The following is a 72,089-nucleotide window of genomic DNA, read 5'->3' as shown; positions in this document are numbered from 1 at the left end:
CAGCGTCTCATAACAGTTGTCCTCCCACGCACAACCAAGCTAGGCTGCCTTTTTTTATTTTAGGCCTCTGACTGTCTGTCTGGGCCACACATTGCAACTGACCCCCCTGAAACAAGCTAGGCCGCCTGGTTAGTCCTGCTAGTAGTTTTGAACTGCATGAAGCCACCTTTTTTTATTTTAGGCCTCTATCCTCTATCTGTCTGTCCGTCTGTCTGCGCCACACATTGCAACAGTCCTCCGCTGAGCAAACCTATGCCGCCTGTGTACTCCTGTTACCAATTTTGAAATGCATTCAGCCAACTGTTTTATTTTAGGACTACTCACTCTGTCTGAGCCACTTATTACAGTTGTCTTCCTCCGCTGAACCAAGCTATGCCGCCAGTGTACTCCTCTTACCAATTTAGAACAGCATTTGGCCGACTTACTTATATGGGCCTAGTAACTGTGTCACACTCTCACAACAGTTGTCCTCCACCGCTGAACCCAGCAAGGCCGCCTCTGTAGTCCTCTTACCAATTATGAACTGAATATAGCCTTCATTTTTATTTTAGGCCTACTCAGTGTGTCAGAGCCACTAATTACACTTGTCCTCCTCCGCTGAACCACGCTATGCCGCCTGTGTACTCCTCTTACCAATTTTGAAATGCAATTAGCCAACTTTTTTAATTGTGGCCCTACTCTGTCTGTCAGAGCCACTTATTAAAGTTGTCCTCCACTGAACAAAGCTATGCCGCCTGTGTACTCCACTTACCAATTTTGAACAGCATTTTGCATACTTACTTATTAAGGCCTACTAACTGTGTCTGCCTCCCATTACAGTTGTCCTCCACTGAACAAAGCTGAGCCTCAATTTTCATCCAGTGTCACATATTAAACTGCATTCTTGACTGAACAAATCTGAGCTTCAATCTTCAGGCTTTCGGCATATATCACACATGTCACTGCATTATTACTACTTGTTTGGTTGGGCCTAATAAGGGTGTCTGAAGCTGCTTGGTGTTCTCGACTGAACAAATCTAAGCTTCAATCTTCAGGCTTCCGGCCTATATCACATATTACACTGCATTATTACTACTTGTTTGGTTGGGCCTAATAAGGGTGTCTGACGCTGCTTGGTGTTCTCGACTGAACCAATCTGAGCTTCAATCTTCAGGCTTTCGGCCTATATCACATATTACACTGCATTTGAACTACTTGTTTAGTTGGGCCTAATAAGGGTTTCTGACGCTGCTTGGTGTTTTCGACTGAACAAATCTGAGCTTCAATCTTCAGGCTTTCGGCCTATATCACATATTACACTGCATTATTACTACTTGTTTGGTTGGGCCTAATAAGTGTGTCTGACGCTGCTTGGTATTCTTGACTGAACAAATGTGAGCTTCAATCTTCAGACTTTCGGCCTATATCACATATGTCACTGCATTATTACTACTTGTTTGGTTGGGCCTAATAAGGGTATCTGACGCTGCTTGGTGTTCTCGACTCAACCAATCTGAGCTTCAATCTTCAGGCTTTCGGCCTATATCACATATTAAACTGCATTATTACTACTTGTTTGGTTGGGCCTAATAAGGGTGTCTGATGCTGCTTGGTGTTCTCCACTGAACAAATCTGAGCTTCAATCTTCAGGCTTTCGGCCTATATCAGATATTAAACTGCATTTGGCCTACTTGTTTGGTTGGGTGGACTAGCGGTTTCTGCCGCTGCTTGTTGTTCTCCTCCACTGAACAAAGCAGTGCCGCCTGTTTACTCCTGTTACCAATTTTGAACTTCATTTGGCCCACTTTATTACTTGGGCCTACTAACTGTGTCTGCCACTCATTACAGTTTTCCTCCACTGAACAAAGCTATGCCGCCTGTTTACTCCTGTTACCAATTTTGAACTGCATTTAGCCTACTTTATTCTTTGGGACTATATCAGTGTTTCCTCCTCATCCTGCCCATTACCCAGCCACTGCTACCTGAGTCTGCTGGTACATTGACCCAGACCACTACATTCCACTTGCACTATACACAGCAAGATTCTGACCCTGCTGAAAGACAAGTTCCCCATCCCGCATACTATAACACCTAACACGGAAACAAAGAGGAATGTGCAGATAAAAGTGCAGGTTCCTTCATCAGGTGGGGGGGCATACTCGTTGGCGACGTCACTGGCACAGGACCCCGCATAGTACGCAAAAGTGTCTCTGCCGGTGGGAGGCGCCCCCGCCGCCAAACACACCGCCGTACTTTAAGGGGCCCTGTGTTAGGAGTCGAGTTTCCTCTGCTGCACAGGGGGAATCTCGATCCGTCTCCGCTGCGGTCTCCCATTCTCCTCCAGCCGCAGTGGAGTCTGCTCAGCAGGGACATCGCTCCCAGTGTCTTGCTCGCTCTCACTCTGTACAGAGAGTTACTGCTGCTTCTTCAGCTCCTGCCATTAAAGTCAGTGCTGGTCAGCGGCGAGCGGACTTCCCTGGGACTAAGTCCTTGTTTGCGCACACTGAGCATGCCCAGAGCAAGATCTCCCGTTGGAGATCGAGGGTCATGTGCTCTGGCTCTGCAGCGCATTCCATTGGTCCTCTTGGCAGGTCTTGGAAGGGCAAAGTTTCTGTGGCCACTTCCTGTCCTGCAATTATATAAACTGCGCATGACCGCACGGCCATGCGCTAGTGTACAATTGAATACGTGTGTTGTGAGTGCAAGTCGTTCATTAAATACCCCTACCCTATTGTATGACTGTTCGCGTATGGAGTATGGCTGCTATCTAGCGCCCGACAAATCACTCAACGTGTCACGCACGTATCAGCGTCTATTGCTGTGACCGCCAGTGCGGCGCCACGCGCCGGTAGTGCGCTTCCTGACCCACGTCTGGGTGCTTAGTGGTGCCTGCCAGCACGGCACAGTTCGCACTTCGGTGCTCTAATTATAAGAGTTGCCTAACACACCCTGTTGCGGTGTTGTGCCAGCAAGGGTCTAATCGGACTTCAATCCTAGTTGGGGTTAAGTTCGCTGACTGCTTGCTCGCCTTCTATGTGCGGTACCGCGACCCTGTGATGCAACAGGATCGCTTCCTTCACGTTGGGTGAAGTTTAACCCACGCGAGTATACTTATGAGTACCGCCATATAGTCCGTCATTACTCAGCAGCAGGTTCCATCTCTGCACGGTGGACCCCGGGCTACGAACGCACCGTACACTATCAGTCTTATTATTTGGTGCGTTCCGCTAGCCCTAACATTACACTAGCGCCAGGGTCTGGCTAGTGATGACGGACAAACAGCAATCCCTGCGGTATATACAGCAGCTGGAGGGTAGGTTGGCGGCTATCGAGAGCGCAACCTCAGCTGTGGATGTTACCGCAGTTGCTGTACAGGCTGCCAGCGTGGCTGCAGCAACTTTGTCCATTGCCACCCCTGTTCCGACATTATCTCGCCTCCCGCTGCCAGAAAAATTTTCTGGTAATAGCAAATTTTGTAGGGGATTCGTGAGTCAGCGCTCTATTCATCTCGAGCTTCTGGCTGCACGTTTCCCCACAGAGCGGGCTAAGGTGGGATTTATTGTGTCTCTATTGTCGGACAGGGTGTTGGAATGGGCTACGCTGCTGTGAGAGCTTTGCGATCATGTGGTGCAGAGTGCTCCTCTGTTTTTGAGCACTTTAAAACAGGTCTTTTTAGGACCTCAAGTCACCCATGACACTGCGCTCCAACTGCTGGCATTAACTCAGGGTGAGTCCTTGGTCAGTCATTTTGCCATCCAATTCCGCACTTTAGCATCTGAGCTGGAATGGTCGGATAAAGCTCTTATCCCCATATTTTGGAGGGGCTTGGCTGACCATGTAAAGGACGCTCTGGCCACTAGGGAGATTCCTGCCACACTGGAGGAGTTAATAACAGTCTCCACTCGAATTGACCTCCGTTTTAACGAGCGGAGGTTAGAGCGAGCTCAGTGTAGGCAGAGGTTTCGGCTGGCTCCTACTTTCGCCAAACCTCTGGAATCTCCGGTCCTGGTTCCTGAGTCACATGAGGCCAGGGAAGTGTCACAAGCGGGACCTAAGTCCCGGACCGCTTGTGCACTCAGGGTCTGTCATGTTTGCCAGCAGTCTGGACATTTAGCCACCAGATGTCCTCAGCGGTCGAGGAAACGTCAGCGTCTAGTGGTCGTAGGTGGAGGTACACTAGACATGGCGACGTTTGCCTCTAAATTGTCCTTTAAGGGGACAATTACTATAGGCTCATTCTCCCACTCGGTAGAGCTCTGCGTGGATTCTGGGGCGGAGGGCAATTTTATGTCTTCTGCTTTCGCCCAACGCCACGCAATACCTCTGGTTATGCTAGCTCAACCTGTAACGGTACGAGTGGTGAATGGGTCGACTCTGCCCTCACAGATAACTCACCAGACCATCCCTTTTACTCTGTCCATGTCGCCATCTCATCAGGAGATTATTTCCCTGCTCGTCATTCCAGAGGGAATTGATGAAGTCCTGTTGGGAATACCTTGGCTACGGTACCACTCTCCTCATATCGAGTGGTCCTCAGGCAGAATTCTGGGATGGGGTGAATCTTGTGGGGGTAGGTGTCAGAGGGAGTGCGTTCAGGTAGCTACAACTGAGGTACCCGCAGATCTTTCCTCTCTCCCCAAGCAGTATTGGTCGTATGCAGACGTATTCTCCAAAAAGGCGGCGGAGACCCTTCCGCCCCATCGCCCCTATGACTGTCCTATTGACCTCTTGCCTGGTGCTGAGCCTCCCCTGGGTCGAGTCTATCCGCTTTCTCTCCCGGAGACGGAGGCAATGTCACAGTACATCCAGGGAAATCTGGCAAGAGGGTTCATCAGGAAGTCAGTGTCACCTGCTGGGGCAGTGTTCTTCTTCGTGCAGAAGAAGAGTGGGGAATTGCGTCCATGCATAGACTACAGGGGTCTTAACGCCACCACCGTTAAGAATAAATACCCTTTGCCTTTGATATCTGAACTGTTCGATAGGCTTCGGGGAGCAAGGGTATTTACTCAATTAGATCTGCGGGGTGCTTACAACCTGATTCGCATCCGTGAGGGGGACGAATGGAAGACGGCTTTTAACACCAGGGATGGGCACTATGAATATCTGGTGATGCCCTTTGGGCTCTGTAATGCCCCAGCCGTTTTCCAAGACTTTGTGAACGATATCTTCCGGGATATGCTTTCCACCTCGGTCGTAGTCTATCTGGATGATATTCTCATCTACTCTCCAGATATTGACTCCCACCGGAGAGATGTTTGCAAAGTCTTCGACCTCCTACGGGCAAACTCCCTCTATGTCAAGTTGGAGAAGTGTATGTTTGAGCAGGAGTCCTTACCTTTCCTAGGCTACATCATCTCAGCCCAGGGATTGGCTATGGATCCTGCCAAACTACAGGCTGTGATGGACTGGCAGAAACCCCATTCTCTTAAAGCGGTGCAGCGCTTTATGGGGTTCATCAATTATTATCGCCAGTTCATCCCGCATTTCTCAACTTTGGTAGCTCCCTTGGTTGCCCTCACCAAGAAGGGGGCGAATCCCAAATTGTGGTCTGAGGAGGTCTCCAAGGCTTTTATCTCTATAAAGTCACACTTCGCTAGCGCTCCCATTCTTCATCGCCCCGATGTTGATAAGCCATTTATCATGGAGGTGGATGCCTCTTCTGTTGGTGCTGGAGCAGTCCTCTTCCAAAAGGATGCTCAAGGTCGGAAGCATCCTTGCTTCTTTTTCTCCAAGACCTTCGCACCAGCAGAGAGGAATTATTCCATCGGGGACAGGGAGTTGCTAGCCATGAAGTTGGCTTTCTCGGAGTGGAGACATCTCTTGGAGGGAGCACGTTTTCCGTTCCAAGTCTTCACAGATCACAAAAATTTGGTGTATCTGCAGACAGCTCAGCGGTTGAATTCTCGCCAGGCCAGATGGTCCTTGTTCTTCTCCCGGTTTCATTTCACCCTCCATTTCCTTTCTGGGGAGAAGAACATTCGGGCCGACGCTCTCTCTCGCTCCGTTGTGTCATCTGCGGAGGAGGAGCCTCGGCTTATTGTCCCCACCGAGAGTTTGAGAACCGTGGCCCCGGTTTCGCTGGAGTCTGTGCCCCCGGGCAAGACTTTTGTTCCATCTAGTTTGCGACCGAAGGTTCTCTCTTGGGCGCACTCGTCCAGGGTGGGTGGACATTTTGGTACTAAAAGGACATCAGAGTTACTGGCGAGGACATACTGGTGGCCGCATATGGCTCGTGATGTCGCGGAGTACGTTCGGGCGTGTGTCTCTTGCGCCAGGAACAAGACTCATCGGCAACGGCCAGCTGGGTTTCTTTATCCTCTGCCCGTGGCTGACAGTCCCTGGGAGATGGTCGGGATGGACGTTGTGGTTTGCTTACCCAAGTCTCGTAATTGCACCATTATCTGGGTGATCACCGATCATTTTTCCAAAATGGTGCATTTGGTGCCTCTTCCACGGCTACCATCTGCACGGGCGTTGGCTGTCTTGTTTATCAAGCATATCTTTCGCTTACACGGTATGCCAGACAAAATTGTTAGTGACCGTGGTCCCCAGTTTGCGTCTCGATTCTGGAGGGAGCTATGTCGTCTACTCAGTATTGAGTTAAATCTCTCTTCGGCATATCATCCCGAGACGAATGGGTTGGTAGAAAGGGCCAACCAGACCTTGGCCACATATCTGCGACATTTTGTTTCTGCCAGACAGGATGACTGGGCATCCTTGCTACCGTGGGCAGAGTTTGCACTTAACAATGCCGTAGCCGACTCTACCGGTCAGACTCCATTCCTCTTATATTACGGCCAGCATCCGCGTGTTCCTGTGCCCATGCCTGTGTCTTCCGCTGATCCCAGGGTGGCAGACTGGGCTGTGGAGGCACGGGACATTTGGGATCGCACGCAGGATGCCATTCGGGCCTCCAAGGAGAGAATGAGGTCCTCCGCCGATGTTCATCGGCGCCCCGCTCCGACTTTTGCCCCTGGCGACTTGGTCTGGCTCTCCGCCCGTAACATCAGGCTGCGAGTTGAGTCCACTAAGTTTGCTCCTCGCTACTTGGGTCCCTTCAAGGTTCTCGAACAGGTTAATCCTGTGGTCTACCGCCTGGCTCTTCCTCCACGCTTGGGTATCACCGACACCTTTCATGTGTCCCTCTTGAAACCCGTATACATGTCCCGGTTTTCCGAGTCATCTGCCGGGACATCGGGTTCGTCTACGGACGATTACGAGGTGAACGCTATTTTGGGATGCAAGGTGGTACGCGGCAAAAAGTTTTATTTGGTGGATTGGAAGGGTTATGGTCCAGAGGACAGGTCTTGGGAGCCTGCTGAAAACATTCGGGCCCCACAGCTCATTGCTGCCTTCGAGCGTAGCGAGGCCCAAGGAGGGGGGGGCCCTAGGAGGGGGGGTAATGTTAGGAGTCGAGTTTCCTCTGCTGCACAGGGGGAATCTCGATCCGTCTCCGCTGCGGTCTCCCATTCTCCTCCAGCCGCAGTGGAGTCTGCTCAGCAGGGACGTCGCTCCCAGTGTCTTGCTCGCTCTCACTCTGTACAGAGAGTTACTGCTGCTTCTTCAGCTCCTGCCATTAAAGTCAGTGCTGGTCAGCGGCGAGCGGACTTCCCTGGGACTAAGTCCTTGTTTGCGCACACTGAGCATGCCCAGAGCAAGATCTCCCGTTGGAGATCGAGGGTCATGTGCTCTGGCTCTGCAGCGCATTCCATTGGTCCTCTTGGCAGGTCTTGGAAGGGCAAAGTTTCTGTGGCCACTTCCTGTCCTGCAATTATATAAACTGCGCATGACCGCACGGCCATGCGCTAGTGTACAATTGAATACGTGTGTTGTGAGTGCAAGTCGTTCATTAAATACCCCTACCCTATTGTATGACTGTTCGCGTATGGAGTATGGCTGCTATCTAGCGCCCGACAAATCACTCAACGTGTCACGCACGTATCAGCGTCTATTGCTGTGACCGCCAGTGCGGCGCCACGCGCCAGTAGTGCGCTTCCTGACCCACGTCTGGGTGCTTAGTGGTGCCTGCCAGCACGGCACAGTTCGCACTTCGGTGCTCTAATTATAAGAGTTGCCTAACACACCCTGTTGCGGTGTTGTGCCAGCAAGGGTCTAATCGGACTTCAATCCTAGTTGGGGTTAAGTTCGCTGACTGCTTGCTCGCCTTCTATGTGCGGTACCGCGACCCTGTGACGCAACAGGATCACTTCCTTCACGTTGGGTGAAGTTTAACCCACGCGAGTATACTTATGAGTACTGCCATATAGTCCGTCATTACTCAGCAGCAGGTTCCATCTCTGCACGGTGGACCCCAGGCTACGAACGCACCGTACACTATCTGTCTTATTATTTGGTGCGTTCCGCTAGCCCTAACACCCTGTGCTAGTGCCAATGCGAACAAGTGGGCCCTCCCTGCTTGCTCGGGATCACAGCACTTGCAAAGTTTACCCCCCCACAACTTTAGCCTAATGACCCCCAATTTTCAATGCCTAACTATTATTATAAGGTAAATTAAGATTGACAAGCTTAAGTGACAAGAATTGATGTTTTTGACATTACAATGGGCACTGTGGGTGTTTTCCTGTCCTCCACTCACTGCCGACTTTAATTCCCCATTGACTTACATTGGGTTTCGTGTTTCGGTCAATCCCCGACTTTTCGCGATAATTGGCTGATTTCACCCGACCCGACTTTTGACAAAGTCGAGTTTCGCGAAACCCGACTCGATCCTAAAAAAGTAAAAGTCGCTCAACCCTAGTTGCAATATGTTGCTACGTATCTTGTTTATTCCATATCAAGAAGACTTGATGCTGTCCTTAAAAATTATGGAGGTTACACAAAATACTGGATGTAGTAGTTTATGATGTGTTTTTTTTTTTCATTTTTGCATGAACTAATTTGAGTAAAACTGAAGATTTTTGTAATGAAATTTATATTATTAACATGAATTTCATGTTCGGGGTTAAAAAATGTTCTATGAAACTCAGTCTTCTCAACATTTTTAAAATTGTTCTTGTTCTCAGTAAGATATTGATTAAAATCTTACTTTGTAAAGGATATGTACTCATTTATGTTGAGAACTGAATTACCAACATTTGCCGTGAGCTAAAGAATGACGATAATTGTAATCAAAATTACCTGCTTAATGCTCTAAGCCTAAAAAAATATCTTTTTTTTTTCACTTTTAAATTAGCTGGACAATAAATAACATTTATTAAATATCCTTGTGCGGGTTCTCCCAACGATCAGGAGAATGAATCTGTGGTTACACATGCCCATGATCTCCATTATCTTTGAGATGGATCAAGATGGCCTATCTTATACAACACTCTGCTTTCACCACCAATCCCAGATAGACATGAAATGAATCAGTAGTGCGTTTGATTGACCAGTGCTCCATTCATAAGAGAGAAAGAAGATCACCATTCTCATGATACATGGTGGCTCCAGCAGTGGAATATTCTTTTTATTTTTTTTTATTTTATGTCTTCCTGAAAATTATTTCTACAATTGTTTAATCATTCAGAACATTTGGCCATTCAGCATTTCTCAGATACTCTGTATACTGGATAAAAAAGTATATATGTTATTGATACCGTATGGCTGTACAATTTGTCTAGCTTATGACAGTATTATTTATGGCAGAAATTTTGCTGTACTATATGAATACAGTATCTCAGTACTTCAGCTATCAGCTAGTGTAGCCATTCTTTGTTTGCACTCGGAGTTTAGTGATTGAGGTTGTTTTTAGATGAAAATAGTATTGGATTTTGTACAGCACTATTCTTTATCATATCTATATAGGGCTATTATTTAGGGACCATATGGGGCTATTATTTTAGGACAATATGGATTTATTTTATAAGCAATGTATTCTAATATTATGAAGATGCTAAATTTCACGTTACTGCAATACTAGGCATGATGATTTGGACACATTGTGCTCACATTTGTGAAAAATAGAATAGTATAGTGATTACTACAGGACAATATAATGTTTCTTATCACATTGGCTATTATTTAAAGATGTATATGCTTTGTGTTTTGTAATTCTCTCCCTTAGATGTAATGTGTTTGACCTTATAAAATGTTGTATTGATTGTCTGTTGACATGGTATATGGAAGAGAAGTCATGCATGCATCCTTCAGCAGTTACAGTATATGATTTGCCCCAGTCACCTGTCATGCCGTATGTATATAATGTATATGCTTCTTGTAATTACTGTAGGTTGCATGTCCTTATGTACAACCCCGATTCCAGAAAAGTGTGAATGCTGTGCAAAATGTAAAGAATATAATTATTTGGAAATCTCTTATAACCATATTATATTCACAAAGAAACATAGAACACAGAACAGAAATTCTTCTTCAATTTTTAATCATATTTGTTCACAGATTGGTAAATCTCTTACCGACCACCTTTGCTTCTGAGAGACTATCTTTCTAATATGGTCTTTTCATAAATATTTTTGGAACTTAGTTGTAAACTGACATTCCAGCTGTTTTTCATTAGTACCACTTTTTTTTCCCAGTCTTTTGTTAAACCCGTCTCAACTTTTTTAAGATGTATTGCTCCAATTAATTCCTAAATGAGTTAATTTTTCAAACAAAATGAAAAAATATTGAACATTCAACTTCTGATATGCTCTATGTTCTGTTGTGAACAAAATAAGTCGATAAGAGATTTAGAAATCACTTTTTCATTTTCTTTACATTTTATAGCATCCCAAATTTTTTTTAAATTAGCGGTGTACATTAGGAAATAAAAATGACAGTAATAGCAAGAAGATTATACAGTAGATTATGTACTGCCTGACAATGGAATTGAGGTTGTAGATATATAGATAGGTGAAATTACCGGTTGTGATATATTAGAAGGATTTCTTGATAAATTAATATACTCTACCTAGAAACCTCTAACTAAAGTATTTATTCCTTGGGTGAATTCTCATATAGGATGAGAATATGAATAATCCCTACTTAAATACAGTATGACATCCTGGTGTCCATACATGTGTTTTGTCAGTTAAACAACAATTTTAAGCAACATTGTGAATTGTCTCTTCAAAATGGGAAGTTGAATTGGAGATATAAGAGAGAATATGGAGATATAATTTTACGTCAAACATTTGTATCTCTGGTGGCATGGGATTATATAAGACCTTTCAGTGTGCAGCTGTAACAGAACACCTAGACGCTCTTCAGTGTGCAGCTATCTCAGCAGGGGTGCCAAGCCTCAAAGGCTGTGACTGACAGCTCTCACACCTTGATCAGCTCAGAGTAGGACAAATGCCTGCTTGCCATATAGAGCCCTGCTGAAGCTGCAGACACCTTCTAGAACATTCTAGAAACATAATCCCCTAAGGAGTTATGGAGATACTATACATCCTAGCCATACATTGTGTATATTTCTGAAATCCCCAGAACATGGCAAACACCTGCCTGGGTCTCAAAACTTTCTAGCACCCAGGGATATGTAGACACATAAAACAGCTAGTAGAAATCAGATAGCAAAGCTGCATTTTATCTTAATGTGTAGCAGGGGCCAATGGCACCAAAACCGCCTCCCTAGGACCGTCTATTAAGGAATTATGACTCATCTCAGGTTTTGGAGTTTTTAGCAAGGGAAGGATATTTAGGTTCAGCCCAGAGGGCAATTACACACCTTGGCTGCTATCAATGTGGCACTTAATGGTTGTCTGAATAATTTACTGCTACTCTTAATGTACTTGGCCAAATCATCAAGATCCACTGTTGGTAGCTCCTTTTGCTTTTACCAACCAATGACGGAATTGAGATTTGAGGGGTAAACTACCATACATTATTCTACACCGCACCATACCTCAGCAGGACCAGTGTGTCGTTCCCTCATGAAGGCATTTTTGTGGCATCACCTACATGGTCTTGTCATTGGCTTTCTGTCTTGTCATCCATTCTGTACTACAAGTGAAATTGGATGTCACATGCCAAACTTAAGGCATCAAGTAGCATCTACACAAATCTTCAGGTGTTCAGCTTCAGATGATCAACTGGCATCACAGCACAACTTTCAAACACAATCATGGTGCAGAACAATATTTCAATGGAGGCTAGAATAGAGGTCTATCCTCTTCAGCTATGAGTCCTGTTTTTTTTGGATTTTTGGATGCAATGACAGCTAGGTATTGGTCTGAAAACAACATGGGCAATGCAATGATGAGGTCTTCACAAAAGGAATGTCAAAGTGTCCAAGTAGCTGTTTTACCACATGATAATGCCAGGCGCATGTTGCTTAAGTGACTAAAGTACATGTTTTGCAAAACTTATGTGACAAAAATTGTATAAGTTTTGATGAATTGGATAGGCAGGCTTTGCTACTGGAACTGGCACTAAAATATCAAAAGTTATAAAATATTTACTCCAAGAGCAATAACTTTTATTTTCCTATTAACACAATCATTTGAAAGCTTGTTCTTTTTTTATGCAGGACAAGTTGTTTTTTGAATGGCAAAATTCACTTTACAAAATAATAATCTGAAGACCAAGGAAAAAATTCTAAATGCATTGAAATGGTGAAAAAAAGTGTTATTCTTCCAGTAAATTTTCTGTTTTGTTTTTACCGTATTCATTGTCCTGTAAAAATTGCTTAGTAACTTGCATTATTATTTTTAAAGCGGTGAAAACAATTAGAAAATTTGTAAAAATTGATTGTGTCACCATTTTCTAAGGCTAGGTTCACATTGCGTTAGTGCAGTCCGTTCAACGCATACGTTAAACGGACTGCGCTAACGCAAGTGCCGACTTTGCACAGCGCTAGCGCAGATAGAGCATCTGCTATCTCTGTCTGCGCTAGCGGTGACGGACCCAGAAACGCTGCAGCCCGCGTCTCGGGTCCGTCATTGTGGGCGTGTGCTAGCGATGCATCCGACATTGCATTCAATGGCGCCGTTAACGGACTACGTTACACCGTGTTATGCCGCGGTGTAACGTAGTCCATTTAACAGGGACATTGAACGCAATGTGAACCTAGCCTAAGACTAGTAACATTTTTATTTTTCGGTAAGGGTTTGTGTTTTGCATGGCAATCTTACATTTTTGCTTCATTTTAGTTGCTTGGTGGAAGGAAGATGAATGCTTAATTCATTATTTTGCATAAATTTGACATCAGATTGCTTTGTTTATTTAGTATGTTGTTTTGCAATAGACCAATAATTGTTCATTGTGTCTTCATATCATTGGTTGATCTCTACATGTGTATGCAGTTGTTTCCATTATTTTACTAATAGAAATTATTGTTATCCATTCATTGAAAAATGTATACATCTGTTGTCAGCATTAGTTGGTTTAAATCCAGGAACTTTACTATTTACCATAGATAGTGTAACAAAGGCCAACTGGTGCATCCACTAGGTTACTGACTTACGGATAAAGCGGAGAGCAGAGTCTAAGGGACCATGTGTTTTTCAACTTTTACCCCCACAAGGAGCAAAGAACGTACCCACAGGGAAATCCTAATAATTGTTTCTGTTAGCAATGTAGCTTCCACCTTGCAATACCAAGGTAGTAGGCAGACCTTATGGTCAGATAGAGAAAATGTCAAAGCAGGTGGACTATAGTGATAAGCAGAAATCGCATTCAGAAGAGAATGAAGTAAGAAAGCTAGCTGTGTCATAACCGCAAGGAGTAGAAATAAAGACATTGCAGTGGAATAAGAAAAAAATGCTCCAAATTCCCTGCCTAACAAGCACTTTATACTCTTAGTCACCTAAACATGTCACATTCTGTGTGACTGCCGACTTATAAATCCACCCAGGTGTGGCGCTGTGTTCTGCGGGGATTCTCCAGTTTCTGAGCCAGGACCGGCAGGTAGGTACATGTTAAGCATACTTCCAACCACAGCCGGACTAGTGGGTGCAGCCTCACTCAATACAAGTATATGGAGCGAGGCCAGGCCCACTGGATGGGCCCTGGCCAGAAGAGAGCTTAATGCATACAACACCGCAGGTATCGGTTTAGAAACTGGCAAATCCATGGAGCACACCGTGCGTGTGCTTGGAGAATACATAAGTCTGCAGACACAGAGTGACCAGTGACTTACCAATATAGACTGGACAATCCATTTAACAAAAGTATTTAGAAAAGTTTTTTTTTAATGTAGATAAACCTTTTAACCAGTAGCTTAACTTGAAACTCATGGGCCCCGATGCAAAAGCTCCAATGGGGCCCCCAAGTATTTTAAATCTTTAATAGCAGTAGTCTTTTTCTATAGGCCAAAGGGACTTTTAGGGCCCCCTAGGCTCCAGGGCCCGGGTGCGATTGCAACCCCTGCACCTATTATAGTTACATCCCTGCTTTTAATTAGTTGATGGGGAGTTAGTTTCCCCAGACTAGTCATCCCCCTTTGCATGTTATCATGCCCCTGTGGGCTTGCACAAGATTTGCAAAGAGCTGGTGATGATGCAGATTCTTGAAAATCACGTTATCAGACCCATGGTGGTGTGGTAGCATGCAGAGAGCATCTAATCTGGGGAAACTAATACCCCATGGTCTAGTCAAAATGTTAATTTTTGTAAGAAATCAGAGTTTTTAAATAAGTTTTAAACATGTGTTTAGGTGATTAAGGCTATAAAGGGCTTGTTATGAAGGGAATTTAGGAATGCATATACGAAAGCTGGTGGGTTGGAGAGCAGGGGGTCCTGACAGGTTCCCTTTCAGAAACCTAGAGCTGGCGTGAGTGCACAAGTCAGAAGTAAACCATCGCTATGTAGGAGGAGAGCGATGGCTTTGAAGGGAACACCGGTTGCCCACAGCAGTAAGTCAGCATCTCATTACAGATAAATAGATATTTTATTAATGATGTTTTCAGTTTCTCTTTAACTGAGGACAGGATGTATCATTTTTAACTTCCTTTCACTAATTATCATAACTAATGTTTGTTTCAGATACTTCACAGACTGTGGAAATAGATATCCCTTACATAAACCTTTCTTAGTAAAATATAATAGCATGTTTTCATTAGCGCTGACCTCTAGCCATGCCATACGCAGGCTCCTTACGTCTCAGAATAAATGAACCCGCAGTGTGTAGATGGCTAAGTATGCACATGAAGCCAGATCCTTCTCAATGATAATTGCTACAACAGAAGTTAAAAGTGATTTATCTATGTATCATGACAAATAGCTTATGTAGATAAACCGGAACCAAGGTCACTATGGAATATAGAGAACAAAGGACCATCATCTACTAAATAGATTGACTTCATACACAGTGGCTTCAGCTCTGTCCATGCTACATATGTACAGTGGCATGTAAAAGTTTGGGCACCCCTGGTCAAAATTACTGTTATTATGAACAGTTAAGCAAGTTGAAGATAAATGATCTCTAAAAGACCTAAAGATAAAGATGACACATAGTTTAGGCAAAAAAATCAAATAAAATTTATAACATTTTAAAAATTGTAAAAAGGAAAATATGCCGATGCAAAAATTTGGGCACCGTTGGAGATTTGTGTGCTCAGATATCGTTGATCAAGGTTTCAGAGCTTAATTACCCTGTTAGGGTTATGGCTTGTTCACTGTCATCGTTAGGTTGATAAGGTCTGGAAGACCAAGCAAAATTTTAGTGAGAGCTGTTCTTAGGATTGCTAAAGAGACAAATCAGAATCCCCACTTGACTGCAAAACACCTTCAGAAGGATTTAGCAGACTCTTGACTTAAGGGGTATTTGCGATTCATGTGAGCTTTGATTTTTAACCCCTTTTCCCCTTTCCACATCCTTACCTTATAAATTACCAAATAATCACACCACACATAAATCGGATTAATTGGCCACAGCAGCCTTTTATTAACATTTATTAACAAAACAATTTAAAACAACAACTTCTCAGAAGGGGTGGTCCTCAAAGTGCCAAAAACTATAAACCGCAGGTTTAAAAAGCCCACCTTGGCCCTAGGTTGTGTCTTAACCCTAGACACACACCAATCTGCCATTAACCAACTCCACCAACTTCGAAGACCTCCCTACCAAGCATAAATGTTTTGTACCCCTTAAACATTTATGTCCCTCGACACCTTAAGACCTTTTCGTTGCCTTCTTGTACCATAAAGTACTACAAGTCCATACCTATGCCGTTTAAATGTATCCGTCCAGGAGCCAAAATTCTCCTTTACCAGATTTCAGTTCCAAGTGATGCACTACCACCGCACCGTTCCTCACCATAAAACAAGATACCACCCTGTTCACTTTTATCCTTGCTTTATTAACTCCCTCAATGGACTAAGTTCCCCACCAAATCTTCCTAGGAATAATATGTGACCAAATTTAAAGAACCCTGGGGAACATTGCCAAAATCATTAACAAATCAGACTTGATATCCGTTATCAGTTCCCTACAAGGTCTCTTACCTAGGTCACTACCCCCTAAATGTATTACCAGCACATCTGGAGCTCGGTCAAGTCAAACAAAATAGTGAAACTTCAGGAGTAGTGTTGAGCATTCCGATACCGCAAGTATCGGGTATCGGCCGATACTTGCGGTATCGGAATTCCGATACCGAGTTCCGATATTTTTGCGATATCGGGAATCGGTATCGGATCCATATTAATGTGTAAAATAAAGAATTAAAGTAAAAAATATTGATATACTCACCTCTCCGGAGGCCTCTGGACATCACCGCTGGTAACCGGCAGCCTTCTTTGTTTAAAATGAGCGCGTTTAGGGACTTCCATGACGTCACGGCTTCTGATTGGTCGCGTGCCGCTCATGTGACCGCCACGCAACCAATCAGAAGCCGCGACGTCATTCTCAGGTCCTAAATTCCTAGAATGAGGAGTTTAGGACCTGAGAATGACGTCGCGGCTTCTGATTGGTCGCGTGGCGGTCACATGAGCGGCACGCGACCAATCAGAAGCCGCGACGTCATTCTCTGGCCCTAAACTCCTCATTCTAGGAATTTAGGACCTGCGAATGACGTCGCGGCTTCTGATTGGTCGCGTGGCGGTCACATGAGCGGCACGCGACCAATCAGAAGCCGCGACGTCATTCTCAGGTCCTAAACGCGCTCATTTTAAACAAAGAAGCCTGCCGGTTACCAGCGGTGATGTCCAGGGGCCTCCGGAGAGGTAATTATATCAATATTTTTTATTTTAATTCTTTATTTTACACATTAATATGGATCCCAGGGCCTGAAGGAGAGTTCCCTCTCCTTCAGACCCTGGGAACCATCAGGATACCTTCCGATACTTGGTGTCCCATTGACTTGTATTGGTATCGGGTATCGGTATCGGCGATATCAGATACTTTTCGGGTATCGGCCGATACTATCCGATACCGATACTTTCAAGTATCGGACGGTATCGCTCAACACTATTCAGGAGTAATTGATTCCAGACCATTCCCCGTTTTCCAATCCAACGTAGAACTGCCTCATCCATTGAAAAGCCCATTTGACGTCCCTCTGGGTGTGCTGCTGCCTTCAATGCCACCAAGAAAACAAAAGAGTGTCCCATAATCCACACGAGCAGCTGACCTCTATCAGTAGCAAAGGAACATCAACACATTTAAACCGTATAAAATCACATGGCACATTTTATACCAAGGCTGGACGTACGTAATGCCAAAACCTAGCGGATTCCTACCACCAATCCTCTTTACCACTTCATCACCTAACCTCATCCTAGCTGCCTCAGTAGCTGCTACAATTCGAAAATAATGCTCCCTATAATCTTTTGATGAAACGCCCCTTAACTCCAAACAACACATATAGTTACAAATTGAAAGCATGATAAAAAAGAACCATCCGCATGAACCAAGAGCGGGGTATGCAACACACCACCCCTTCTCATAAACTTTCTTATGCAGCACACTGGACATAATGGGGAATCTCTAACCTCAAGCAGTACCACCTTGCATCCTTTTCCAAAAACACATTCGTATTTGATGATCGAATAAACACTACGACTCTATCGCTGTAAACATCCACGTCCTCCCTCAAAAGACCTCCTTTTTTAATTCTCAAAGGGCTAACCAACTCTCCCATATGAAGAGCGCCAAAGAAGGCTAATGAAAAAGCCCACTTGAAGAGGTTTAGCTCCCATTGGGATGAATACACATCAATTAACTGCATAGCTATGAGTAACGATAACTCTTAAAAAACCGGATGCCTACAATCTGCCACTTTCCAGCCCTTTTTACACCATTTTAAGGTTTGAAGGACCAAAAAAGACCTTGCTTCATCCTTAAGACCCCTTGCTTTAAAACTGAAAGCTAGCCCTGCCCTGAATTTGTTAAATTTTGCCACCAACCTGCTTCTCCACAATGGCCCACCAGTAACAATAACATACTTTCCTAATCCAATTCCCTGCCTAGCGATGCCCTCCAATCTTCCTAAATGTAGTGTCCCCCATGTTCTATCTGACAAATACCTAAAAAACATCCCTTACTGCCCGCAAGGAAGGTTCCACAACTCTGCTGAATACACCAGGCCCATTGTCGGCACTTGAGGCACCAGATCCGAACTCTATCTCACTGTGAGTGAGAGAGAGCATCAGCAATGAGATTATTCATGCCAGGCCTACACTCAGCCACAACCCACAAGTTAAATGTCAAACCCAGCAGGATCAAATGCTTAAAACCTTCACCACTGACAGTGCTGACGACTAGGGTTGAGCGACTTTTACTTTTTTTGGATCGAGTCGGGTTTTGCGAAACCCGACTATTTCAAAAGTCGAGTCGAGTGAAATCGGCCGATTATCGCGAAAAGTCGGGGATCGACCGAAACACGAAACCCAAGTCAATGGGGAAGCATAGTCGGCAGTGGGTGGAGGCCAGGAAAACACCTACAGTGCCCATTTTAATGGCAAAAACATCCATTCTTGTTACTGAAGCTTGTCAATCTTAATTTACCTTATAATAATAGTTAGCCATTGGAAATTGGGGGTCATTTGGCTAAAGTTGTGGGGGGTATGGCTGGTTCAAGTTTTTAGTGGGTCCAGGAAACGTGGACTACGTCACGGAAGTGGAGCAGGGAGAGGTAAGTATTTCAACTTTGCAAGTGCTGTGATCCTGAGCAAGCAGGGGGGCCCACTCGTTCGCATTGGCACTGGCACAGGGCCCCTCAAAGTGTGTTTGCACGGCGGGGGCGCCTCCCACCGGCAGCGACACTTTTGCGTACTATGAGGGGCCCTGTGCCAGTGACGTCGCCAACTAGTATGCCCCCCCACCTGATGAAGGAACCTGCACTTTCATCTGCACATTCCCCTTTGTCCCCGTGTAAGGTGGTATAGTATGCGGGAAGGGGAACCTGACTTTCAACAGGATCAGATTCTGGCTGTGTAGCGTGCAAGGGGAATGTAGTGGTGTGGGTCAATGTACCAGCAGACTCATCTAGTACTGGTTGGGCAATGGGCAGGATGAGGAGGAAACACAGATATAGGCCCAAATAATAAAGTGGGCTAAATGCAGTTCAAAATTGGTAACAGGACTAACCAGGCGGCATTGCTTTGTTCAGTGGAGGACAACTGTAATGAGAGGCTGACACAGTGAGTAGGCCCAAATCAGTAAGGGTGGTTTCACACTTGCGTTTTTGTCTGCAGCGTTTTTTTTCAAAAAAACGCATGCGTTTTTTTTCCTATATTTAACATTGAAAACGCATGCGTTTTTTTGTGTACGCGTTTGGTCGCGTTTTTTGACGCATGCGTTTTTTTACTGCATGCGTTCATTTTCTGAAATGCTACTTGTAGTATTTTTAGAAGCGTTTTTTGGACCAAAAAAACACACATGCGTTTTTTTTGGGTCAAAAAATACATTGGAGTCAATGGGGACGCATGCGTTTTTTGGTGCATGCGTTTTTTGCGGTAAAAAACACATGCGTTTTTTTACTAAAAAACTAGAAAACACACTGATATGCCACCCCCCAGCATAAAGGTGATAAAGGGAACCTAACCCTACCCCTAACCCTACCCCTAACCCTACCCCTAACCCTAAGGGATCCTAACCCTAACCCTACCCCTAACCCTAAGGGATCCTAACCCTAACCCTACACCTAACCCCAACCCTAACCCTACCCCTAACCCTAAGGGATCCTAACCCTAACCCTAATCCCTTTATGGTTAGGGGTAGGGTTAGGGGTAGGGTTAGGGTTAGGGGTAGGGTTAGGGTTAGGATCCCTTAGGGTTAGGGTTAGGGGTAGGGTTAGGAGTAGGGGTAGGGTTAGGGGTAGGATCCCTTTAAGGTTAGGGTTATGATCCCTACCCCTAACCCTAACCCTAACCCTAACTATTTCTGTTTTTAGTGGGTTTTTTACTTTATTTTGATGATTGGCAGTTGTCACACATTTTTCTGCATGCGTTTAAAAAACGCAAACGCATGAAAAAATGCATGTAAACGCGGTAAAACGCCGCGTTTTTTTCACCACATGCAAAAACGCATGCGTCAAAAAAACGCAGCGTTTACATGCGTTTTTTCACCATGCGTTTTTTTGCGTTTTTTACCGCAAAAACGCACCCGAAAAAACGCCAATGTGAAACCAGCCTAAGTAGGCTAAATGCAGTTCAAAATTGGTAACAGTAGTAAAAAGGCGGCACTGCTTTGTTCAGTGGAGGAGAACAGCAAGGAGCGGAAGACACCGTTAGTAGGCCCAACCAAACTAGTAGGCCAAATGCAATTTAATATTAAAAATATTTAATGAAAGCCTGAAGATTGAAGCTAAGGTAAGTAAACCAGGAAGAACACCTAGGAGCGGCAGACACCGTTAGTAGGCCCCAACCAAACTAGTAGGCCAAATGCAGTTTAATATTAAAACTACTTAATGAAAGCCTGAAGATTGAAGCTAAGGCAAGTAAACCAGGAGAACACCTAGGAGTGGCAGACACCGTTAGTAGGCCCCAACCAAACTAGTAGGCCAAATGAAGTTTAATATTAAAACTACTTAATGAAAGGCTGAAGATTGAAGCTACAGCAAATAAACCAGGAGGACACTTAGAAGCGTCAGACACCGTTTGTAGGCCCCAACCAAACTTGTAGCCCCAATGCAGTTTTCAAATTCCGATAGGCTGAAAACCTGACAATTGAAGCTCAGCTTTTTTAACAGGAGGACAGCTGTATTGAGTGGCACAACCAGACACTGGTAGTAGGGCTTAAACACAAAAGTTGGCTCAATGCAGTTTAAAAAAGGTACACGGGCAGCATTGGTGTGGTCAGTGGAGGATGATTGCAAGGAGGGACCGCAGACAGACTTACTAGGCCTAAACTAAAAAAAGGATGCTCTATGCAGTGTTAAATAGGTTCCAGGGGTACACAGGCAGCATTGGTGTGGTCAGTGGAGGACAATTGGAAGGAGGGACCGCAGACAGACTTACTAGGCCTAAACTTAAAAAAGGAGACTCTATGCAGTTTTAAATAGGTTCCAGGTGTACACAGGCAGCATTGGTGTGGTCAGTGGAGGACAATTGGAAGGAGGGACTGCAGACAGACGTACTAGGCCTAAACTAAAAAAAGGATGCTCTATGCAGTTTTAAATAGGTTCCAGGGGTACACAGGCAGCATTGGTGTGGTCAGCGGAGGACAATTGGAAGGAGTGTCTGACACAGTTAGTAGTCCAAAATATTAAATTGATGTTAATGTCTGGCCAAAATAAAAAGTTAACAAATAAACAGGTGGCATACCTAGGTACAGCGGTGGGCTCCTCTGCTGACTTGCAGACAGTGGTATTTGGCGCAAAGTATTAACTGGTGTAAATGTAGGACAGGGCCCCAGAATATTTTTAGTAGCATCATACATGTCAGCAAATTGGTATTGGCAGTGCCATTGAAGGATTTAACCACATAGACTAAACAGTGGTGGAGCAGTGATAGATAATTTTGCAAGTGGTAGAGCACTGTTTAAGCTGGGGGGGAACACTCTGTCATGGGCGGCGGTACTGGCCCAGGGCCCCTCATGTTGCAACGGTGTGTCTGACGTTGGGTGCGCACCACCACCGCCAGAGACACTTCATTGTACTATGAGGGACCCTGTGCCAGTGCCGTCGCCCAAAAGTGGGCACACCCACCTCTTCAGCCAAACGGCACTCGCACGGGTGCTTGCGCCAAGTGGTGACCAAGGCCCTGTGGCGGGAGTCAGCCCATTTAGGGAGGTGTAAAAATGGTGTATGCTGGACATACAGCAGCTGCAAATGGAGAAATTGGAACAGTCAGTAAGACCAGTCCAAAGGCAAGACCTTTTTACTGGAAAGCTAGGTGTCAGCCGGGAAAGGTGGGGCAAAATAATTAGAAATCCATGAGTGGTTCATTTTAATGAAGGTTAGATCATCAACATTTTGAGTAGCCAGACGACTCCTTTTTTCGGTCAGTATTGAACCAGCAGCACTGAACACTCTTTCTGATAGCCAATTCAGGCCAGGTGTCTATTTTGGATGTCCAGTAATCAAATGGGGAATGACGTGTAGGGGAGAACATCGATAAGGGAGGAAAAATACTTACTAACCATACTGGACAAATGTTGTCTCCTGTCACGTTAAATTGATACAGCAGTACCTGTCCTGTCTGCGGTCATAGCGAAATCACTCCACAACCTGGTCATAAAACCCCTCTGTCCAATGCCACTTCGGATTTGTACACCTCTAACACCTGTGCCATGTTGCCCCTTGCAGCTCGTGTGAGAACCATCAGCGCCACTGTGTGCTGGGAATGCCTGAATCAAACGGTCTACAAGAGTTGCTTGTTTGGTTGCCAATATTTGCTCAAGTTTCTCATGTGGCATGATATTTTGAAATTTCCCTTTATAGCGTGGATCCAGGAGGCAGGCCAACCAGTAGTCGTCATCGGTCATCATTTTGATAATGCGGGGGTCCATTTTTAGGATACGCAAGGCATAATCCGCCATGTGGGCCAATGTTCCAGGTGTCAATTCAATGCTTGTGCTGGGTTGAGGAGCACTTTCTGGCAAATCAACATCACTTGTCTCCCTCAAAAACCCTGTACCTGACCTTGCAACGCCACCAGTTTCTATTGCCCCCTGAGAAGCGGCCTCCTCAAAAAAATATTCATCCCCATCATCCTCCTCGTCGTCCTCCTCTTCGTCAGCCACCTCGTCCAGGAGACTTCCCTGAGCAGACAATGGCTGACTGTCATCAAGGCTTCCCTCGTGCTCGGCTGCAGACGTCTGCTCCTTTATGTGCGTCAAACTTTGCATCAGCAGACGCATTAGGGGGATGCTCATGCTTATGATGGCATCGTCTGCACTAACCAGGCGTGTGCAATCCTCAAAACACTGAAGGACTTGACACAGGTCTTGTAGCTTCGACCACTGCACACCTGACAACTCCATGTCTGCCATCCAGCCCGTGTATGTATATCCTCCCACAAATACATAACAGCACCCCTCTGTTCGCACAGCCTCTGAAGCATGTGCAGTGTGGAGTTCCACCTTGTTGCAACGTCGATTATTAGGTGGTGCTGGGGAAGCTTCAACGATCGCTGATGGTTCTGCAAATGGCGGATGTGCGAGCAAAGTCTTCGCACCTTCAGGAGCAGGTTGGGTAACTTTTCAGGAAGCACTGCACCACCAGGTTCAAGGTGTTAGCCAGGCAAGGAATGTGTTTCAGATCTGAAAGGGCTATGGCAGCCATAAAATTCCTTCCGTTATCACTGACTACCTTGCCTGCCTCATGATGTACACTGCCCAGCCATGACTGAGTTTCTTGCTGCAAGAACTCGGACAGAACTTCCGCGGTGTGTCTGTTGTTGCCCAAACACTTCATTTGTAGCACAGCCTGCTGACGCTTACCACTAGCTGTTCCATAATGGGACACCTCGTGTGCAAAACTGGCAGCTGCAGATGGAGTGGTCGTGCGACTGCGGTCTGTGGACGAGCTATCGCTTCTGCTGGAGGACGAAGAGGAGGGGTGGCGAACGCCTACAGCCAACTGTTTCCTAGACCGTGGGCTAGGCAGAACTGTCCCAATATTGCTGTCCCCAGTGGACCCTGCATCCACCACATTAACCCAGTGTGCTGTGATGGACACGTAACGTCCCTGGCCATGCCTACTGGTCCATGCATCTGTTGTGAGGTGCACCTTTCTACTGACAGATTGCCGGAGTGCATGGACAATGCCGTCTTTGACATGCTGGTGGAGGGCTGGGATGGCTTTTCTCACAAAGAAGTGTCGACTGTGTAGGTCATAGCTTGGTACTGCGTAGTCCATCAGGGCGTCATCTCTAACGAGATTAGTCTAGCAATGTGGGCGTTCAAACCCTGTGTATGCGGATGAGAGGATGAGTACTTCCTTTTCCTAACGAGAGTCTCTTGTAGTGTGAGCTGGACTGGAGAGCTGCATATGGTGGAACTAGCGGTGGTGGTGGTGGAAATGGCAGACTGAGAGAGGGTTGGTGATGGTATTCTTGCTGTTGGCCTACATACAGTGTTTCCTACCAAGAACCTGGTGATTCCCTGACTGCTTTGGCCTTGCGACGATACCTCCACATTTGCTGCAGGTGGTGTGGTAAACAGTGTGCTTACAGTGAAGGAAGGAATGTAGCGTTGCTGACTAGCTTCATTGTGAGCGGGTGCAACAACGTTACGGGACGTTTGGTAGTTAGTCCAGGCTTGCAAGTGCATGGTGGTTAAATGTCTACGCATGCAAGTTGTATTTAGATTTTTCACATTCTGACCTCTGCTAAAGGTCCTTGAGCATTTCTTACAGATGACTTTGCACTGATCATTCGGATCTTGGTTAAAAAATTGCCAGACTGCACTCTTCCAACTATCGAATACCTTTTCAGGCATTGCACACTGAGCTACTTTAACCGGATGGCCACGCTGTCCTACAACGGTTTTTGGTTTTGACACACGTTTTTGGCCAGACACGGGCCTGCCAGATGAAAGCTGTTGTGAGGTTGATGCCTGCTGCGGCTCCTCCTCCTCCGCTTCAGAGCTACTGCCGGCGGCACCCTGTTCCCCCAATAGCTGCCAATCGGGGTCAACAACTGGGTCATCTATCACCTCCTCTTCTATGTCCTGTGCACCTTCCTCTGTGTCACCGTGTAAGCCGGTGCTATAGCGTTCGGGACGGGGCACCATAGTCTCATCACGGTCAGATTCTGGATCAGTACACTGCGAGGGCAATGTTGTGATCTGAGTCAATGGAACAGCATAATAATCTAGCTGTGGCTGTGCATCTGTGCACTCCATGTCCGATTCATCTTGTAATGGGCATGGCCTATTAACAATTTCCATTTCTAACCCAGGCACGGTATGTGTAAAGAGCTTTATGGAGTAACCCGTTGTGTCGCCTGACGCATCCTTCTCTGTTGTTCTGGGTGAAGGACACAAGGAAGCAACTTGTTCCTGACCGGGAGCATCCACTGACGACGCGCTGCTTTTACATTTTGCACTTTCCAAAGAGGAGGCGAAAGAGCTAGAGGCAGAGTCAGCAAGAAAGCCAAAACTTGCTCCTGCTGCTCCGGCTTTAAAAGCGGTTTTCCTACTCCCAGAAAAGGGAGCGTTCGAGGCCTTGTGTAGCCAGACGATGACGCTGGCTCAACAACTCTAGACTTAGGTGCTATATTGCTTTTCCCACGACCACTTGATGCTCCACCACCACTACCATCATTACCAGCTGGCAATGACCGCCCACGGCCACGACCTCTTCCACCAGACTTCCTCATTCTTGGAAAAATGTAACCAAACTAACAAATGTTATATGGTACTGTAAAACCAGTTAGAATGTGTACGTAAACTTGTTGTGAGTTTAAATCTCCCTTTATAGGTGTGTGAGACTGCTGGGAAAATCAGGCCCACTGTATTACACTACACAGTTTGAGTGGCAGAAAGTGGATGACAGATATGCCACAAACAGGACTGACGCAGATGCACTCAGTGGCAATAAAAATCTCCCTTTTTTAGGTGTGGGAGAATGTAGGAAAAAATCAGGCCCACTGTATTACACTACACAGTTTGAGTGGCAGAAAGTGGATGACAGATATGCCACAAACAGGACTGACACAGATGCACTCAGTGGCAATATAAATCTCCCTTTTTTATGTGTGGGAGAATGCAGGAAAAAAATCAGGCCCACTGTATTGCACTACACAGTTTGAGTGGCAGAAAGTGGTTGGCAGATATATCAAAAAATACAAGGGCTGTAGTAGAATTTCAATCTCCCTACAATGATCAAAGGACAAGTATGGCAGCAATAAAAAGGACTGCTGCACACAAGAGTGTGGACAAAGAAACAAGAGAACTGTGCAGAAAAGAAGGAGCAACAGGATTTTTGCTTTGAAAAAAGCAGTGGGTTTGCACAGCGGCATACAAACAGCAATGCAGCTATCAGGGAGCCTTATAAGCTACAGAGCTGATGCACAGAAATCTAGCCTCCACAGTCCCTGCAAAGAAAAGGTTGTGTTGGACAGTGGAAATCGCTACGGCACAAGCGGTTTGGGGGTAAATCTTCCCTTCCTAACAATATGCCTGCTTCAGACGAAGCTACAGCAACCTCTCCCTATGCTCAGATCGGCAGAAGTAAGATGGCAGTCGGCGTGCACGCCCCTTTATAGCCCCTGTGACGCCGCAGAAAGCAAGCCCATCACTGTAATGCCCTTCTCTAAGATGGTGGGGACTGAGACCTATGTCATCACGCTGCCCATACTCTGCGTCCACCTTCATTGGCTGAGAAATGGCGCTGAACGCATCATATGAAACGCGACTTTGACGCGAAGATCGCGTACCGCATGGCCGATCCCACACTGGGATCGGGTCGGGTTTCATGAAACCCGACTTTGCCGAAAGTCGGCGACTTATGAAATAGGCCGATCCGTTTTGCTCAACCCTACTGACGACAATAATGAATTTATCGCCATTGCCACCTCTTCGAAATAAGAGCGAAACTGGATCTTTTTATTTTGCACCCTGTCACCCCACAATGACAATGCCACAACAGTGGTGAATAAATAGATTAATATACGGTTCTCTGTCTAACCCTGCTCTATCCAAAAGCGGGGCCATTACTCTGCCAACCAATCACCTGAAAATACAATCCACTAGTATTGAAAGATAGGAGACAAAAAAAAAAAGCGCAAATAGGGTCTTATCCCCAGGATTGTTCTTAATCAATTGTAAGAGAACTGCTCACCTGGTGGTACACAGTACAAGCGTGTAGTTGTCAGCTGCTGCAGATCCACAGGTCGGCGTAGCGACCTCTCAAAACCGTTATAATAAATGAAATGTGGATTACATCTGCGCTGCTGCGACAAATAATAGATCCAGATATACTGTTAGGGTGTTCGGGTGGTTTATTCAACGCGTTTCGAAGCTCAAAGGCTTCTTCTTCAGGAAGTTTCCACACAAAGATATCTTTGTGTGGAAACTTCCTGAAGAAGAAGCCATTGAGCTTCGAAACGCTGACCTGCCCCTCAACCTCAAATCTATCCTAATAAAACAAGCCGCCCACTCTCCTCCCACCTGCTCTCCCTTTCTCTGCTTCTCCTCACTGCTGGCGACATATCTCCCAACCCCCACAGCTCATGTCTCCATTACTACCCACCCCTACCACTCTCTATCTAATAGGAACTACCGCAATCTTTCCAACATAAAACCCGTGACCCAGACTCCCACCCCCCTGCTCCCTCTCTCTGGAGCATTCTGGAATGCCCGCTCAATGTGCAATAAGCTTCATGTGATTCATGACCTTTTTCACTCTCACAATCTTGCCTTCCTTGGCCTCACAGAAACATGGCTAACACCCTCAGGCACCACCTCCCCTGCTGCACTGTGTTATGGTGGCCTCCATTTCACCCATACCCTTCGCCTCAGCAACAGACATGGTGGAAGAGTGGGTCTTCTCCTTTCTTCTAACTGCACCTTTAACCCAATCCCACCTCTACCCTCCATTATCCTCCCCTCTTTTGAAGTCCACTCTGTCTGCATCTACTCTCCCTTCAACCTCCAAGTGGCCGTCATATACAGACCTCCTGGCCTGGCCACTGCTTAATTTTGACCAATTCTCTACCTGGCTTCTTCATTTCTTTCCACTGACATTCCAACTATCATCATGGGTACTTCAACATCCCCACTAATACCCTTCAGTCAACAGCCTCCAAATTTCTATCCCTTACTTCATCTTTTGGACTTACTCAGTGGTCCTCCTCAGCCACCCACACAGACGGACATACATTATACCTGGTCTTCACCCGTCTCTGCTCTCTATCTAGCTTCACCACCTCCCCTTTCCACCTATCCGATCACCATCTGCTCACATTCTCATCCCTGTCCTCCTCACCGGTCACCCATGTCCAGCAACATGCGCACCCCCGCAGAAACCTCACACACCTAGACACCCACACACTCTCTGATTCTATCCTACCACTGGAATCCATATCCTCACTCCACGACAGACAGTGCCACTGCTTTCTACAATGCCACTCTTGCATCAGATTTTGCTATGGTTGCCCCTCTCATTCATGGCAGAGTGCAATGTATTAATAGGCAACCCTGGCACAATAACACAACTAAAAAGCTCTGGCAAGCATCCAGGGTTGCAGAGCGGCGCTTCACTGCATTCAAACAGGCAACACTCGCTTTCAAATCTGCTCTCACCTCTGTTAAACAGGCATACTTCACAACCCTCGTATCTTCCCTATCCTACAACCCAGGCGTATATCAAACTGTCTTGGGCTAATAAATAGACTAATCATATAAAACCCAAAATATATTTATTTCAATATCTAAAATGCCACCAACCTGTGGCTACACAATAAAGCAAAACAACAAAACACACCGTGAAAAACTAGTGTAGGGGAAAGAATAATCCCTAGATAATAGCTATACTGGTGGCTGCCTAGCAGCGGGGGTTGGCGCCCTAGGGGGAACGTTGTGGCGCCCCCGCTCAACAATGACTAGCCCTAGGGTCCCTGGATAGCCCTAGTATTTCCAAAGGGTCCCTCTACCCACACAGTAGGGATAAACTAAAGGAACCCCTGATTAGCTAGACAGATAACACACCTAAGTATAGGGAATCCTATACCCCAACACCGTGAATATAAAAACAAAATGAGAACATGTGGTAGGCTTTTGACGGGTATATATGATGTACACTAAGCATCTAGACGACCTTGCTTAAACCATAAGATTTTGATGCTAGTGGCTGTAATGCAAGGGTACCAGTGTGGTGGGTCACAAACAGCATAATATCCAAAATATATTATGGGTTTTATATGATTAGTCTATCCTACAACACCAAACAGTTATTCAAAACCTTTAACTCCGTCCTCCGCCCCCACTGCCCCCTCCAACCTCCCTCATCTCAGTTGAGGACTTTGCCACACACTTTAAAAATAAGATCGACCAAACAAGGCAAGTTTTCAAAGTTCAACCACCACAACCCCTTTGTATACCAGACCAATGCCCAAACCCCATAACCTCCCTATCCAAAATCACTGAAGGGGAGCTTAATTATCTCCTATTCAGATCACACCTCACCACCTGTGCGTTTGACCCCATCCCCTCCCACCTCCTCCCCAACCTCACCGCCACTCTTACCCCATCCCTAACCCACCTCTTCAACTTATCACTAACTTCTGGTACCTTCTCTTCTGCTTTCAAACATGCCACAATCACGCCTATCCTTAAAAAGCCAACCCTCGATCCAAATGCTTTGTCCAGCTATTGCCCAATATTGCTGCTTCCATTAATTTCCAAACTCATGGAACAGCATGTCCACGCTGAACTTTCATCCTACCTCTCATCTAACTTGCTCTTTGACAATCTACAATCTGGTTTCCGCCCCACAACTCAACTGAGACAGCCCTGACCAAAATGACTAACGACCTACTTACAGCCAAAGCTAACGGGCAATACTCTATACTCCTCCTTCAAGACCTGTCCTCTGCTTTCGACACAGTGGACCACTACTGTATATCCACAAAAAAAACAAAAGATAGTCAGTTCACCTGAATATCGGCTATTCCACACCTGTTCCTGCATGGAAAAGTTGAGCACTCAGTCCACAGAAAAATCGATGAATCCAGGAATGTTGTAAAATCAGTAAATTTATTTCTTCATTTTTTAAAAAAGGAAAGGGTTGTATCCTATAGTACACCACTTGTAAATAAGTTATAATTTCTTACAGTATAACGTTCAGAGAAGAGGAACGAGAGTGGACCCTCTGGACCGTGAAAAGACCTATCCCTGGGCGAGCGGACCTAGTGATGTACCGACCCCTATACAGGCACCATCAGGGGCAGGCCCAGAGGTCACTTGCTCAAGTCGAAAATGCCTTAGAGTAGAAGCCGCAGGGAACCATCTGACCCTACAAAGTCTTTTGAGAGAGCACCCATAGAAGAAGCATCTACTTCCAGAATGGCACAGAGCATGAGGCTCAAGCACAGGAAAGTAGGGCCAGACGCACAAGCAAGGCTATGTGACAATCAGGCACCTAGATGCAGGATGGACTGCCTCTCATAGCAGAGGCAAAACCGGGATTGGCTGCTGGAATCACTGACCTTGGTGACCCCAGGAAGGAGAAATAGAAAAGATGCACCTGCGCTCTCTGGAGAATCCAGAGCGCCTGCACAGACACTGAATCTCCCAGGGAGAGCAAGGCACCCGAAGTGAAGAGGAGAGACTGGCGTGCCCGGACCCGGAAGCAGAGCGTCGGGAGCGCACCGCTGCAGAGAAGGGGAGACTGGCATGCCCAGACCCAGCAGCAGAGCGGCGGCAATGCGCAGCAGCGGTAACAGGCACCAGAGCAGAAGAAAAGGAGCTGACGCGTCTGGACCCAGCAGCAGAGTGGCGGTAATGCGCAGCAGCAGAAACAGTGCCCCCCTCCTTACAACTCCCCCTACACAAACTGGAAAGAAATTTGTTAAGAATACGAGAAGCATCAATGTTCTCCAAAGGCTCCCAGGATCTCTCCTCAGGACCAAAACCCTTCCAATCAACCAAGAAAAAATCCCTTCCACGAACCTTCTTAAAAGCTAAAATATCCCTCACCTCAAAGATGTTGTCAGTGCTGTTTGGTTGAGAAGAGGTACTAGATGAAGGATGGAAGCGGTTAAAGATAGCAGGTTTAAGCAGAGAGACATGAAAGGTATTGGGAATACGGAGCGAGGCAGGCAATTTCAGCTTGTAGGCGACATCGTTGACTCGACGCAGAATCTCAAAAGGACCAATGTAGCGTGGACCAAGTTTGTAAGACGATATCTTGAGTCTGATGAATCTTCAAGAAAGCTAGACCTTATCACCAGGCATGAAAGGAGGAGAATCTAAACGTGTCTTGTCGGCCTGTCTTTTCATTCTTAAAGATGCCTTATCGAGCGTTTCTTTAACTTCGCCCCAGATCGTGGAAAACTTTAAAGCTAAAGAAATGGCTGCTGGTACACCAGAGGCTGGAGAGACTGGTAGGGGCCAACCAGGATGCTGTTTGAACACAACAAAGAAAGGAGCTCTCGCAGAAACTTCACTGGAGTGGTTATTGTAAGCAAACTCAGCCCAAGGGAGCAGATTGACTCAATCATCATGATGAGCATTAGTGAAGTGCCACAGATAGGCAGCTAAAGTCTGGTTAGTTCGTTCAGCTTGACTGTGGGTTTGAGGGTGATAAGCAGAAGAAAAATCTAGAGACACCTTTAGGAGTTTGCACAAAGCTCTCCAAAAGCGGGACGTAAATTGAACTCCTCTGTCAGACACGATGTTCAGAGGAAAGCCATCGAGTCTGAAAACGTTTTGGATGAAAACCTTCTCCAACTCAGGAGCAGAGGGTAATCCGGGTAGAGAAATAAAGTGAGCCATTTTGGAGAACCGGTCCACAACAACAAGGATGACTGTACATCCAGAAGAGGTTGGTAAGTCAGTAATGAAATCCATGGCAATATGCTGCCAAGGTGCAGACGGAATTGGAAGAGGAAGTAGATTACCAAAAGGTAACTGTCTAGGTACTTTGTTCCTGGCACAGGAAGGACAAGATGCAACAAATTCTTTGACGTCCAGACGTAACGTAGGCCACCAGTAATATCGAGAGATAAGGAGAAAACTCTTCTTGGTATATACACTAGATTCCTTGATAGGGCGTTGATCCAGAGAACTAGTCTGATTGCCGTATGTGGAGTCGGGAAGGAATTTTTTTTCCCCAAGGTGGAGCTTACTCTTTGCCACATGGGTTTCTTTTGCCTTCCTCTGGATCAACATGTTAGGGCAAGTTAGGTTAGGCTATGGGTTGAACTAGATGGACTTAAAGTCTTCCTTCAACCTTAATAACTATGTAACTATGAATCCTGCATGACCAGCCAATTTAGATGAATGGCCCCAACATAGCATCCTCTCTTTGTCGCAGTCCGAGACAAGGGTTTTACCAGGTGGAGGGTGAATCATTTGTAAAGGAGCCACGGTAATGACTTTGGATGGATCTATGATGCATGCTGGCTCTTCCACAGTATCTGGCGGCTGAAATTACCTAGACAGCACGTCTGCTTTAACGTTCCCTGTTGCCCGGCCAGAAGCGTAGCTCTAATTCAAAACAGGCAAAAAATTGAGACCATTTGGCTTGTCGAGGGTTTAGTCTTTGCGCAGTTTGAAGATACGCAAGATTCTTATGATCAGAGAAAATTACAAATGGATGTACGGATCCTTCAAGCAGATACCTCCACTCCTCCAAAGCCAATTTGATGGCTAACAACTCACGATCTCCACTAGTATAATTTCGTTCTCAAGTCGAAAATGCCTTAGAGTAGAAGCCGCAGGGAACCATCTGACCCTACAAAGTCTTTTGAGAGAGCACCCATAGAAGAAGCATCTACTTCCAGAATGAAGGGTTTGTTAACCTCTGGATGATGCAAAACCTGAACGGTGGAAAAAATCTGCTTTAGAAATACAAAGAACCTCTCAGCCTCCAGGGTCCACACCTTTGAGCAGGAACTTTTATGGGTGAGAGATGAAAGAGGTTGGATCACAGATGAGAAATGCGGTATGAATTGACTATAATAATTGGCAAATCCTATAAATCGTTGGATGGCTTTCACCCCTCAGGGTCGCGGCCAATTAACAATGGCATTCACTTTTTCGGGATCCATCTTAAGACCAGAATCCGAGATGATGTATACAAGGAACGGCAAGGAAGTCTGCTCGAATAGACATTTCTCGTACTTGGCATACAAGTGATTATCTCTCAGACGTTGCAAGACTTTGCGAACACTTTTTCAATGAGATGGGAGGTCTGAAGAAAAAACAAGGATGTCATCCAAGTATACCACTACATAGGAGTAGAGAAGATCTCGGAAAATATTGTTGACAAATTCTTGGAAAACTGCAGGAGCGTTGCAAAGGCCGAAAGGCATAACCAAATATTCATAGTGACCGTCCCGGGTGTTAAAGGCAGTCTTCCACTCGTCACCGGAGCGAATACGGATTAAATTGTAAGCACCTCGCAAGTCAAGCTTAGTGAAGATACGAGCTCCTCGAAGACGGTCGAAGAGCTCCAGAATTAGAGCAGGGGATACATGTTCTTGACTGTGATGTTGTTCAATCCTTGGTAGTCAATACAAGGTCGTAAGGAACCATCCTTCTTTGTTACGAATAAAAACCCCGCTCTAGCAGGGGAGGAAGATTTTTGGATGAATCCTTTGGCCAGATTCTCCTGGATATACTCAAACATAGACTGGGTCTCCGCAGCCGACAAAGGGTAGATTCTTCCTCTAGGTGTCGTGCAACCGGGAAGGAGATCAATCGGGCAGTCGTAGGAACGATGTGGAGGAAGATTTTTGGCCTCCTGCTTGTTGAAGACGTCCGCATAAGACCAGGAAGGAGAAGGTAATCCTGCAGGAACACAAGTGGATTGAGGAGGGAAGACTGGGCAAACAGACCGTAGACACCGATCTTGACAAGTAGGACCCCAACATAGCACATCTCCGGAACGCCAATTAAGAGTGAGCTCATGGACTCGAAGCCATGGAAGACCGAGCAATAAGGCATGAGAGAGATTTGGCAGAACATAAAAAGCAATCCTTTAGTGATGATGAGCCCAGAGTTGTAATTCCACCTCTTCAGTAACCAAAGAAATTGCCTCTTGTAAGGGTCTCCCATCCACCGATGCAATTTGACATGGAGAGTCCAAAGAGAAAACTGGAATGTGAAGCCTCCGAACCGCACTCAAAACTGATAAAATTACCTGCCGCGCCCGAATCCACATACGCGACTTCGGAAGAACGACCCTGGTTGAAAACAAATAAAACAGAAAGAGTCAAAGGTTGAGAAGAAGCAGGGACACCTATGGGGGCCTCTCTTACCTGTCCTAGGCGGAGGAGTTTTCCAGTCTCTCAGGGCAGCTACGTAGCAAGTGGGCGGCACTACCACAATAAAAGCAGAGACCCTGAGTACGCCTCTCTTTTCGGCGCTGCTCTGCCATCTTTACTCGATTCACTTGCATGGGTTCAGGTGTAGAAGAAGTAGATGTAGAAGCAGCGGGGGGTCGAGGACTACTGGACTGATGGAAGGAAGGCATAGAAGATTTAGGTCTCCTCTCCCTAGCTAACTCACGAGATCGCTCTCGAAAGTGTAGGTCTATGCGGGTGGCAAGGGACATAAGATCCTCCAGGCTAGTTGGAGTGTCACGTCCAGCAAGCTCGTCCTTAATCCGGCTCAACAGACCCTGCCAGAAAACACCCACAAGAGCCTCATTATTCCATCCTAGTTCCAAATGAGCCAACTCCTTCTGGGCCGAAAAGGGTGTACTAGCGGGGTCCATGGCCTGATTGTACTATAATGTTCAGAGAAGAGGAATGAGAGTGGACCCTCTGGACCGTGGAAAGACCTACCCCTGGGTGAGCGGACCTAGTGATGTACCCACCCCTATACATGAACCATCAAGGGCAGGCCCAGAGGTCACTTACCCACGGTGGAAGTACCAAGAGGGATGGCTCCAAGATGGAAGAAGAGACAGAAGGGTCTGGGAGAAGGTTCCAAATGGGGGACCCGGGTAGACGGAAGACTGACCGGAGAACAGGAGAGCCGGATCGGAGGGAGGCTGTGGAAAAACAAAAGGTGGAGTTAGAAACTCGGAAGGGAAAATAAACAGAAGCTGGGGGGTTCTAAAGAACTACAGAGGAACAAAACAGACTAAGCAAAGCCAGGCACAAAACCAGATGGCGCAGAGTACGAGGTACAAGCACAGGGAAGTAGGGCCAGACGCACAAGCAAGGCTATGTGACAATCAGGCACCTAGATGCAGGATGGACTGACTCTTATAGCAGAGGCAAAATCGGGATTGGCTGCTGGAATCACTGACCTTGGTGACCCCAGGAAGGAGAAATGGAAAAGATGTGCCTGCGCCCTCTGGAGAGTCCAGAATGCCTGCGCAGACACCGAATCCCCCCGGGAGAGCAAGGCACCTGAAGTGAAGAGGCGAGACTGGCATGCCCGGACCCGGAAGCAGAGTGTCGGGAGCGCGCCGCTGCAGAGGAGGAGAGACTGGCATGCCCAGACTCAGCAGCAGAGCGGCGGCAATGTGCAGCAGCGGTAACAGGCACCACAGCAGAGGAGAAGGAGCTGACGCGCCCGGACCAGGCAGCAGAGCGGCGGCGACGCACAGCAGCAGTAACATACAGCATTATGCACACATGGCAGTGTTCTTCCGACGCGTTTTGACTAACGTCTTAATCATGGTGACGTTAGGCGAAACGTGTCGGAAGAACGCTGCCATGTGTGCATTTCCTTTTTTTAAAAATGAAGAAATAAATATACTGATTTTACTACATTCCTGCTGGATTCATCGATTTTTCAGTGGACCACTACCTCCTACTACAGATCCTCTCCTTCTTTGGCATCAAAGACCTCACACTTTCCTGGATCTCCTAATACCTTTCCAACCGCACATTCAGCGTGTCTCACTCTTACACTACCTCCTCATCCGACCCTCTCTCTGTTGGAGTCCCCAAGGCTCTGTCCTAGGACCCCTACTTTTCTCAATCTATACACTTGGCCTGGGACAACTCATAAAGTCCCATGGATTCCAGTACCTCCTTTATGCTGATGACACTCAGATCCACCTCTCTGGCCCAGATGTCAGCTCTCTGCTTTCCAGAATCCCAGAGTATCTATCAGCCATTTCTTCCTTCTCCTCTCGCTTCCTCAAACTCAATGTGGACTAATCTGAACTCATAATTTTTCCTCCATCGCATAGATCTTCCTTACCTGACCTATCTATTGCAATTAACGACATCACGCTTTCCCCCGTACCGGAAGTCCGCTGCCTCAGAGTAACCTTTGACTCTGCCCTGTACTTCAAACCGCACATCCAAGCTCTTTCCACCTCCTGTCTCCTCCAGCTCAAAAATATCTCCAGAATCCATCCTTTTCTCAACCATCAATCTACTAAAATGCTTGTGCATGCCCTCATCATCTCCCGCCTCGACTACTGCAACATGCTTTTCTTTGGCCTCCCTGATAACACCATTGCACCTCTCCAGTCCATCCTTAACTCTGCTGCCCAACTAATTAATCTCTCTCCTCGCTACTCCTCCGCCTCTCCCCTCTGCAAATCTCCTCACTGGCTCCCATTCCCTCAGCGTATCCAGTTCAAATTACTCATACTGAACTACAAAGCCATCCATAACCTGTCTCCTCCATATATCTCTGAATTAATATCCCGATATCTTCCCTCACGTAATCTCTGGTCCTCCTAAGACCTTCTTCTCTCCTCCACACTTATTCACTCCTCACCCCACCGCTTCCAAGACTTCTCCCGAATATCCCCCATCCTCTGGAATTCTTTGCCCCAACACATCCAACTATCAACCACATTCAGATCCTTCAGACCGAATCTGAAAAGCCACCTCTTCAGGAAAGCCTACAGCCTGCACTGACCCCGCTGCCTCCTCATCACTACTGAAGCTACCGCCTCACTAACACCGGAGGTCCTGCAACCCTCAACCTATTGTCTCCTTCGCCACCATCCTATTGAATGTGAGCTCGCAAGGGCAGGGTCCTCACCCCTCTGTATCAGTCTGTAATTGTTAGTTTGCTTACTGTAATTGATATCTGTCAATTGTATTTAACTCCTTCTCATGTACAGCACCATGGAATCAATGGTGCTATATAAATAAATAATAATAATAAATAATAATAATAGTAATCTAAACAAGCCTGATGCATTTTAGAAACAAATCCTGTGGACCATTGAGTTTAAAATAGAACTCTTTGGCCACAAAGGTATGTGTGGAGAAAAAAGGGCACAGAATCTCAGGAAAAGAGCATCCCACCAACCACTAAGAATGGGGGTGGATCAATCATGCTTTGGAGTTGGGTTGCAGTCAATGGCATGGGGAACATTTCACGGGTAGAGGGAAGAATGGATTCAATAAAATTTCAACAAATTCTAGATGCAAACATAACGCCATCTGTAAAAAAGCTCAAGTTGAAAAGAGGATGGCTTTTACAAATGGATAATGATCCTAAACACATGTCAAAATCCATGATAAACAATCTCAAAAGATGCAAGCTGAAGGTTTTACGATGGCTACACAGTACCCCAATCTGAACATTATTGAAAATCTTTGGCTAGACCTCAAAATAGCAGTACATGCATGACGACCCAGGAATGTCACAGAACTGGAAAAAATGTTCAAAGAAGAATATATGAAAAACCCTCAAACAAGAACTGAAAGACTCTTTTCAGGCTACAAAAAGCGCTTACAAGCTGTGATACTTTCAAAAGGGGGTGCTACTAGAAACCTTTCACCTATTTGAAAAGACCAATTCTATAAAAGACCATTAATAGTAGGAGGCCCATTGGGGCTCATGAGCTTTAAGTTACCCAACTGTATACAGAGAATTTTCCTTACTTTCAACCACTGTTCTGTCCTCACTAAATGAGGCAGGCTCATACTTAGTTATACAGTCAGCTAAACCGCTATACCGGAGGTCCAATAAGGAGACTGTGGTTGAGTCTGTGCTTTATTAAACGTAGTGGTATATTGATGCGGTGAAACTGTGAACAATGATATACATAGAATCAGTGCATGGCATAGAACAGATACATAATACACATGATATACATTAGTCACTAACTTTCTAAATGTTATGCATAAACTAGGAGTACAACTGGTTACACTAAGCTAATATAGAGCAGAAATATCTATAGGAAGCATAATGACATACCGGCAATGCAATCGCAAGGGGGATGAAGTGAAGCGTCTTTCCTTGAAGGCAAACCGAAGAAAGTGAAAGGAAAAATGGAGGGAAATGGAGGCTGAGCTACCATAATGCATTGCAAAGGAGGAGGAGAATCAGACATGGATAATACAAACACAAGATTGAACTGCCAACATAACTCTGACCGCTAGAGGGAGCCAAAGCACTAAAAACAAATAAAGATATGAACATCTATACTGAGAAACCTGCAATTACGCAAACAGATAATCAGGGTAACAATATTTGATGGCGGAGACAGAACACTCCCCGTCTGGCATCAACGGATGTCACTACTAGTGTTGAGCATTCCGATACCGCAAGTATCGGGTATCGGCCGATACTTGCGGTATCGGAATTCCGATACCGAGATCCGATACTTTTGTGGTATCGGGTATCGGTATCGGATACATAGAGATGTGTAAAATAAAGAATTAAAATAAAAAATATTGATATATTTACCTCTCCGGCGGCCCCTGGACTCAGCGCGGGTAACCGGCAGGCTTCGTTGTTCAAAATCAGCGCATTTAGGACCTGAGAATCACGTCCCGGCTTCTGATTGGTCGCGGGCCGCCCATGTGACCGCCACGCGACCAATCACAAGCCGCGACGTCACCGCAAGCTATTAACGCGCTCATTTTTAAAAATGAGCGCGTTAATGGCTTTCAAAGACGTAGCGGCTTGTGATTGGCCGCGACCAATCACAAGCCGCTACGTCTTTGAAAGCCATTAACGCGCTCATTTTTAAAAATGAGCGCGTTAATAGCTTGCGGTGACGTCGCGGCTTGTGATTGGTCGCGTGGCGGTCACATGGGCGGCCCGCGACCAATCAGAAGCCGGGACGTGATTCTCAGGTCCTAAAAGCGCTGATTTTGAACAAAGAAGCCTGCCGGTTACCCGCGCTGAGTTCAGGGGCTGCCGGAGAGGTAAATATATCAATATTTTTTATTTTAATTCTTTATTTTACACATCCCTATGGATCCCAGGGCCTGAAGGAGAGTTTCCTCTCCTTCAGACCCTGGGAACCATGAGAATACTTTCCGATACTTGATGTCCCATTGACTTGTATTGGTATCGGATATCGGTATCGGCGATATCCGATATTTTTCGGGTATCGGCCGATACTATCCGATACCGATACTTTCAAGTATCGGACGGTATCGCTCAACACTAGTCACTACTCCTTTCTTCCAAAGGCAACAATAGGACCAGTTCAGATACTGGTCTGGAAAATGTCTTAGGTTCATTCCCTTTGGTCATTCTTAGTTCAACTTTGCGGACATTGCCGTCCTTGCTCGGGAATGTTGCGGTAACTAGACCAAGTGGCCACTGGTTCCGATGAATCTGACAGTCTTTCACAAGAACAAGGTCACCTATGTTCAGATTAGGTTTAGTAGATTGCCACTTTGTACGTGGCTGCAGGGTAGACAAATATTGTTTGCGCCATCTGTCCCAGAAAGTATTTGCAAGACTTTGTACCTGTCTCCATTGGCGCTTGTAGAGGTCCTTCGCGTCGAATCCTCCTGGAGGGGCACTGGACAGTCCCGTTTTCTGGGTAAGTAGAGTAGCTGGAGTCAATAACTAGGGCTCCTCAGGGTCGTTAGGAACTGGAACCAAGGGTCTTGCGTTGATTATAGCTGCAGCTTCTACCATGAGCCTCGCTGTTCCTCTACATTTTTCCATGTCACGAGTTCTGGTGGTCCTGAATGAGCGAGCTATATGAGTGATGAAGGTAATGACTCGAGTAAGTGACTTCCAACTTGAGAATCTGACGAACCTGCAAGATCCAAGCTGGATAACAGAGGTCATTGTATGAAGTGTAGACACCTGAGGGCGGATTTCAGCATCTGAGTCCTCTCCTACTAGTTCAAAGGTGTCTGGAAAACATTCCTCAATGTACAATATTTTTGGTCCAGAGAGCCACATTGTGCTTCCTAGTCGACTTGCGTCAACTGCTCTAGTTGCATGATCCGCGGGATTCTGGTCTGTGGGTATGTAATGCCACTGCTTTGGATGAACTGATCTCCTGATTCGTAGCACTCTCTTATTGACATAAACGTAGAATCGCCTGGTTTCATTGTGGATATATCCCAGGACTACTTTGCTGTCTGAGTAGAACTTGGCCTGTGTCAGGTCGATTTCCATTTCGGATGCGATGAACTCCGCTAACTCAACGGCTAAGACTGAGGCACAAAGCTCTAACCTGGGTATAGTGTGCTCTGGTTGTGGTGCGAGTTTGGCCTTTCCCATGACGAAACCAATGTGGCACTGACATTTGGAGTCTACAGTTTTGAGGTAGGCAACAGCGGCAATTGCTTTGACAGAAGCATCTGCAAATACGTACAGTCTTTGGCTCTGTATCTCAGTAGATGGCACAGGGTTGTATGGTCTTGGCATATGCAAGTTGGAGAGTGCCGCTAACGAGTTCTTCCACTCTTCCCACTGGATCCTCTTATCAGGTGGCAGAGGTGCATCCCAGTCAGATGTTTCCCTAGTTAAGTCTCTTAGTAGGGCCTTGCCTTGTATAGTAACAGGAGCTGCGAAACCCAAGGGGTCGTACAGACTGTTGATGGTAGACAGGACGCCTCTACGTGTGAAAGGCCTTTCTTCCTGGCTGACCTGAAAGGTGAAAGTGTCTGATTGTAGATTCCAGAGAAGCCCGAGGCTGCGTTGCATTGGTGCGGGGTCTGACCCCAGGTCCAGGTCTCTGAGACCATTACATAGGTCCTGAGAAGGGAACGCTTCCATGAGTTCTTGGCTGTTTGAGGCTATTTTATGAAGCCTAAGGTTCGAGCAGGCAAGCATGTCCTGAGCTCTCCTGAGAAGACTGATGGCAGTCTCATTTGAAGGCATGGCTTTTAGACAGTCGTCGACATAAAAGTCCTTTTCTATGAATTGTCTGACTTCTGCTCCGTATCCTGCTTCTCCTTCCTGAGCCGACCTTTTGAGTCCGTAACTGGCGACTGCAGGTGAAGGACTGTTGCCAAAGATGTGCACTCTCATGCGATACTCTGACTTCTTTAGTAGGATCATTGTCTCTGTACCAGAAGAATCTTAGGAAGTTCCTGTCTCTCTCTCTCACAAGGAAACAATGGAACATTTGCTGGATGTCAGCGATGAAGGCAATGGAATCCTTACGGAAGCGCATAAGTACACCCAGTAGTTTGTTATTGAGGTTTGGTCCTGTCAGCAGAACGTCATTCAGGGAGACATCATTAAATTTAGCACTGGAATCAAACACGACTCTGATCTGGCCTGGTTTCTTAGGGTGGTATACTCCGAACATGGGTAGGAACCAGCATTCTTCAGAGTATTTGAGAGTGGGAGCTAGTTCTGCGTGACGGTTTTCAAAAATCTTTGACATGAAGGAGAAAAAGTGATCTTTCATCTCTGGTTTCTTTTGCAGATTACGAATGAGAGAGGAGAAACGTTGTAATGCCTGATTTCTGTTGTTCGGTAGACGTGGTCTGTGGGTTTTGAAGGGAAGAGGTGCGACCCAGCTGTTGGTCTCATCTTTAACGAGTCCCTTGTCCATTACCTCTAAGAACAACTTGTCCTCTACCGACATTGCCACTTGGTTGTCCTGCTTAGTTCTCTGGAAGACTGTGCACCCTAACTGATCCTTATAGCTTCCCGACACTATACTGCTGTCGTGAGTAAAGTCTATTAAATGGTTGGGCAGTTGGATGCTGTGTGGCAGTTCCCTGACATGGAACTCATTGTTACAAGGTTGAAACAGAGATGGACGTCCTTTCTCCAATGTATTTGTCAGCATGCTTGTCACAGAAGATGGGGCGTGCATGCGTCCCAAGCATACGTTGCCAATTATGACCCATCCTAGGTCTAGCCTTTGGGCATAAGGAGCATTGTGGAGTCCATTGATATGACGTCTCACTTTATGAACCTGCAGGATATCTCTCCCCAACAGCAGAATTATCTGGGCCTGATGGTCGAGTTCTGGTATAAGGTGTGCTATTCGTTTTAAGTGAGCGTGATGGATTGCTACATCTGGTGTAGGGATTTCAGATCTATTGTCTGGGATCTGGTTACATTCGATGATCGTAGGTAGTGGTAGGCAGAATTGTCCGTCTAAAGACTCGATCTGGTAGTCAGTAGCTTTCCTGCCTGCTGTTGTCACAGTACCTGCACACGTCTTTAAGGAGTAGGGAGTGCTTGGCCCTTTGATGTTGAATAGGTCAAAGAACATTGATCTAGCCAAGGATCGATTACTTTGATCATCCAAGATAGCATACAGTCTTACAGCTTGGTCTCTATAGCCCTTCGGGTATACTTTGACGAGGCATATTTTTGAACAGGACCTACTGTCTATTGTCCCTTTGCAGACCTCGGTGCATTGTGAAGTGATCTCTGGCGTAGCTGTATCAGTGTTCCTTTCCTCCCCGCCATGCTCACTGTCAGCAGGCGTGTTTTGTGTACTCCATGGAGCTGGGCCAGGGTGTAGAGCGGTGTTATGGTCTGTGGTGCCACATTCTGTGCATTTTACACTGACCTTGCAATCCTTGGCGAGATGAGCTGTGGACGAGCAGCACTTGTAGCAGATACCGTTTTCTTTCAGGAAGCTTCTGCGATCTGGCATAGATTTTCCTCTGAAGGCTTTGCATTTCAGGAGAGGATGAGGCTTCTGATGAAGTGGGCACTGCTTGTCAGGGTCCTGCACCTTTGTCTCTGATTGGGAGCAGCCAGCAGACCTGTAATTAGAACCTGAAGAAGAAACATAAGTCTTGTGTACTGCCACAGATGTTCTGCGTGGATTTGCAGGTGGTGACGGTGTGGCATATGGTATTGCAAAGTCAAAGCTGGGATCGTTTCTAATTCTCGATTGTTGGTGTATGAAGTCTACAAATTCGGAGAAGGGAGGGAATGGAACGCTGTGTTTGTATTTGTACGTGGAACCATGTGTGAGCCACCTCGCCTGTAGATTGTAGGGCAACTTCTGGACTATAGGGTTAACACCTCTGGCTGTGTCGAGAAATGCAAGTCCCTGTAGGTCGTCCTCGTATTTGGCAACTTGGACTTCCTTTAGCAAGTCGCTTAGCTCTCTAAGTTTCTGGAGACCTTAGTTAGATATTTTAGGAAAGTCATCGATTCTTTTGAACAAGGCTCTTTCTATTACTTCTCCTGAGCCGTAACACTCATCCAGCCTTTTCCAGATCTCTTTGAGGCTAGTCTCAGGGCGGTTTATATTAATGTCTCTGATCTTTACTGCGTGTTTGACTGACTCTTCTCCCAGGTATTTGACTAACAGGTCTATCTCTTCCCTGTGTTGCAGCCCCAAGTCTCTAATGACATTTTGGAAGGAAGCTTTCCAAGCTCTGTAACCTTCAGCTCGGTCAGTGAATTTCATGAGTCCCTTGGCAACCAGTTCACGTCGTGTGAAGAACTTGGCAAATTCTGTCGTGAACCGGTTGTCAGCAGAGTATACTGGTGATGGGTCGCCCTGATAGTGATGTGAGGTGCGTTCGTACCTGTTAGTGTCCTCATGGTGGCGCCAGCCGGTGTCGTATTGCTTCGGCCTGATGTACGGTGCGTCAGCAGGGTGATCCACGTTGGTTACCTGATGAGGGGCAAGGTAGTCATTAGCAGAGTTGTTTTGCCTCACATTTTCAAGTTTGTTTCTGTCCTGAGCCTTGTGACGACTCTCGCTCACTTCGCTGGAGGTGTCGTATTCTGGTTTTGGTACTGGTTCAGGGTTATAGTTTGGATCAGGAAGGTCATTAACATACTGAGATGTGCGTTGTGGTGAGTCTTGCAGTGGAAACTCCAGACTCGAAGTACTGCTTTGGCTATGCAGCTTGGGATTTTGCGCGGCTTCCAGCGATTCTGTTTCGGCGAGGGCTGCGGCAGCTTCCCTTTTTGCTGCTAGGCTTTCTAAGGCGGCATCCACACATGCCTTCTCTAACTGCGACCTTCTCTCTTGATCGGCTCTCTCATCATCTATGCGTGCTTTTTCTAACTGCAACCTTCTCTCTTGATCGGCTCTCTCATCATCTATGCGTGCTTTTTTTAACTGCAACCTTCTCTCTTGATTGGCTCTCTCTAAGCGCGACCTTCTCTCTTCGTCATCTAGGCGTGCTTTTTCTAATTTAAGTTGCATCTCTTGGTCAGCTAAGCTCGCTTGTATTTTGGCAGCTTCAGCATTTGCGCGGGCAATGGCGACAGCGCTGCTGATGGATGTTGTCTTTGAGGAGACGGAAGTAACAGATTTTGTCCTATGCGATTTGTGAGACATGGTGTCTTGGGAAAGTGCTTGGCTGTGCAGAGATTGCTGTAGCTGTATTTAGTCTCTGAGTAGCCGGTGACTTGAATCCCACTAGTTGGATGGCTGCCGTTTCACTGTTCTGTCCTCACTAAATGAGGCAGGCTCATACTTAGTTATACAGTCAGCTAAACCGCTATACCGGAGGTCCAATAAGGAGACTGTGGTTGAGTCTGTGCTTTATTAAACGTAGTGGTATATTGATGCGGTGAAACTGTGAACAATGATATACATAGAATCAGTGCATGGCATAGAACAGATACATAATACACATGATATACATTATGCATAACATTTAAAAAGCTAGTGACTAAACTAGGAGTACAACTGGTTAAACTAAGCTAATATAGAGCAGAAATATCTATAGGAAGCATAAAGACATACCGGCAATGCAATCGCAAGGGGGATGAAGTGAAGCGTCTTTCCTTGAAGGCAAACCGAAGAAAGTGAAAGGAAAAATGGAGGGAAATGGAGGCTGAGCTACCATAATGCATTGCAAAGGAGGAGGAGAATCAGACATGGATAATACAAACACAAGATTGAACTGCCAACATAACTGACCGCTAGAGGGAGCCAAAGCACTAAAAACAAATAAAGATATGAACATCTATACTGAGAAACCTGCAATTACGCAAACAGATAATCAGGGTAACAATATTTGATGGCGGAGACAGAACAACCACCATCTCTCCCAAACCTTGGGTGAAAGAGTTAATGAGCACAATGATGCCACAATACAGAGATAATAAGCATAACAATTTGAGATCAGCTAATTGATTTAATGTGAAAGAAATCTGTTTAAAATTTTATGATGGGTGACATCAAACAATTTGCAATTAGATTTGCACAAATTTTCCCAATACACCTGCCACCTTGTAACACATTGCAGAAGATTGCATCAGTCACAGAAGACTGATATGACTTCAGGTGAAATCATGCAGGCTTTCTCATAATATAAAAAATTCTCATGCAAAAAGGTAGCATGTCCAATGTAAATTGTTATGATTAGGCAATTCAGTACCACAGTGGACATAGAGGTCAGAGCACATACAGTGATCTGACAATAACCCAAAAACATAGAACGAGCTCTGAGACGTGGGAACTCTGTTGACCGCAATCCCTGATCCTCTCCAACAAACACTAGAGGCAGCCGTGGATTGCGCCTAATGCTCCCTATGCAACTCGGCACAGCCTGAGAAACTAGCTAGCCTGAAGATAGAAAATAAGCCTACCTTGCCTCAGAGAAATACCCCAAAGGAAAAGGCAGCCCCCCACATATAATGACTGTGAGTTAAGATGAAAAGACAAACGTAGAGATGAAATAGATTTAGCAAAGTGAGGCCCGACTTTCTGAACAGAGCGAGGATAGAAAAGGTAACTTTGCGGTCAACACAAAACCCTAAAAACCACGCATAGGGGGCAAAAAGACCCTCCGTACCGAACTAACGGCACGGAGGTACACCCTCTGCGTCCCAGAGCTTCCAGCAAACAAATAGATAAGCTGGACAGAAAAAAAAACAAACAAAATAGCAAAGGAAAACTTAGCTATGCAGAGCAGCAGGCCACAGGAACGATCCAGGAGGAAAACAAGTCCAATACTGGAACATTGACAGGAAGCCAGGATCAAAGCACTAGGTGGAGTTAAGTAGAGCAGCACCTAACGACCTCACCACATCACCTGAGGGAGGAAACTCAGAAGCCGCAGTACCACTTCCCTCCACCAACGGAAGCTCACAGAGAGAATCAGCAGAAGTACCACCTGTGACCACAGGAGGGAGCCCTGCCACAGAACCCACAACAGTAAATAATGTATAAATAAAGATTAAATTAAACAGTATAAAGTATTCTTGATGTGTTAGTACAGAATAGGACTAATAATCAAGTGGGGACAAATCTTCATGGAGATATATGTTAGCATAATAAAGGAAGATGATCAAGTGTCCCAATCCCAATCAAAATATAAAATGTTATTAATAAATATACAGGATGAAGGAAACAGGAGGTATGCTCACATGTGAAAGGACAAACAGTGCAAAGCAAGGGTCATAGACATATATATCATATACAATATTTAATATTATCAAAAGTGATGATGCGTAAGTATAATACACGTACAGACATCCTGCACTACAGTACAACCAAGTGGTAAGGTATCATGATGAATGATAGCCACAGATGTATATATGCAACAAAAATTGTCAGACACCTATAAGGTAAGTGAGCTGTAAATTGCCTGAAATGAACACCAGTGTGCTCAGGGGTTCCCAAATGTTTGTGCGTCTGCCTTGACATGCGTTTGGGACTAGCCTTCATCTTTCCTTATAATGCTTCTCAGCTATCACATTGTATAGCACATCCATTTAAGAGGGACTATCAAAGCCACTATAAAAGCCTAGAAAGGGAATGCATCAGCCATTTTAAGATGATTTAGGGTAATGAGAGCACATCAGAGCTGACAAATCAGCAATACAGATAGGAAAAGAAAGCCCTAAAACATAAAATAAATACTCCAGTCAGTAATACAGGGTGGGCCATTTATATGGATACACCTGGGTGGGCCATTTATAAAGTTGTATCCAAAATGACAGACTTCAAAATAGCCTCCAAGGTCACCACCCATCTTGAAAAGTTTCCCCCCTCCCATATACTAATGTGCCACAAACAGGAAGTTGATATCACCAACATTCCCATTTTATTTAGGTGTATCCATATACATGGCCCACCCAGATGTATTCATATACATGGCCCACCTTGTATGTTGAATAACTACAGCAGTGAAGAAGATGAGCATAGCAATCTGTGAATAATACAGAGATTCACTTAATAGGGTGAGAGAGAGAGATAAAAGACTTAATGTGATTGATCAATGATATGGTGCAATTGGTATCTCTCTTGTTGCATTTGAATCACAATTACACTTTTTTTTAATTTTGCTTTCTATACATGCATTTCATCTAACTAGCAATTCTTATGTCCTTTATCACAAGGGTTGAAGAACTAGGGTTCATACATTTGTGAACAGTTAATTATAGTGTTTTCTCCTACAAACGCAACGGAAGCCAATGCCAAAGTAGAAATTAAAATACCGTAAATATTTTATTACACATATACGTACAATTCAACACAATCTATACAAAGAGATACAATACAAAATAGCTGCCAATACAGTGCCCTGCACTCCAATCAGAAATGCCTCTTCAGCCCTCTCAAAGTTCAATTGTATATACAGTAACTCCAAAAAATTAGTAATATAACAATATGATACACATTAGAAAAACAATTCACCCAGGCTAAGAGGACAGAAACAAGAGACATAACTATCCTAAATACATCATGAAATATAATTTTGTAAAAATGCTCTATGATGATTAATAAATAACATCCCGTCACATAAACTATGTCCAAGATTTCATACTGTAAGTGCACACATGCTACATCAAAAATATATATGTTTAAGTGCAGTTAATAGGATAGAAATAGAATGCCAAGTGAAAACAAATATATATAATGAATAGCCTATATTAGCAATAATGCATAGTGCAACTATAATAAATAAAAATTAGATGCTAGGATAGAAAGTGATATAAAAACCAATAAAGAGTAGCGCAAACCCTAGGTAAGGTAAGGATAAAGTGCCAAGTGACAAAAAGATCATAATTAGCCTATATTGATAGTTCAAAGTGCAGCTATAATAAGCAAAAAAGGCTTTAGAATAAAAGGTAATAGCCTATAAAGAGCAGCGCTAGCCCCAATAGGGCAAGAGTAAAGTGCCAAGTGACAAAGCATGATAAATAACCTATACTAGCAATTCCAATGTACCATGTATTGAAGTGACTGATGAACAAGACAAGAGTTTAAGACCTTTGCTAGCTGGAACTCCAGATTACCATCGAAAACGACAAGAGAAGGTGGCAGAGGTGAAGGTCCTGCAAATGCCACGCACTTCTTGAGAAGCGAACGGTGAAAAACATTATGGATTTTAAAAGTAGGTGGCAGAGCAAGGCAGAGTGCTGCCGGATTGACGACAGCTAAGATCTTATAAGGACCAATAAACCTGGGACCCAATCTCCATGATGGAACCTTTAGCTTAATGTTCCTTTAGGACAGCCATACTAAGTCATCAACGCACAGATCCAGACCCAACAAACGTCTCCAATCAGCCACACTCATATTTGGAACCCATCTGTTACAAATTATTAATCACCCCCTGCCACATAGTAGAAATAGAAGAAGAGAACAGTTCCTCCTCTAGTAAACCAGAAGGGCGATCACCATTGAATGAACTAAACTGGGATGGAACCCATATGCCCTGAAAAATGGGGACTTACTGGTTGATTCTTGACAGCGATTATTAACTGCAAATTCAACCAACGGTAAGCAGGTCACCCAGTCCTCCTGATTCTCAGACACAAAACATATATGATATGTCTCTAAATTCCGATTAACCTATTCAGTCTACCCGTTAGACTGCGGGTGAAAAGCCGAAGAAAAAGACATGGATCCCTAGTCGGGTGCAAAACGCCCTCCAGAATTTGGAGATAAACTGCACCCCCGATCTGAAATAATATCTATAGGAATCCAATGCAGTCTTATTTCCCTGACAAAGATTTGCACCAGAGTTTAGGCATTAGGCAAAGTAATTAAATGAGACATTTTACTGAACCTGTCCACCACCACCAGGATTACAGTGTTCCCTGCAGACACAGGTAGATCCGTAATAAAATCGACAGACAAATGAGTCCAAGGTCTGCTGGGAATCTCCAATGGTAGGAGAGCCCCTGACGGATGAGTATGTGAGGTCTTAGAACACGCACAGATATTGCAGGAGGCCACATACTCCTGAACATCCTTATAAGCACCTGGCCACCAAAAACGCAGAGTAAGTAGATCTGCGGTGGCCTTATTCCCCGGATGTCCAGCCAACACTGTATCATAATGTTCACTGAGGGTTCTAAGACAGAGACTGATGGGTACAAACAGATTACCAAGAGGACAGGTAGCAGGGGCATCCCCCTTAGCGTCAGCAACCTCTCTTTCAAGATTGGAGCATATAGACACCATCACTACCACTTTTTGTAAAATAGGTGTCGGTTTGCACTTGTCGCCTCCCCCAGGAAAGCAACGGGACAAAGCACCTGCCTTAACATTTTTGCTCCCTGGCCTAAAAGTAACAAAGAAATTAAAAATGGTAATGAATAATGCCCTTCTTGCCTGACGCGGTGTAAGACATTTGTAAGATTCTTATGGTCAGTGATCACCATCACTGGGTGAACTCCTCCCTCTAAAAAATGATGACTCTCCTCAAATGCCCAAATGAAAGCTAAGAGTTCCCTATTACCAATATCATAGTTTCTCTCAGCTGGCAAAATTTTTTCTAGAAAAGTATGCGCTTGGTTGCCATTTACGAGAAGACGCACCCTGCGACAATACAGCCCCCACACCCACCTCGGATGCATCCATCTCCACAATGAAAGGCTGAGTGACATCAGACTGAATAAGAATTGGAGCAGAAACAAAACACCTTTTCAATGTGTCAAATGCCTCCCTGGCAGGACTGGACCACTTGATGAAGTCCGTCCCTTTTTTAGTCATATCAGTGAGCGGTTTGGCTACTACCAAAAAGTTTTTATGAATTTAAGGTAGTAATTGCCAAAACCCAAACCTTTTGTAAGGCCTTCAAATCCTCAGGATGATCCCACTCCAATACCACCTGGACTTTCGCTGGATCCATGCAAAAACCGGTGGCAGATAATACACATCCAAGGAAAGGGATCTCAACTGAGAACATGCACTTCTCGGGTTTGACATACAATTTATTGTCACGTAATATGTGTAGGACTTGTCTGACATGTCATTGGTGTGACTCTCAAGGTCAGGCGAATAAATAAGAATGTCATCCAGGTAGAAAACATCAAACCTGCCTACTAGGTGACTAAAGATGTCATTAATAAAGTGCTGGAAGACGGCGGGCGCGTTTGGGGACCCAAAAGGCATCACAAGATTCTCGTAGTGTCCTTCTGACATATTGAACGCAGTCTTCCACTCATCCCTCTACTTAATGCGGATAAGGTTGTACGCGCCCCTGAGGTCCATCTTAGAGAACCATTTTGCCCCAGCAATTTGATTAAAAAGGTCAGGGATAAAAAGGTAGTGGATACGAATCACGGACAGTGATCGTATTAAGTTCCAGGAAATCCAGGCAAGGACGTAACCCGCCTTCCTTCTTCTTGGTGAAAAATAACCGCACACCAAGGGGAGATGAGGATGGTCAGATATGACCCTTAGCCAGACTTTCTGTAATATAGTCCTTCATGGCCTGCCTTTCTGGACCTTAGATGTTATAGAGTCTGCTCTTGGGCAGCTTGGCACCTGGACAAGATTGATGGCACAATGACAAGGACGATGAGGGGGAATCTCTTGGCTTCCCTGCTCAGAAAACGCATCCTCGATGTCTGACAGATAATGGGGCACAGACTGGGTATCCACGCTTGCCAACCGGGTACCCAAACAGTGTCCTTGACAGTATGTACTCCACTTTACCACTTCCTGTGTCTGCCAATCAATTACCGGATTGTGCAGAGCGAGCCAAGTAAGTCCTACCACCACAGATGAGGGCAGGCCCTCATCAAATAGCAGTTAAACACCTCAAAGTGTATGGTCCCCACCTGTAGCAATAAGTCACGGACCACCTGCGTGAAGTGCCCCTGTTTTAGAAGGACAGAATCGATAGCAATAATGGGTAACGGTCTGGACAAGGTATGTGAGACAAGGCCTTGGTCCCGAACGAACCTGGCATCGACCAAATTAAACCCCGCCCCACTGTCCAAGAAACATCCACCTTATTTTCACCCATGTATAAAATAGCTGGAAGGAAAAAACGAGTCTTTCCCACAGAAGTTATGAGTACACCCGAGTTGACAACCTCCCCACAACCTGGGCCCTCTAGTTTTCCGGCGGTTGTTTAAAAAAGTGACGGGTGTTGTGAATTCTGTTGTTAAGCTCCCTCCTGTGGTCATGAATGGTACTTCGGCTGGTTCTGTCCATGGGCTTCCTCTGGTGGTTGTGAGTGGAGCTGCGGCTTCTGAGGTTCCTTCCACAGGTGACGAGGTTAATTCGTTAGTTGGCTGCTCTATTTAACTCCACCTATATCATTGCTCCATGCCACCTTGTTCCAGTATTGGTCTAGTTCGCTCCTGGATCGTTCTTGTGACCTGTCTTCCCAGCAGAAGCTAAGTTCCTGCTTGTTTTTCTCTGTTTGCTATTTTTTCTGTCCAGCTTGCTATTTTGATTTTTGTCTTGCTTGCTGGAAGCTCTAGGACGCAGAGGGAGCTCCTCCGCACCATGAGTCGGTGCGGAGGGTCTTTTTGCGCCCTCTGCATGGTCTTTTTGTAGTTTTTTTGTACTGACTGCAAAGTTACCTTTCCTTTCCTCTGTCTGTTCAGTAAGTCGGGCCTCACGTTGCTAAATCTATTTCATCTCTGTGTTTGTAATTTTCATCTTAACTCACAGTCATATGTGGGGGGCTGCCTGTTCCTTTGGGGAATTTCTCTGAGGCAAGGTAGGCTTTATTTTTCTATCTTTAGGGCTAGCTAGTTCCTTAGGCTGTGACGAGGCGCCTAGGGAGCGTCAGGAGCGCTCCACGGCTATTTCTAGTGTGTGTGACAGGTTTAGGGATTGCGGTCAGCAGAGTTCCCACGTCTCAGAGCTTGTCCTGTATTATTAGTAACTATCAGGTCATTCCGTGTGCTCTTAACCACCAGGTCCATTATTGTCCTCACCACCAGGTCATAACAGACGGGTAGGACATGCGCTCACAAAATGACCCTTCTTGCCACAACAGAAACACATTCCCCCCTTATTCCGGATTAATGCAAGTTTGCTAGGTTGGGACGCCGCACCCACTTGCATGGGTTCCACAGTGGAATCAGTACGGGTTAGGCTCAAACTTGGACCTACTGCCGCCAGAGGTGTGTCGCTATGTCTCTGGCGAAGACAGTGATCAACCTGGGTTACCAGAGACAAGGCCGCCTCAAAGGAGTCAGGAGTCACATAGAGAGCTAACGCATCCCTTACTCTCACAGAGAGACCCTCGCAGAACTGAATATGGAGGACCGGGTCATTCCACCTAGTGTAAGTGGCCCACCGCCAGAACTCGGAGCAGTATGCCTCCGCCAGACGTCTCCTTGCTGAAGTTGGCACAGAGATGACTCAGCCAAGGAGACATGATCAGGGTCATCACACACCAATCCCAAAGCCTGAAAGAAGCCCTCTACTGTCTGGAGTGACTGAGTCAGATGGGAGAGAAAATGCCCATGCTTGCGGGTCCCCCTGCAGGAGCGATATAACAATCCCCACATGTTGCTCCCCTGTGCCAGAGGATACCAGACGTAGCCAGAAATTAATTTTACAGGCCTCACTGAACACAACAAACTTGTCCCGCCAACCAGAGTACCTGTCTGGCAGCGCGACCTTGGGCTCCACAATGGTTTGCCTGGAGGGCAAAATCCCTACACCAGATGTAGCAGAGTGTTGTGAAACCACGGTGCACAAATCTGCCACCTCCAAACTGAGCTGCTGCAATGGCTCTGACAGCGCTGTGATAGGATCCATCATGGATCAGAAAAGGCTTTCGGTCTGAGTTAATGTCATGATAGGACTTGCGAATAAATTGGGACCAGGTGCACCTTTCCTGGCCCTAGCCCTAGGGGGCACCCTAACTCGCCCGGTTCCCCGGGATTCCTCAGATGGCAAGGATGCCAGGGCCTCCGCCCTTGCACTGTCTTCTAAAGGTACCGTCACACTAAGCGACGCTGCAGCGATACCGACAAAGATGTCGATCGCTGCAGCGTCGCTGTTTGGTCGCTGGAGAGCTGTCACACAGACAGCTCTCCAGCGATCAACGATCCCGAAGTCCCCGGGTAACCAGGGTAAACATCGGGTTACTCAGCGCAGGGCCGCGCTGAGTAACCCGATGTTGTCCCTGGTTACCAGCGTAAACGTAAAAAAACAAGCACTACATACTTACATTCCCACTGTCTGGTCATGTCCCTCGCCTTCAGCTTCCCGCACTGACTGAGCGCCGGCCGTAAAGTACAGCGGTGACGTCACTGCTGTGCTGTGCTATACGGCTGGCCGGTGCTCACCAGTCAGTGCAGGAAGCTGACGGTGAGGGACATGACCAGACACCGGGAATGTAAGAATGTAGTGTTTGTTTTTTTACATTTACAACGGTAACCAGGGTAAACATCGGGTTACTAAGCGCGGCCCTGCGCTTAGTAACCCGATGTTTACCCTGGTTACCAGTGACGACATCGCTGAATCGGCGTCATACACGCCGATTCAGCGATGTCTGCGGGAGATCCAGCGACAAAATAAAGTGCTGGACTTTCCCCAGTGACCAACGATCTCCCAGCAGGGGCTATGTCACAAAAAGCAACGATATCGTTAACAATATCGTTATGTGTGACGGTACCTTAACTGCAGCCCTGTGTCTGTCCCCTTCCCCCATCCGGGGAAGAGGTGCTACTGTGTACCACAGTACACCAACCCAACAGACAGGGGAGCAAAGACAAGGGTAAAAGAAAATTTCACTCACACAAATATACTCTCACAGATAACCAAGCTATTCACCAGGGTGTGAAGGGCGGGGGAAGAAAATAAGGCAGGTAAGGATGAGGAATTTCCAAGCATACAAACCAAGCAGTCACAAACTCCTCCAGCTGTCGAGACACCAGCTCCTCACTCTCCAGGTCTATCCAGCAAGTGCTAACTCAGACAAGGATCTGGCCAGGAAGCCTAGCTTTTATAGGAGAGAGGGGTGGCTAACCGAACACAGCTGAAAGCAGGGATTTCCGCATGGACGATTAACCCCTGTCCTGCTGAAAGAAGACAAACATTTAATACACTGGAGAAGTGCTTCTTCTCAGTGGCAAAGCAGGAACCATCAGATGCTGCGGTCTTCTGGTACTGCTTTTTCATGGTAACTCCATAACAACTGGATTTCCTCATCTTCTCTCCCTGTACTCTCTACAGCCTCACCCACAGCAGCTGCAGCAGCCGCAGATCTGCAGTAGTTCACACGCTGGAATCTGGGCGCCTGAGACCCCTTAAGCGAGGTCCTTTCCAGAGTCCTGGGGTCCGTGTTGTGGTTGTTACTAGTCCTGTAGTCTTCAGGACCCCTCCTAAGTCCCTGGAGTCCTTGAAGCCCTTGGAGTCCTTAGAATCTGGGGCAACAGACCTCTCCCATCTGGGGGGTCTGGCAGTGCCCTGTCTGTCATACACGTCTGCCCTGACCATCGTATCCGGGCAGTTCTGAGGAAGCAACAGCTTCCTTTTCTAGTGGCTGCAAATTCATCCTCTCTACTGCTGCTGGACCAGCCCCTATTTTAACTATTTCTGTCCCTGACTCTATACATAGTCATTAAAGGGGAACTTAATAAAAGGTATAACAATTACAGCACATACATTACATTATACACAAAACATATGGGTTCATAACAAATGTACATAAAGTGCTTGGGGGTCACAAGAAAGGAGGAGAGGACACTATTGAGGGGAGCGGCCACCTCCTTACACACATCAATGTAAAATGAGTAATAATGGCATAATACAGTGACAAATTATATCACAATAAGTGAATAATGCACAAGATTATACCAAAGTGCAAGAAGTATCAGAATTAAGGCTTTGGCTATAGCTAATAGTTTACAACTGTAAAGCACTTACAAGAAGCAGTGTTGGTTGCAGCACTGTCCCTATAAAGGTGTATGACAGCTGCATTGTAAGAAAAACAGGTGAAAGAAAAATGACCCAGTCTGGAAGCTTATGGCTGGGAAGAACACATGTTGCTGTCAGCTACAAACCCTATTAAGTAGATTTTAATGAATGACTGTTGTTCTCATACTTGCTATCAGTAATGACCTTCACTACTGTGAGACACATGGTCTCCCTTACACAGTAGCCCATAGCGCAGGGCTCAAGATGGATCCTATCACTGCCACAACTACTATATTTATCACTAAAACAAACTGCTCGGTGTTGCAGAAGAGACACCCCTATATATCACAGGGGCAGCCTTCCGTATTCTGAAATCTACAGCTTTCCCATTCCGACTCTTTCTAGACTGCACAATGGCCATGCACCCGTGTTCAGTTAATATTTTTGATAAACTTCCACTGACAAAGGCCTTGATTAATGATGGTTAAAAGAATTGAATCAAGAGGAGGAAAAGACAGGGCCAAAAAGGAGACGGCAAGGCTGATGGAAAATAACGTGAACACAGAAATATATGACGGACCCTCCTTTTCTCCATGCCAAGTAATTACTTGTACCGGCCTCTTGTAATAATTCCTATTACATCCAAAACGGAAAAGTCAGTAACTCACAGTCCGAAGAGCAAGGTGAAGGCAAGGCCAGGGGAGCATGGATCAATATTTCATTTACTCAAAGCACTTTGCTTCCATTCCTGTATCAAATTCTTTCACAGTGCTTCAATGAGAGAAATGAGGTTTGTGGACAAAATATGGATAAGTGTCCCTAAATTCCAGGCAGGGCAAGTGAAAAGCCCACTTGCTGTGCTCAAGATCGAATGTTACCCCCTCCTGAGACAAAAATTCAATGTTATTTTCACCAGTGATAGGAGCACAATCTATCTGTTAAGACCGATACATATTTCCTTTTCTAAATAAATGTTAAAGAATTCAAAAGCATTTTCGCTATGGCTGAGACTTCAACATAACGTCTGTGACCCTTCCCTGGGGTCTTGATATACATTTTTACCCCCAGTACATGACTACAGTTTTTTTTCCTTTAGCTCATCATGCAGTGTAGGCAGACGTCTTGCTTGGTGAGTCCGGAAATTGCTTATGTGTTATCTTCAGGTATCCAAGCATTTAAAAGCAGCAATTGAACTAATTAAGTTAGGAAGAAGGTATTATGTTTTGATTGAATGTTGAAGCATTCTGTTATTGCGATCTCCTAGATATATTTAACTATTCAGCGTTTTGCGCTTCAACTAGAATTCCTAGCATATCGTATAGCAATCATCTACTCTTATTGCAAACTATAGGGTGGCAATATCTGAGACTCAACACCGTTCTCATTAAATTTCCCTCTGCGACACTGCATCGTACAAAAATATCAACAATGATGATTTAATTTATTTTTTCCTGTAAATGAAGTATAGCTTCAACTGTATTTTAACCCCTCTGTGACCTTGGACGTACTATCCCGTCGAGGTGCCCTGGGCCTATCTGACCCTTGACGGGATAGTACGTCCTGCCCTTTAATGCGATACCGCGACTTAAGTCGCGGTGATCGCATTAAAATTCCGACGCCGTCTCACCTGGGGGGAGATGGCCTCGGCATCCAGGGCATTGTCGCCGCCCACCCGCCCTCTCGATCGCTGTGATTGGCTGTTCAATTCTGAACAGCCAATCACAGCCATTCTCATTGTTTCAGCCAATCGGAGCGGCTGAAACAATGAGGTCACAGGCTAGGATCGAGTACCGATGTACTCGATCCTAGGTCCGGTGCCTGGCAACGCCAGGCACCGGCAAGAACACCCCGGATTGCCCTGCCGGAACCTGCGTGGATCGGTGCTCTAATAGCACCGATCCTAGGATAGGATAGGATCGGACACAGTGCAGGCCCAGCAGGGCCTGCAGGAGCCGATTGGCGCGATCGATGTCATCGTCGATCTCGCCAATCACAGGGCGCAGCGGCGATCACGCTGTGACCGCTCTGTGCCCTGCAGGTGACCTGGCTGTGACCTGCCTAGGATGGCGCGAACAGATCCGATCCTAGGCAGGTCACAGCCAGGTCACCAGGAAAGCTCTGATTGGTGGGATCGATGTTATGGTCGATCCCACCATTGACAGGTCACAGCAGCAGCATGACCGCTCTGTGACCTGTCTGTGTCACCTGCCTGACCTGTGTATGACCGCTCTGCAGGGTCCTCATTCTAGCTGAGGATTCCTACAGAGCAGTCATACTGCTGGATCTCCTGGCTTGATCTCTCTGCTGGATCTACCTTCTGTGCTGGGTATTGTGGTGCCACAGCAGCCTGTAGCACCACAATCCCTGCTAAAGAAAGAAGACAACTAAACGTAAGTTTTATCCCTGATCCCTGCCCAATCCCCGTTCATCCGTGCCCAATCCCCGTTCATCCGTGCCCAATCCCCGTTCATCCACCCCAATCCCCCCTTCCCCCTCTTTTTACCCCCTCCACCCCCATTTGTGCCGCCTCCGTGCGCACATTTAGTAGCCGCCGAGCATTGATTGGTGACGCAGTTCACCGATCAACGCTCGCGCTCGCTTTTTTGTCCCTCGCCCCCGTTGCGCCAACTCCGTACACACATTCCGCAGCCGCCAAAGTTTGATAAGTGACGCAGTTCACTTATCAGAGTTTGTGCCTGCCGTTTTCCTTTTTTTTTTTTTCACCCCCCTTTTGCGCCACCTGACTACAACCGTACGTTTTGATCACTGATCCCTGCCCAATCCCCACTTCCACCCCCATCTCCCTTCCCCCTCTTTTTACCCCCCTTTGCACCTCCTTCCGTGCGCCCATTTAACAGCCGCCGAACGTTGATTGGTGACGCAGTTCACCGATCAACGCTCGCGCTCGCTTTTTTCCCTCACCCCCGTTGCGCCAACTCCGTACACACATCCCGCAGCCGCCAAAGTTTGATAAGTGACGCAGTTCACTTATCAGAGTTTGTGCCTGCCTTTTTTTTTTTTTACAGGTTTTTCTTCTCCTTTTAGCATTTTCTTTTCAGATAAGTTTGCACAAATCACTATCCCCCCACACATACACATACAGTTATCAATAAAGTGCACCCAATCACCATATTCACACAAAAATGTCCCGCTCGTCCCGTTCGTCCCAACAGCGCTATTCATTGGAGGAGGCATATGCTTTCCTTGCCTCCGACACTGATAGCGAGGGAGAGGATCCCACTTTTCTTTACTTTTCTGATTCTTCATCCTCTTCCTCCTCCTCCTCCTCCTCCTCTTCCTCCTCATCTTCCTCCTCGGGTCCTGCGGAACCACCACGCAGACGCCCCAGGACAGAAGATGAGGCAGCCCCCACCACTCCTGAACCAGCGCTCCCCACTGCGGAACCCACATGGACCTCGCCCCCCGAAAATTACGAGCCACCGATTCCTGATTTTGTGGCAGAATCAGGAATCAAGTTTGACACCACGGGCCTCACAGAAACAGACTTTTTCAAAGTCTTTTTCTCTGAGGATTTTATTAACCTCATGGTGGAGCAAACTAATTTGTATGCTCGTCAATTTTTGGAGCAAAACCCCGGTACATCATTTTCCAACTGGTCTCCTGTAGACGCAGTTGAAATGATGCAGTTTTGGGGCCTGGTCCTCCACATGGGGATCGTGAAGAAGCCAGAAATGCGGCAATATTGGAGTGTAGATGTTTTATATAACACTCCAGTATTCCGAATGGCCATGGTTCGGAGACGTTTTGAGGCCATCCATAAATTCCTGCATTATTCCGATAATGCACAGTGTCCCGCACGAGATGACCCCAACTTTGACCGTCTGTTCAAAGTTCGCCGGTCATCGAACACTTCAACAAAAAGTTTTCTGAAGTGTACGTGCCCAAAAGGGACATCTGCGTGGATGAGTCCTTGGTCCATTTTAAGGGGCGGCTCGGATTCCGTCAATACCTGCCCAACAAAAGGGCCAGGTACGGAATCAAACTCTACAAGCTGTGTGAGAGTGCCTCAGGGTACATCCACAGGTTTAGAGTGTATGAAGGGAAGGACAGCAGGATTAAACCCCCTGAGTGTCCTCCTGTCCTGGGAGTGAGTGGGAAGATCGTGTGGGATTTGGTGCACCCACTGCTGGATAAAGGTTATCACCTCTATACTGATAACTTTTATACCAGCATCCCACTCTACAAATCCCTCTCTGCGCGAGGTACCGCAGCCTGCGGTACTGTGCGCAAAAATCAGAGAGGCCTCCCAAAGACGCTACTTCGGCAGATGCTCAGAAAAGGTGAGAGTAAGGCCCAATGTAGCGACCACCTGCTGGTGGTCAAGTACAAGGACAAGAGGGATGTCCTTCTCTTGACCACCATACATGGTGATGGCAGAGCCCTCAGCACTGTGCGGGGTACCTCTACACAGGTCTGTAAACCGGACTGTGTACTGGGCTACAACAAAAGCATGGGGGGGGGTTGATCTCTCTGATCAACTCCTCCAACCATACAGTGCTTTGAGAAAGGCCAAGGTGTGGTACAAAAAGTTGGCCGTCCACATCGTACAAATGGCAATGCTCAACGCTTTCCTGCTGTTACGATGTGCACGCCACACCGATACGTCGTACCTTCAGTTCCAGGAGGTAGTGGTTAAGGCCCTGATATTTGGTACTCCGGAAGGAGAGGGCCCAGTACTTCCGGAACTGAAGGTGCTCGTATCGTACCAGGCCAGCATTTTCCGGGGGTGGTCCCGCCAACCGGCAGAAAAGGTAAGCCGCAAAAAAGGTGCCGAGTGTGTTACAAAAGGGGAATACGCAAGGACACCATTTATCAATGCAACACCTGCCCCGAAAAACCTGGCCTTTGTATGAAGGATTGCTTCAGATTGTACCACACCTCCATGCACTACTAATTTACTTTACAAGAAAGCGTACATTCGTTCCAAAAAGGGAGCACATCTAGATAAGTTCCTTGGGGGGGGGGGTCTAGGTTCCAAAATGATGTCACTTGTGGTTTTTTTTTACTGTTTAGGCACATCAGGGGCTCTGCAAACGGAACATGACGACCGCAGACCATTTCTGCATTCCAAAACGTCACAACTTCCCTTTCGAGCCCCAACGTGTGCCTAAACAGTTTTTTCCCACATATGGCGTACCAGCGTAATCAGGACAATTTGGACAACAACTTTTGATGTCCAATTTCTCCTGTTACCTTTGAGAAAATTAAAAATTGGGGACTAAAATATCATTTTTGTGGGAAAAAATAGGATTTTTTATTTTCACGCCTGGGCATTATAAACTTTAGTGAAGCACATGGGGGTTCAAATTTCTCACCAAACACCTAGATAAGTTCCTTAGGGGGTACAGTTTCCAAAATGGGGTCACTTGTGGGGGGTTTCTACTGTTTAGTCACATCAGGGGCTCTGCAAATGGAACATGATGCCAGCAGAACATTCCATCAAAGTCTGCATTCCAAAACGTCACTACTTCCCTTTCGAGCCCCAACGTGTGCCCAAACAGTAGTTCCTCCCCACATATGGGGTATCAGCGTACTCAGGACAAATTGGACAACAACTTTTGTGGTCCAATTTCTCCTGGTACCCTTGGGAAAATTAAAAATTGGGGACTAAAATATCATTTTTGTGGGAAAAAATAGGATTTTTTATTTTCACGCCTGGGCATTATAAGCTTTAGTGAAGCACGTGGGGGTTCAAAATTCTCACCACACAACTAGATAAGTTCCTTAGAGGGTCTAGTTTCCAAAATGGGGTCACTTGTGGGGGGTTTCCACTGTTTAGGCACATCATGGGCTCTCCAAACGCGACATGGCGTCTGATCTCAATTCCAGCCAAATTTAGCTTGAAAAAGTCAAACGGCGCTCCTTTCCTTCTGAACCCTGCCATGCGCCCAAACAGTGGTCCCCCCCCACATATGGGGTATCAGCGTACTCAGGACAAATTGGACAACAACTTTTGGGGTCCAATTTCTCCTTTTACCCTTGAGAAAATAAAAAATTGGGGACTAAACGATCATGTTTGTGGAAAAAATAGGAATTTTTTTTTTCACGCCCGGGCGTAATAAACTTTCGTGAAGCACTTGGGGGATAAAAGTGCTCATGACACATCTAGATAAGTTCCTTAGGGGGTCTAGTTTCCAAAATGGGGTCACTTGTGGGGGGTTTCCACTGTTTAGGCACATCAGGGGGTCGCCAAACGCGACATGGTGTCCGATCTCAATTCCAGCCAAAGTTAGCTTGAAAAAGTCAAACGGCGCTCCTTTCCTTCTGAGCCCTGCCATGCGCCCAAACAGTGGTCCCCCCCCCACATATGGGGTATCAGCGTACTCAGGATAAATTGGACAACAACTTTTGAGGTCCATTTTCTCTTTTTACCCTTGGGAAATTAAAAAGATTATTGCTGAAAGATCATTTTTGTGACTAAAAAGTAAAATGTTAATTTTTTCCTTCCATGTTGCTTCTGCTGCTGTGAATCACCTGAACGGTTAATAAACTTCTTGAATGTGGTTTTGAGCACCTTGAGGGGTGCAGTTTTTAGAATGGTGTCGCTTTTGGGTATTTTCTGCCATATAGACCCCTCAAAATGACTTCAAATGTGAGGTGGTCCCTAAAAAAAATGGTTTTGTAAATTTGGTTGTAAAAATGAGAAATTGCTGGTCAAATTTTAACCCTTATAACTTCCTTGAAAAAAAAAGTTTGTTTCAAAAATTGTGCTGATGTAAAGTAGACATGTGGGAAATGTTATTTATTAACTATATTGTGTCACATAACTCTCTGGTTTAACAGAATAAAAATTCAAAGTTGGAAAATTGTGAAATTTTCAAAATTTTCGCCAAATTTCCATTTTTTTCACAAATAAACGCAAGTTATATCGAAGAAATTTTAGCACTATCATGAAGTACAATATGTTACAAGAAAACAATCTCAGAATCGCTAAGATCCGTTGAAGCGTTTCGGAGTTATAACCTCATAAAGGGACAGTGGTCAGAATTGTAAAAATTGGCCTGGTCATTGACGTGCAAACCACCCTTGGGGGTAAAGAGGTTAAAAAAAAATTAGGGTGAATATAATAGAAACCTCTGGGAGAAACATTAGAATACTATGTATCTATGTAGTCTTGTTCCTAATGCAGAATTATGATACCACTAACATCCATTATGGGACAAGAGGTCCTTTCTTGCAGTCGTTTTCACCATCATTATGTAGCTCTTCGGTGACATCCTGAACAGTCCTTCACCAGTGGGTCCATAGCAGATAGACAGACTGCTTCTATAATACAACCTTTTACTTAGGGAAGATTCAAACGGCCGTACAACTTGGACGTGGATAGCAGCACAATGTTGGACAGGCTGATGGCTCTCTTGATCCATGTGACAGATGTATGGAAATACAGGGCTGCCACAATATTGATTATTAATAAAAAAAAACACAATACTAATCTATTTATATAATTGCCTTGTAATGTTTTCATTTCCTGTTCTGTCCAGATGTCACCGTATCCCAGAATTGACTGTGTCTGACCGTGTACGGAGCATACCACATCTCCTGGGTAGGGGAGGAAGCAAAAGACAATACTGACGTTACAGCAGAGGATCACAGTGGATTCATTTTGTGAGGTAAAATATTTCACTAACTGTTTTTAAAAAATATTTTACCTCACAAAATGTATCCTCTGCGATCTCCTGCTGTAATGTTAGTGTTGTCTTTTTCTTCCTCCCCTGCCCAGGAGCTGTGGAATCTTCTGTACATGGTCAGAAACAGGGGTGAAGGGGTGATTCCAGCACATCCACTCAGATAAATTTAAAACTTATTTTGTTAGAACAGTTTAAAAATGTTTAAAATATGAGTGAAAACCCCCAAACCTTTTGCATTCCTGGCGCACTTCAGCGACATCACTAGTTGAAGTCCTTCATCGTTGTCTTCTTCATCAAGCTCAGACCGCCATCACTTCTTTGAGCCAGGACTTGTCTCTGCAGAAAATAACACTCAGTTGTCTAGATCACCGCTTTCAGAGCACATTTCCCACTTTTTACCCAACATGTGCACTATGCAGCTAAAAACAGACATGCACTCACCATTAGTATATGATTAGTAAATAGTGAAATTGTAATCCACCACTGTGCCCCCACTAAATAGCCATTTTCAACACCAAATATATAAATAAATTAGCACCTGTACTCATTCCCCCAATTCAATACCAGTCACACTCCTGCATCCTCAATGTCCCCCACTCTGTAACTCTTACTCCCCTGATTCATTATATTTACATGCCCCCTCCTCCCCAATTTATTAGGTAGTGTCCCCTCTCTATCGCATCCCACCCTCTATTCATTATCATCTGCTGTCCCCCACACTCAATTCGTCATCATTTGGTCTCCCCCACCTTCAATACAGCATCAATTGCTCTTCTGCACCCTTAATTAATCAATATTTGCTGCCCCCACCCCAATTTATCATCAATTCCTGTCCCCCACCCTCCACCCTCAATTCATCATTATTTTCTGTCCCCCACATTCAATACATAATCATTTACTCTCCTGCAACCTTAATTCATCTTCATTTACGGACCTCATCCCCCAGTCTCAATACATCATCATTTTCTCCACCCACAAGTCGGCGACTTTTGAAAATGTCCGATCCGTTTCGCTCAACCCTAGTCACAAGCCATCAAACAATGAAGAACGGTTTAAATTATTGTGCCAGAAGCAGTGTGAAATACTGGTGGAAAGCATGCCAAGATGCATGAAAGCTGTGATTAAAAATCATGGTTATTCCACAAAATATTGATTTCAGAACTCCTCCTGAGTTAAAACATTAGTATTGTTGTTTCTAAGTTATTATGAACTTGCTTTCTTTGCATTATTTGAGATCTGAAAGCACTGTTTATTTTTTTAATTTTGACCATTTTTCGTCAGAAAAAAAAATACAAAATGTATTGCTTGGAAATTCGGAGACATGTTGTCAGAAGTTTATAGAATAAAATTTACATGTTACTCAAAAACATACCTGTAAAGAGAAAAATGAGACAAACTAAACATTTTGCAGTGGTCTCTTATTTTTTTCCAGAGTGCCTTTGTTGGCAATGACAGAGGTCAAACGGTTTTTGTAAGTCTTCACAAGGTTGGCACACATTGATGGTGGTATGTTGGCCGATTCCTCCATGCAGATGTCCTCTAGAGCAGTGATGTTTTGGGCCTGTCGCTGGGCAACACAGACTTTCAACTCCCTCCAAAGGTTTTCTATGGGGTTGAGATCTGGAGACTAACTGGGCCACTCCAAGACCTTCATATGCTTCTTACAAAGCTACTCCTTCATTGCCCTGGCAGTGTGCTTGGGTTCATTATCATGCTGAAACACCCACCATGTTTCATTTTCAATGCCCTTGCTGATGGAAGGAGGTTTGCACAAAAAATCTCATGATACATGGCCCCATTCCTTCTTTCATGTACATGGATCAGTTGTCCTGGTCCCTTTACAGAGAAACAGCCCCAAAGCATGATGTTGCTACCCCTATGCTTCACAGTAGGTATGGTGTTCTTTGCATGCAACTCAGCATTCTGTCTCCTTCAAACACAACGAGTTTTGTTTCTACTAAACAGTTCTACTTTGGTTTCATCAAACCATATGACATTCTCCCAATACTCTTCTGGATAATCCAAATGCTATCTAACAAACTTCATATGGGCCCGGACATGTACTGGCCTAAGCAGGGGGACACATCTGGCACTGCAGGATCTGAGTCCCTGGCAGCGCAGTGTATTACTGATGGTAGCCTTTGTTACGATGGTTCCAGCTCTATGCAGGTCATTCACTAGGTCCTCTCGTGTGGTTCTGAGATTTTTGCTCACCGTTCTTATGATCATTTTGACCCCACAGGGTGAGATCTTGCATGGAGTCCCAGATCGAGGGAGATTTTCAGTGGTCTTGTATGTCTTCCATTTTCTTATTATTGCTCCCAGTGTTCATTTCATCACACCAAGCTGTTTGCCTGTTGCAGATTCAGTCCTGCCAGAGTGGTGCAGGGCTACAATTTTGTTTCTCATGTCCTTCCACAGCTCTTTGGTTTTCACCATAGTGGAGTTTGGAGTGTGACTGTTTGAGGTGATGGACAGGTGCCTTGTATACTAAAAGCAAGTTCAAACAAGTGCCATTACTACAGGTAATGAGTGGTGGACAGAGGAGCCTCTAAAAGAAGAAGTTACAGGTCTGTGAGAGCCAGAAATCTTGCATCTTTTGACTGGCACTTGCTTATTACTGTGATTTTTTTACAGCAGAGTATTTTTGACCTCACCGTGCTCTTTTGTGTCTTCAAGTTTCTTGGTGGTGTGTGAACAGGTTCCTACAGACTTGTTCATTGTGCAAGTAGCCCATGTGTTTCTGGTTCTGTAATTGTTCTCTTGTTTCTACAAGACTAGGGAGTCCACCACTCCTTATGGATCATTTGCATCTAAGCTGTTCCATCCAGCATGTCCACATGAAAGTTCCCTCTCTGAACCCTGCTTATAGAGGTACTATACAGATGATCAGGTTTTTAAATACATCACATAGGGATTATATACATTAGGTAGGACTGCTCTATATGGGTATACCTTGACAATTGGTGGAGCAGCTTAGTATAAATTTTTTTGCAAAAAAACTCATCAACTAAATACCCTGTTTTTTCCATCTTTTGACTGGCTTTTGCTTATTACTGTGGTTTTTTTTTTACAGCAGAGTATTTTTTACCTCACTGTGCTCTTTTGTGTCTTCAAGTTTCTTGGTGGTGTATGAACAGGTTCCTACAGACTTGTTCATTGTGCAATTCCATGTGTTTCTGGTTATGTTTTTAGGTGAACAAATGCTTATTTTCCACCATAATTTGCAAAATAAATCTTACCAAATCAGACAAGGTGATTTTCTGGATTTGTCTTCTCATTTTGACTCTCATAGTTGTGGTTTACCTATGATGTCAATTACAGGCCTCTCATCTTTTTAAGTGTGATAACTTGCACAATTTGTGGCTGACTAAATACAGTACTTTTTCCCCACTGTATCTACAGCCCATTTTGTGTCCAAGCTCTCCTTCTCAACGATGACATAGTTTCTCTCACATTAAGAGAGCTTCCGGCTCAAGTACAGAATGGAATGCTCCTCCCCATTCACTTCCTGAGACTAGGGTTGAGCAAAACGGATCGTACCAATTCAAAAATCGCCGACTTTCGGAAAGGTCGGGTTTCATGAAACCCGACACGATCCTAGTGTGGGATCAGCCATGAGGTCGGCGATCTTCACGCCAAAGTCGCGTTTCGTATGACGCATTCAGCGCCATTTTTCAGCCAATGAAGGAAGACGCAGAGTGTGGGCAGCGTGATGACATAGGTCTCGGTCCCCACCATCTTAGAGAAGGGCATGACAGTGATTGGCGTCACATGGGCTATAAAGGGGCGTGCACGCCGACCGCCATCTTACTTCTGCTGATCGTAGCATAGGGAAAGGTTGCCGCAGCTTCATCAGAAGAAGGGATATAGTTAGGGAGGGAAGATTAACACCCAAACTGCTTGTGCTGTAGTGATTTCCACTGTCCATCACCACCATTTGTTTGCAGGGACAGTGGAGGCTATATTTTTGTGCATCAGCTCTGCATCTTAATAGGCTGCCTTATAAGGCTCCCTGATAGCTGCATTGCTGTTTGCACGCTGCTGTGCAAACCAACTGCTTTTTTAAAAGCAAAAAACTGTTGCTCCTTTCGTATGCAGCAGTCCTTTTTATTGCTGCCATACTTATCCTGAGATCATTGTAGGGAGATTGAAATTGTACTACAGTCCTTGTATTTTTTCATATATCTTCCAGGAACTTTCTGCCACTTTCATTGGGTTGTTTTATGCACGGGGCCTGAGGTTTGGTTTAGTCTCCCCCACAAAAAAGTGAGATTCAAATTATCACAAAGTGGATATACTGCAGTCCTGTTAGTTTGTGGTATATCAGCCAGCCACTTTCTGCCACTTACATTGTGTTTTTTGCACAGGGCCTGATTTTTTGTTCAGTCTCTTCCCCCCAAAAAAGGGAGATTTAAAATCTCAACACATTTATATACACCTTCTACCTTGTTTTACAGTACCATATAACGGTTGTTATTTTGGTTAGATTTTCCAAAACAAATGAGGAAGTCAGGTGGAAGAGGCCATGGGCGGTGGTTGTGAGCTGGTACTGATGGTGGTGGTGAGGTATCTGGAGGTAGTGGCAAAAGCACAATAGCACCTAAGGCTGGAGGTGTTGAGCCAGCATCATCGTCTGGCTACACAAGGCCTCGAAGGAAAACGGCTTTTAAAGCCGGAGAAGCAGGAAAAAGTTTTGGCTTTCCTTGCTGTCTCAGCCTCTAGCTCTTTTACCTCCTCTTCAGAAAGTTCCAAATATAAAAGCAGCAAGTCGTCAGTGGATGCTCCCGGTCAGGAACAAGATGTTTCCTTGTGTCCTTCACCCAAACCAAAAGTGAAGGATGCGTCAGGCGACACTACAGGTTACTCCATTGTGCTCTTTACACATACCGTGCCTGGGTTAGAATGGGAAATTGTTAACTGCCCATTACAAGATGAATCGGACATGGAGTGCACTGATGCACAGCCACAGCTAGATTATAATGCTGTTCCATTGACTCAGATCACTACATTGCCCTCGCAGTGTACTGAGCCAGAATCTGACCCTGATGAGACTATGGTGCCCCGTCCTGAACGCTATAGCACCTTACACGGTGACACAGAGGAAGGTGCACATGACATTGAAGAGGAGGTGATAGATGACCCAGTTGTTGACCCAGATTAGCAGCCATTGGGGGAAGAGGGTGCCGCTGCCAGTAGCTCAGAAGAGGAGGAGGATGATCCGCAGCAGCCATCTACATCGCAACAGCTGTCATCTGGCAGGCCCGTATCAGGCCAAAAACGTTTGTCAAAAACAAAAACAATTTTAGGACGGCATGGTCATCCGGTGAAAGTAGCACAGCGTGCAATGCCTACAAAGGTATTCCATAGTAGGAAGAGTGCAGTGTGGCAATTTTTTAACCAAGATCCGAATGATCAGTCAAAAGTTATCTATAAGAAATGCTCAAAGACCTTTAGCAGAGGGAAGAATCTCCAAAATTTAAATACAACGTGCATGCTTAGACATTTAACCAGCATGCACTTGCAAGCCTGGACTAACTACCAAATGTCCCGTACCGTTGGTGCACCTGCTCAGAATGAAGGTAGTCAGCAACGCTACATTGCTTCCCTCACTGTAAGCCCACCAGTTAGGACACCACCAGCAGCAAATATGGAGGTATCATCGCAAGGCCAAAGCAGTCAGGGAATCACAATGTTATTGGTAGGAAACACTGTATGTAGGCCAACATCAAGAATACCATCACCAACCCTCTCTCAATCCACCATGTCCACTGTTATGAAAGGCAATTCAGAATCACAATGGACATGGAGGTCAGAGCACATACAGTGAACTGACAATAACCCAAAATAATAGAACGAGCTCTGAGACGTGGGAACTCTGCAGACCGCAATCCCTAAGCCTATCAAACCACACTAAAGGTAGCCGTGGAGCGCTCCTGACCAGAACCTAGGCGCCTCGTCACAGCCTGAGAAACTAGCTAATCCTGAAGATAGAAAAATAAGCCTACCTTGCCTCAGAGAAATTCCCCAAAGGAAAAGGCAGCCCCCCACATATAATGACTGTGAGTAAGATGAAAACACAAACATAGAGATGAAACAGATTTAGCAAAGTGAGGCCCGACTAGCTGAACAGAAAGAGGATAGGGAAGATAACTTTGCGGTCAGCACAAAAACCTATAAAAACCACGCAGAGGGGACAAAAAGACCCTCCGCACCGACTAACGGTACGGAGGTGGTCCCTCTGCGTCTCAGAGCTTCCAGCAGGCGAGAAAATCCAATAAAGCAAGCTGGACAGAAAAATAGCAACAAAATAACACAAGCAAAACTTAGCTTTGCAGAGCAGCAGGCCACAGGAATGATCCAGGGAAAAAACAAGTCTCACACTGAAACATTGACAGGAAGCATAGATCAAAGCATCAGGTGGAGTTAAGTAGAGAAGAAGCTAACGAGCTCACCAGATCACCTGAGGGAGGAAACTCAGAAGCTGCAGTACCACTTTCCTCCACAAACGGAAGATCCCAGAGAGAATCAGCCGAAGTACCACTTGTGACCACAGGAGTGAACTCTGCCACAGAATTCACAACAGTACCCCCCCCTTGAGGAGGGGTCACCGAACCCTCACCAGAGCCCCCAGGCCGACCAGTATGAGCCACATGAAAGGCACGAACAAGATCGGGAGCATGGACATCAGAGGCAAAAACCCAGGAATTATCCTCCTGAGCATAACCCTTCCATTTAACCAGATACTGGAGTTTCCGTCTTGAAACACGAGAATCCAAAATCTTCTCCACAATATACTCCAATTCCCCCTCCACCAAAACCGGGGCAGGAGGCTCAACAGATGGAACCATAGGTGCCACGTATCTCCGCAACAATGACCTATGGAATACGTTATGTATGGAAAAAGAATCTGGAAGGGTCAGACGAAAAGACACAGGATTAAGAACCTCAGAAATCCTATACGGACCAATAAAACGAGGTTTAAATTTAGGAGAGGAAACCTTTATAGGAATATGACGAGAAGATAACCAAACCAGATCCCCAACACGAAGTCGGGGACCCACACGGCGTCTGCGATTAGCGAAAAGTTGAGCCTTCTCCTGGGACAAGGTCAAATTGTCCACTACCTGAGTCCAAATCTGCTGCAACCTGTCCACCACAGTATCCACACCAGGACAGTCCGAAGACTCAACCTGTCCAGAAGAGAAACGAGGATGGAACCCAGAATTGCAGAAAAACGGTGAAACCAAGGTAGCCGAGCTGGCCCGATTATTAAGGGCGAACTCAGCCAAAAGCAAAAAGGACACCCAGTCATCCTGATCAGCAGAAACAAAGCATCTCAGATAGGTTTCCAAGGTCGGATTGGTTCGTTCGGTCTGGCCATTAGTCTGAGGATGGAAAGCCGAGGAAAAAGACAAGTCAATGCCCATCCTACCACAAAAGGCTCGCCAAAACCTCGAAACAAACTGGGAACCTCTGTCAGAAACAATATTCTCTGGAATGCCATGCAAACGAACCACATGCTGGAAGAACAAAGGCACCAAATCAGAGGAGGAAGGCAATTTAGACAAGGGTACCAGATGGACCATCTTAGAAAAGCGATCACAGACCACCCAAATGACTGACATCTTTTGAGAAACGGGAAGGTCAGAAATAAAATCCATAGAGATATGTGTCCAAGGCCTCTTCGGGACCGGCAAGGGCAAAAGCAACCCACTGGCACGAGAACAGCAGGGCTTAGCCCGAGCACAAATCCCACAGGACTGCACAAAAGCACGCACATCACGCGACAGAGATGGCCACCAAAAGGATCTAGCCACTAACTCTCTGGTACCAAAGATTCCAGGATGACCAGCCAACACCGAACAATGAAGTTCAGAGATAACTCTATTCGTCCACCTATCAGGGACAAACAGTTTCTCCGCTGGGCAACGATCAGGTTTATTAGCCTGAAATTTTTTCAGCACCCGCCGCAAATCAGAGGAGATGGCAGACACAATTACTCCTTCCTTGAGGATACCCGCCGGCTCAGATAAACCCGGAGAGTCGGGTACAAAACTCCTAGACAGAGCATCCGCCTCCACATTTTTAGAGCCCGGAAGGTACGAAATCACAAAGTCAACACGGGCAAAAAACAACGACCAACGAGCTTGTCTAGGATTCAAGCGCTTGGCAGACTCGAGATAAGTCAAGTTCTTATGATCAGTCAATACCATCACGCGATGCTTAGCTCCTTCAAGCCAATGACGCCACTCCTCGAATGCCCACTTCATGGCCAGCAACTCTCGGTTGCCCACATCATAATTACGCTCAGCAGGCGAAAACTTCCTGGAAAAGAAAGCGCATGGTTTCATCACTGAGCAACCAGAACCTCTCTGCGACAAAACAACCCCTGCTCCAATCTCAGAAGCATCAACCTCGACCTGGAACGGAAGAGAAACATCTGGTTGACACAACACAGGGGCAGAAGAAAAACGACGCTTCAACTCTTGAAAAGCTTCCACAGCAGCAGAAGACCAATTGACCACATCAGCACCCTTCTTGGTCAAATCGGTCAATGGTTTAGCAATACTAGAAAAATTGCAGATGAGGCGACGATAAAAATTAGCAAAGCCCAGGAACTTTTGCAGACTTTTCAGAGATGTCGGCTGAGTCCAATCATGGATGGCTTGGACCTTAACAGGATCCATCTCGATAGTAGAAGGGGAAAAGATGAACCCCAAAAATGAAACCTTCTGCACACCAAAGAGACACTTTGATCCCTTCACAAACAAAGAATTAGCACGCAGGACCTGAAAAACCGTTCTGACCTGCCTCACATGAGACTCCCAATCATCCGAGAAGATCAAAATGTCATTCAAGTACACAATCAGGAATTTATCCAGGTACTCTCGGAAGATGTCATGCATAAAGGACTGAAACACTGATGGAGCATTGGCAAGTCCGAACGGCATCATGAGATACTCAAAATGACCCTCGGGCGTATTAAATGCAGTTTTCCATTCATCACCTTGCTTAATTCGCACCAGATTATACGCACCACGAAGATCTATCTTTGTGAACCAACTAGCCCCCTTAATCTGAGCAAACAGATCAGATAACAATAGCAAGGGGTACTGAAATTTAACCGTGATCTTATTATGAAGGCGGTAATCTATACAAGGTCTCAGCGAACCATCCTTCTTGGCTACAAAAAAGAACCCTGCTCCTAATGGCGACGATGACGGGCGAATATGCCCCTTCTCCAGGGATTCCTTCACATAACTGCGCATAGCGGTGTGCTCAGGCACGGACAAATTAAACAATCGACCTTTTGGGAA

The sequence above is a fragment of the Ranitomeya imitator genome, chromosome 9 (genome assembly GCF_032444005.1).
Source record: "Ranitomeya imitator isolate aRanImi1 chromosome 9, aRanImi1.pri, whole genome shotgun sequence".
In the NCBI taxonomy this organism is placed as follows: Eukaryota; Metazoa; Chordata; class Amphibia; order Anura; family Dendrobatidae; genus Ranitomeya; species Ranitomeya imitator.
Note: the sequence above shows the minus strand (reverse complement) of the source record.